This window comes from Dermacentor albipictus, chromosome 3 (assembly GCF_038994185.2).
Source record: "Dermacentor albipictus isolate Rhodes 1998 colony chromosome 3, USDA_Dalb.pri_finalv2, whole genome shotgun sequence".
Classification (NCBI taxonomy): domain Eukaryota; kingdom Metazoa; phylum Arthropoda; class Arachnida; order Ixodida; family Ixodidae; genus Dermacentor; species Dermacentor albipictus.
Window position 1 is genome coordinate 63,635,121 of NC_091823.1, and position 62,070 is coordinate 63,697,190.

A 62,070-nucleotide genomic window follows, 5' to 3' on the forward strand; every position below is an offset into this window, starting at 1 on the left:
ATAAACAACGTTGCAACGACTGCAATGAAACGCCTTTTCTAAACTTGGAAGACACCTACGACTGGCGCGACCCGATACAAAACTTGTGGCTTACAAAACTTTCGTCAGGTCAGTCCTTGAGCACGCAAATGTTATCTGGGCGTGCGCCATAATCAGAAAGTGGTTTTGGCACGTAAAACCACATAATTTCATTTTTTTAGAATGTTATCTGGTTCCCGCCCACTAAGCAACTAATAAAAAACTACAAGGTGTACGAAGGAAAGCTCTACGGTATATGTACACTAAACATAAGTTAACAAACTCGCCCACGGAACTACTTAACAAAGCCGGAATCCTAACAGTACAAAACCGAGCTGTACTAGCCCGTTCAAAACTTATGTACCAGCTCCTACACAACAATCTTAATATTGATACCGCTAGATACATTTCCAGAAATGAAACGGGGCCAACGCGATCTAAACACACAAAAAAACTCAATGAGTATTCTTTTCGTACAGATTGCTTTAAGAATTCATTTTTTCCTTTAGCAATAAGAGAGTTGAATAAACTGATTGAATCCATTAGTAACAGCTCCTCATTAGATACATTTGCTAATTCGGCGGAAAAACATCTCGCTTTACAGCTCTCATTTACATACTCCAGTTTGTTACCGATCTTCATAGCCTAACACTTTAATCTATGACTATTATTTTTGTAGAATGCATTATACGCATGACTGCATCCCGTTTGCCATGTCTACTAGGTGGATTATATCACATGTGCTTTCAGCTGTTTTTTTTTAACTGTTTGGATTCTTCTTTTCTCAGATTGTTCTTCGTTATAGTATATTGTACCCAAATATTGCATTTGGGATGAAGTACTTCATTCTTTTGTTTAGCGAAGACAAAACCTTTGCAATAACACACTCGTAATTATATAATATATTTATATTTGTTCGCAAATACTACCATATGTACTTGCCCTTCCTGTTATAATCCCATGAGGGATTGAGAGTATGTGAAATAAATAAGTATATATATAAATATATATATATATATATATATATATATATATATATATATATATATATATATTTATATATATATATATATATATATATATATATATATAATATATATATATATATATATATATATATATATATATATATATATATGAAGGTAAACAGGCACATCAACGAAAGACCGTCAGTGATCCGTCTATTTAAGTGCGTGGCCTCCGAGATAAAAACCTACAGTTGCGATAATGCGGTGAATGCGAGAGAAATTCGTTGTCAGCATTAAGTCGTACCTCTTTCAGGTACCGCATCTATGATTTAATCCGCGTTCACCACATTGCAAAGTGTTTCTTGTTCTATAGCTCACTCGTCACACGTCCTGCCTTTTCGATGAGCGAAGCGCTACTGACAGTATACGGACGAGACCACCGTCAATTGCACTATCTAGATACAGTCCCGTTTGAGACATGCAGCGGCGACAAACTGTCAAATAGCCAGCTTCATTTAATAAAGTTGTACATATATCACCGTCAAGGTTTTTGCCTATCGTATCTCGATTCTTACATTAGTCCTGAAAATTTCCTCTTGGTATTGCTACAATAAGGTGAAAGAGAGAACTACGACGTCGCACGACAAAAAGTCCTCATGGCCTTGCTGGCTTCACTCGCTTCCACCTCCGTGAATATTCTATATCTTTGTAAATACATCCTGTAAACATCTTTATAGCGTAACAATATTGTACCGTTACCTAAGCTTCCAATGACTGCGGTTATATCAATCTCTTCCCCGCTTTCTTTTTTAATACCCTAGAAGTATTTTACTTGTATCGACTGCTGACCAGTTATTCCTTCCATCGTCTTAGAATCCCAAGGCTTTCCAAAGGTGCACGCTCCCTACGGATCTCCCTGGTTGAATTCCTTGGCATTCCATTAGGATGCGCCGAGTCGTTTCTCGGCTTTTAGTGCAACACACACATGCTTTGTCCTGCGTTGCATATTTGCTCCAGTATGTTTTTTATCCTGAAGACACCAGCTCATGCATCAAGTAGCGAAGCACTGTCCTTTACGTAATCATACAGATTTTTCCTCCTGATTTCTTTATTGTCATTTTTGTAAATCCCCGTGGCCATTTATTGCTTAATACTGGAGCTTCCTAGCTGGAGATCTCTCTCTTGCGAAGAAGTGCAACAGAAACCATACTTGCACCATAATATTGTTCTTTAGAAGCTCAGAAGACTAAAATACGCTTTCGAAGAACATCGCAGCAGTCCACAACCCTGGCCCGGTACAGCAACGGTACACGTAGCACTCATACTAAGACACATGCACCCAGAATACAACAAAGAGAGAAGACAAGCGAGAGCCACCGCGCTACAAAAAAAAAAAGAATGCTAGATGAAGAATGTAACTGGCCTTTCTTCGTTGATTATATGGTACACGGACGCCAACTATATGGAATGAAAGTACATGGAAGTAAACTATATAAACGCAGTGTCCTGTGCCCCAACAGCTTCGCTCCTGCGCCTGCACACAAGCGGCACAGGAGTGTTGCTTCCGCTCATGAAAGACGGAGTTACAGACATGGGTCCAATCTGCACCGAGTCTCCTTAACTCGGCGTGGCGTTCGAGAAAGCTTATTCCTTCCGTATTGTATTGGCCGACAGCCCTGCTTGCGACACCTGCGGCTGCGAAGAGACGGTCAAGTACCTCCTCTTTGACTGTCCCCGTTGCAATGTGTCAAGAAAAGTGCCCGCGACCGCGCTCAAAATCTGGAAGGTCACCCCTTCACAGAGGAAAAAGTTCTAGGACACTGGTCCAGACCGGGTTCGGCACGCAAGGCCTTAAGGGCTCTGCTCAAGTTCTTAATTAAGGGCTTGTGAATTGTGCGACCGACTTTGAAAGTTGTAACGCGCAGCATCGCGTTATTGGGCAAATTTTTCTCACTTAGCTTTTTTTATTATTTGTTTCTTCTGTCACGTTTTATTCCCTTTGCCCCTTTCCTTAGCACAGGGTAGCCAGCCGGTACTTACACGGCCTAACCTCTCTCTCACCTGCATCTGCAGCGAACACCCGCGATCTCATTTGTTAAAATTGCTAGAGTTATTAAAACGTCATTTTGCCAATCGTCGCAAATTTCATTCATAGCGATCCAGCAGTTGTCTCATAAAAGCCTCTCTGCGTTTTCCTTTACTTCAAGAGAGTAATCGGAATTAACCGCGAGCTAGGGCTTTCCCTTAAACCTCCATAATCAATATCGAAGAAAAACTTATAATAAAGAGAGCGCGTTGTGTCTGTCTAGAAATTGGGCTGATGGCTCTCCGCAAAAACGAAGGAAAGGTTGCTTCATTTCCTAAATTGCACTCTCGTAGAGTTTAGGAGTAGACAGTAGGTCCAACGCGCTTACTTAAATCTAAGTTTAGCGAAGTGACACAGTGACGAGTGAACTTTATTTCATTTGCAACGGTACGCAGGGAAATCTTCACACTCATCCCCCACAAACCGCATTGGCTTTGTGGCTGTAACATTGCAGCTGCTGAGTCAGATGGCGGCTTCGATCCCGGCCAGGGCGGCCGCATTCCCTTGCGTACGGTATGCAAAAACACCCGCGTACCATGCATCTTGAGCTCGTTTATGTGTCCCTGGTTATCAAATTCATTCGGGACTCCCTACTACGCGTCCCTACTAATTAGATCGTGGGTTTCGGCATGCTTAATTGCGTATGGTAAACTTGTTTTTGTTTTTACATTCTCGTCTCATCGAAATAGTTTTGGGTCGTGCGGCTTCCCAGTGATGCACACGAAACTTTTCTTGTTCTGCGCCAAGTTTTTGAAGCGTAGCGAATACATGAGTCAGGCGAGGCACATCACCTTTGCTTTGAGAGTGCGCTTCTGTCACATTACACATGGTTGCTGATAAAAAGGCCAACGTACCGCGATTCGTCCTCGACTTCTCGGCTCCTCGCAAATCCGTCTATACAGTAGTGGAAGTGACTGACTCTCGCAGAAGAGGCACAATTCACGTTCGACGAGGCTAGACCGACGCGCGCTTCAGCGCTGAACTTGCGTTGCACGTTAAGTGTGCGGCTGCTAGACGGTCGAGCGACCAACTAAATAACCTCGTGGACAATAAAAGAATCCTACCCGCGTAAACAGGAAAGACATCACGCTTCTCCCCCCCCTGCCCCCCCCCCCCCCCGGCCGTCTCCTTGAAGCCAGTCGCGGTAACGCAGATTCTGGAAGCGCACGAGCAGTATGAGTGTTTGGCATTAGCCCGCCAGGCCCTTGTTTCCAGATCTGCGCAAATTAATGATAAAAAAAAATAGAACGGGGAAAAAAGCGGGCTGGAGAAATGGATTGCGTGTCGATAATACGACCGGCTGTATGTATACATGTTTAGATCCCTCGCGTTGGCGGCACCCCTCTCGTTTATTTCTGCTTTTCATTGTTTCTTGTTTTTCGCCTCCACCGCGGAAATCGGAGCCAGGCTCGATTCTGATCGTGACTTTCTGCGTCAGATAATGTTGTTTTGCTATACCTTCTTGAGCGGCTCATTTGTGTCATCTAGTCACACATTTGCTCTTCTCCTAACCTGTCCTTAGGTTATGGCGCCAGATATCTCGTACTGGCTCCTCGTCATTAAAAACGAAAGTTCACTCGGGCTGTCGGTCCATATATAGTATATGGCCGATGCGCACTTCTCGTAGTACACATTCAAATAAAAACGAAGCGAATGCAACTCCAAGCTTGAAGCAAACGTGACCGACCGTTTGCTGCCGCCGTCTGTCCACTCGAGACGTCCGTATATTTTACCGCATCGAAAAATTTATCGCAAAGAGAAAGTCTTTAACACACCTAAATATTTTCTAATGAGGTAAACAGAGAATATAATAGACAAATAAAGAAGTTAACTAGAAAAAAAAACGTTTATTTGGCTACCCTACTACGGCACAATGGAATGAAGAAGAGAAACAGTGAAAATACTTTCAAGAAGGTCAAATACTTTCACGTCCTTAAGAAGTACTAAAGAGAGAGAGAGAGAGAATGAAGAGGAAAGGCAGGGAGGTTAACCAGATATGAGTCTCCGGTTTGCTACCCTACACTGGGGATGGGGGATAGGGGTTAGAAAGATGACAGAGAGGAAAACGCTAAAAAAAAGGGAAAAAAACACGCACACATGGAGGCACACACACAAAAAGGCGTTCCAGTTAAAGTCGTTCACTCAGGCCGGTAGATCGCAAAAAGCGCAATAGCGCTTGCACGGCCTTCTTCTGTGACGGTAGGTCCTTTCGATGTTGTAGAATTCTGTTTTCGGATAGCGCTTGGTCGTCCAGTTTGTCAAGTTCGTGGCGAAGGCATGCCCTCTGTGTACTGTACTGCGGGCAGGCACACAGAATATGGCCAATTGATTCTTCATGGCCGCAGTGGTCACAGGTTGTGCTGTCGGTCATCCCTATGCGGAATGCATAGGCTTGAGTAAAGGCAACGCCCAACCAAAGTCGATATAAAAGCGTGGCGTCTCTACGGCGAAGCTGTGATGGCGCTCGAAGACTTAATGTTGGGTCAAGTGAGTACAGTCGCGTGTTTCTTAAATGTGGCTCATTCCATTGCGACGCGGTGCACTGCCGAGCAAGTAGGCGGAGCTTCCGTGCTGCGTCAGGTCTAGAATGAGGAATCGGGACGCAGCGCTCCTCAGTATGGGCTGAGCGGGCAGCGTGATCCGCCCGTTCATTGCCGATAATCCCGCAGTGACTTGGAAGCCACTGAAAGGTTATCTCATGGCCTGCTTCACTTATATGTTGCAAAGTCTCTGTAATATGGAATATTAGTTGCTCGTGTGGTCCACGTCGTAGAGGTGACAGTAGAGACTGCAGTGCCGCCTTCGAATCACAGAATATTGTCCATTTATGTGGTGGTTCATCACCAATGTGATGAAGGGCAGTAAAGAGCGCTGCGAGCTCTGCTGCCGTCGATGTTGTCGCGTGGGTCGTCTTAAACTTGATTGTTGTAGCTTTCGCCGGTATGACGATTGCCGCCGCGGTGCTACTTGGAAGGACAGATCCATCAGTGTAAATATGCGTAGAATCACGGTAGTTCTCGTACAAATGTAGTAGCGTGAGTTGTCTAAGGGCTGGCGATGATAGATCAGCTTTTTTCGAGATACCAGGTATTGTGAGGTTGATTTTTGGTTGAGCGAGGCACCATGGAGGAATCGAAGGTCTCGCAGCCGGGGTAAGACAAGCTGGCAATGATTCTTCATATGCGTTTATCGTCCGGCTGAAAGATGTGTGTGGTCTGTCCGCTGTTAGGGAGGCCAAGTGGTGACGAGGAGTCCTGGTCAGATGCCTTATATGGGTCCTGAGCACTTCAATTTCAATGTGGGTCTTGACAAGGTGATCTCCAGCGATTGCTATCGTAGCCACTGTTGAAGCACTCTGAGGCAGGCCTAGACAGATCCGGAGCACTTGACCCTGAAGACTTTGTATTGTGCGTAGATTTGTTTTACCAGTGTTGTTTATTGCTGGCAAGCTGTATCGCAGAAATCCTAGGAAAAGCACCCTGTACAGTTGCAACATCGCACTTGGCGACATTCCCCAGGTCTTGCCAGCGAAAAACTTGAACAGGTGGCAGATGCCTGTTAACCGTTTTTTCATGTATGATACGTGTGGGCTCCATGACAAGTCCCTGTCGATTATTACACCTAGGAACTTGTACGATCGGACCCGTCGTATTATTTGGCCATTTATCATTACACTGTAGTTGGCCATGGGTTTGCGCGTAAATGGCACTAGTGCGCATTTCTCTGAGGAAATTTCCAGGCCTCGATTACGAAGTTAGAGAACAGTTTGTGTGGCGGCTTTCTGGATTCTCGCTCGCAGCTGTAGGCGTGTTACTGCAGATGCCCATATGCAGATGTCATCCGCGTACATTGATACCCTGACTGTGGCTGGCACGTGCTCAAGGAGAGCAATTAGTGTTAGATTGAATAACACGGGGCTAAGTACACCGCCCTGGGGGACGCCGCGGTAGCTATAATGTAGAGAAGTATGACCTTCCTCCGTGCTTACAAAGAAGGATCGCATGGATAGATAGCTCCGTATCCATTGAAACATCCGCCCACCCGCTCCTACCTCTGCGAGAGCAGAGAGGATGGCTTCATGCGTAACGTTGTCATACGCCCCTTTAACGTCGAGGAATAAAGACGCGCAGAGACGCTTACGGCATTTCTCATGTTGAATGTAGGTGACCAGGTCGACGACGTTATCGATCGATGATCGACCGCGTCGGAAGCCCGCCATGGCATCTGGGTAGGTGTTGTGGTACTCCAAGTACCACTCCAGGCGTCCTAGGACCATCCTCTCCATTACCTTGCCCACACAGCTCGCCAACGCGATCGGGCGATATGATGAGAGCTCCAACGGCGACTTGCCAGGCTTCAGCAGTGGAACAAGGCGACTTGTCTTCCAGGTTGTTGGTAGCGTGCCATTTCTCCAAGATTCATTGTAAACCTCAAGAAGAACACCTCTCGCTCGCTCCCTCAGGTGACACAGAGCTCGGTAGGAAATTCCGTCAGGTCCTGGCGCTGATGTGCGGCTACACAAAGCTAATGCTGCCTTAAGTTCGTGGATCGAGAATGGTAGATCCAACCGGTGATCACGTGGTGGCGGACAGCTGATCGAAGGCGACGAAGTGTTGGTAGCTATGAGTTGGCCGGATAATCTGGCGCAGAAATCCTCTGCCACGTCAATCTCCGATCTCTTTTGAGAGAGGGCAAGTGCCTTGAATGGGAATCGCTGTACGGGAAGTGTCCGCAGTCCGCGCACCGTTCTCCATAGTTGCGATAAAGGCTTGCGTGGATCTAGCGACTCACAGAAGGCAGCCCAAGAAGTACTAAAACTTCCTTCACTGCCTTATCAGCCGACGATTGTTGAAGACGGTGCTCGACTGCAACGCCTGCACGGACAGCGCCCGGTGGACCAATCGTCGCAATGCGTTGGAGAGCGATTTTCTTCGTGATTATAAGTCGCTATAACAGTTCACATGTTCGATCTTCTCTTTTGAGCATCAGACATCGAACTCGCAGCGCTTGGTCATCGCAATTACTGTAGGGGGGACTGAGAAGTCAAATAAAACGCAATATATCGGAGAAATGTCACCAACTGTTTCTGAAAAATCTATATCTTCAATTTATTTAGACTAGGTAAGCATTTTTCTACGTTTGACCAGCTACTTAGTTTGACCAGCTGCTTAGTTTGACCGATCGACAGTCCCACCCACCGACGCTCATATACAGGGTTCGGCTACTTAAACATCATCTGGAATGCTCGAGAGGAGCACCTTGGGTGGGGCCGCCAACATTCTGCTGCTAGCATAGCTGCTAGTGATGAAATATGAAAACTGGTGAGGTTTTCATATTGTGAGGGAGGGATTCTGTCTGCTGCTTTTTTTTTTAAATAAACGTTTTGATATATTCTCGCCGAACTTTGTGTAACCAAATTGTTTGCGCGACGCTAATTCTGTACAACTTTCTTGAAGGCATGCGGGCAGCCGTGATTACGCTAGAACGTTCGACGAGTCACGTATAAGAGTTGACGCATTGTTCTGCAGATCTAATTTTCGGCGATCATCGACTGTTCTCGCCGCTATCATTGTGCTTTGAATATCACTGTCATTTAGGGGCGCAAGTTCACCCAATAAAAAGTTAGTTTCGTCATTCATAGTTCTGCTGCTGTGTTCTTGACCGTCACTACGACGCGACAATATGCACCCATTTCAACGAGCCGACTCTACTAGCGGCGATTGTGGTGGCGGGCCGGAAATAGTCTGCTCTTAGTACGTGCCTAAATGGAAGATGTTGGATGAATAACTAAAATAAATTATGGGGTGTTACGTGCCAGAAACACGATCCCATTATGAGGCATGTCGTAGTGGAGGACTCCGGAAATTTAGACCCCCTGGGTTTCTTTAACGTCCTCCCAAATCTGTAGGTACACGGGTGTTTTCGCATTTCGCCACCATCGAAATGCTGCCGCCGTGGCCGTCATTCAATTCCGCGATCTCCTGCTTATCAGCTCAACACCATAGCTACTAAGCACATACGGCATGTGAAATCGTGGAATATTCACTATCCAAAATAGATCGACAGCTTATACTTAAGCTTTTCTATACTGGGACTTCGGTCTGACCGCAAGTTCACTTGGCAGAGCAATTTCTGCATTCTTTGAATTCTGGCAGACCGCGAGGATTGATTCACGACTATAAAAGTCCTTGTGAAATATTTTTTTTACGATTTCCGACCACATCGTCTTCATTCATAACCCCTTTTCTCTGTACTTCATTTCGGCGCAGAGTAGCAAGCTTGAAGAGCCCACCTCTCTGAAATTCCATAAACTTGGCCACATCTTTCTTAACAGGATGCAAGGCCAATGGGCCGTTCTGTCTATTGAAGATTTTTTTACTCGCCGAGTTGCAGTGAAGATACAAATTGTGCCAGCAGTTGGCATGAAATCCTCGACATCTTCATTCTGTTTCCTAAGTGATGTAACTGGGCATCAGGTACATCATTACATCAACAGTTACATCATAATACAACACTAGCCAGGGCGACTAGACATCGCTTATGATCGAAGCAAATGTAGTTCAAGCAGGGTATCGGGACCTATAAGGCTTGATGGTCTCCTCGAACACTAGTTTGTGTTCCGCACGGTCTTTCTGCAGCACTGACCTTGCCTGTTTGCAAGAAGTGCGCACTCCAGCAGCAGCAAAATCATTAACAAAAAAGGAAAGAGGACATGCCATATTGTCCCTTTTCTGATGGATGCTGCTGTGATGACAACGGGTGAGTACCACACTTTGTCGCACTTCAACTTGGTCACCAGCGAGTGAAGTCTTGTCCCAAGTGAAATCTGGCTTCGTGGGAAAGAGCTACCGAAAATGGTGTCAACAACGCTGGCTAACGTAAAGTATACGTAAGAATAAATGTTAGCTTAATTTATGGGCCCCAACATAAGAAAATGGGAGAGGGAGAGAGCGTGAAAAATAACGTTAAGTATATTTAGGAATAAATGTTAGCTTGATTTCTGGGCCCCAACATAGGCAAATGGGAGGTGGAGAGAGCGAGAAGAAAAAAAAAAGAGAAGAGCCAGTGAGGCCTACAAGGAAAAAGGTCTGGTAACACGCTGCCATTATATGGTGGGGGAAGCTTAGTAAAGATAATCATATGAAAGCTGCGTTCGCGACAAGTGGGGAATGCAAAAAATGAACAAACACTTGCGCATGACTTTCAATTTTCGCAACCCAAAGGCCACATGAAGCTTCATTAGATCACAGAGTGGTTAAAGATGCACGTAATCTTCACTTAGTTCCTCGTCAGCGAGAGCGCCGTTTGGCTCAGGCGTCATTTTTGTCGACAACGTCTCGCGGTATCCGTAAGAACTCAGTGCCTGGAAGAAATTCTCCGCAGTCTTCAACTCCCTCTCCAATTGGTCGTAATTGAAGCTTTCGTTCGTCCCTTCGTGTTCCTTCGAAATGACGTCATCTGGCACAAGTTGGTGCAATTCTGTCAAATTGTAGCCAAAAAGGCGAATCTGCAAAAAAAAAAAGAAAGGAAGAACATTGTGGCTCTCCTCTAATCGAGAGTAGATGTAAGCATGAAATGGCTACCGGCAAAGCAGATTGGTTGGAGACGATACTAGCCGCAATCTTAAAATGGGTATAGTGCATGTTCGCACGCCAACACCACACCACACCACTTGAACCTGTTTTGAACTGAACCTCACTGCAAGAATTGACTCGGCCAAACAGTTTTCCGCAGCGCGCCGGACGCTGCAGGCCTGATGACGCAGCGTGGTGCCATATCTCTAGCCGCGGAACTCACGGACCGTTGGTGTTGAACAGGTGACCCTGTCTAAGCGTCAAAATATGACAATGACGTGTATTGTTGAGCTGTATCTGCTTTCTGAAAGGCGCTATTAGAAATGGCAAATAAACCTTCAGCGTACTAGAAGTTAAAGGTTGAGTGATATTGTGCAAAAACATTAGGAAGCACTCAGAAGCAGTATGTTTTGTAACTTGTTTGACCAGTAACTAGCGCTAACGTATGTAATGAGGTCCTGCACCAAGGGTTGGGGACCAGAGACTGCATCTTCTTAAATGGACACTAAAGCGAAACAATAAATCAGTTTCGACTAATGAAGCATTGCTTGAGAACCCCGCAGGCAGTCATTTCAAAAAACAGTTTGATTATAAGATGAGAAAATGAAGGTGCAAGTATCAGTATTCTAATTTCGCGCCGATACCCCAGCGCCGGTACGTCAGCGTGACGTCAGGGATTCCAAAGTATGTTTTCGCATTTGGGCCACGTTGGCTGAATAAAGGCTCCCGAAACTTGCCATGTTTAATATTTGGTTCCTTTAGAACCCATGGTAGTCAATCTGTACCGCTGTATATAATTAGTAGGCCCTAGAAGATGCCATCAAAATCCAGGACGTCACAGCCCCCAGGTGCGGGAACTTGAGTAGGCGTCGCCACCCGTCTTTCGTTCTTGCGCTTTTTCTGGCTTAGCAAACGCCTTATCGTTGTAAGAGTGGTGTTTTTCGTGTTGTAGAACGGTACTTTACTGATGCAGAAGAAATCATTTTTCACTTTGGTGTCCCTTTAGGTTTTAACTGGTTGCCCGGATAATCTCGTTTTGCTCTCGCTACTTGCCGGAATGTTCTGATTTGAGTGCCCGAAAAACGGCTCTGGCTTTTGACTCAAGGTCACTTGAAGGTCGCCAAAAACGGGGGCTTAAAGTATTTCATGCTTAAAACGTAAGTCAAATGGTTTCTGTTTATTGCATTAAAGTGCTGGTGGGACCGACAGAGGAGGAAACCGGGACCAATTATTGGCATGTGACAATTTTACGCTTAGAAGATATCCTATCTCTTCACGTATAAAAATATGTGTGGTAACAGAATGTGACTTAAGGTACATCACACATAATGAGGGTCATTATTTTTGGAGCACGTGTAAACAGATAACTTCGAGATAAACATTTGGTTGTTTGTCGGTGCTTGCGTTATGTCCTCAACCTTACATCTTTGTTTGCACATTGCATTTTCAACGTGCGAATTTACCGTATCAATTGGCTAACGCTTCGTCATTTTATATCTGTTACTTGAGTGAAATGTACCCGATAATTAATTTACGCATCTGTGAAAGTTTCTTTCGTAGACGAACGGCACTTCATCATGGCTCATGCGTCGCCACGGGTTATTCTTTGTAACACTCAGTTCCTTTCAGTTGGCACGAATTCTTCTTCATAATAATAATAATAATAATAATAATAATAATAATAATAATAATAATAATAATAATAATAATAATAATAATAATAATAATATAATAATGATCTTATTTTATGTCCACTGCAGGACGAAGGCCTATCCCTGCGATCCCCTGTCCTGCGCCAACCAATTCCAACTAGCACCCGCAAATTTTCTAATCTCCCATTCCCAGTGTAGGGTAGCAAACCGGAGACCGATATCTGGTTGACCTCCCTGCCCTTTCTCTTTATCTCTCTCTCTAATTTCGTCGCACCACCTCGTCTTCTGCCGTCCTCTACGGCGCTCCCTTATCTTGGTCTCCATTCTGTCACCTTAATTGCCCAATGGTTATCTAACCTGCGTATTACATGACCTTCCCAGCACCATTTGTTTCTCTTAATGTTTATTAGAATATGGTCTATACCCGTTTGCTCTCTGATCCAAATCGCTGTCTTTCTTTCTTCTAAAGTTATGCCTAGCATTCTTCGTTCGATCGCTCTTTGCACGGTCCTTAACTTGTTCTCAAGCTTCTTTGTCAGTCTCCAAGTCTCTGCCCCATTTGTCAGCACCTGTAAATGCACTGATTGTACACCATCCTTTACAATGATGACGGTAAGCTCCCAGTCAGGAGCTCACAATGTCTGCCGTATGCGATCCAACCCATTTTTATTCTTCTCTGTATTTTCTCCTCATGGTCAGGGTTCCCTGGGCTTAGTTGACCAAGGTAAATATATTCCTTCACAGGCTCTAGAGGCTGACTTGCGATCTTGAACGAATTCTTCGTACGACTCTTATTCTCAACACTAGATTCGCGTTGAGCTGTCAACAAATAATATGTCGAGAAAAGTGCACGTTCTGTGGCATTCTTTTAGGTTGGGTTATGTCCGTTAATTTCTATGTTCATGCCATGTTCTTTGATGCAGATATTCGTATTTTTTACTTCATTCCAAATCATCGGTGACGAAACGATGAAAAATTGATAGAAAGAACATGCAGACGAAGCTTACCCGTTTCGCAAGTTTTGCTTTAAGGAAGGTCTTGGCAATTGCAAATAAAAAGTCAAAGATTGGAGGATTGTTGATAATGTAGACTTTCTTCAGGCGCAAGGGAAAACAGTCCTGGAACATGTTTAAGCACGTTTCTGGTTATCTGCTTCACGCATGCACAAACCAAAGCAATATTAATAAGAGTACCGCGTTCTAACCACCTTAATGCACCGCCTCAGGGCTATAGTTTCCATGGATGGTGGTTAGCATCAGCACCCCATCCGGCCGGCAAAATAATACTCATAGCAAGAATTTAAATCTACAAGCGCAAGGAAATTCTGTACTACTGCCAATGCAATTTTACACTTTGGTGCACTAAAAAAGAAGCGGAAGTGTTTTTGTAAATTTAGCTGACTGCACGTTTATAGAACTTTTCGGTATACCTTAATGGTCCACATCGCACGGAATAAAGAATTGTGAACAGTATTCTGAGACCCTGAAAAGTTCAAAAATGTACCGCGTTACAATCTGGCATTTTTTTTTCTTGACTCTCGGCAGCAGTAGCACTGGGGCTTCGTTGACCGCCACAGATTACACTGAAATAAATTTAAAAAGCTAGGATGAGACGGTACCACATTTCTCTAAGCAGCAATACGCTTGCATGGACAGAGCCATAGCCTAGTACACCCAGTTGTTATTTAAGGGTGCTCGAGCACTGAAATTTCCCAACCAAATTAAAGAGAAATATTCCAGAAAGACCACATCCGAATTTCAGATTAGATAGCTTTCACATTTCTTAAAGAAAAAAATTCGCAGTTTCGCTCGAAAGGCACAGCACCAATTGCGATAGCAAATTAGTGGACAGCTGCACTAACTAAGGATAACAGTTTTGGCGGCCGTATAAACTTGTAGACATTCACTTCTTAATTAAAATAACAATGATACAATGCGTAAGCGTGACTGAACGAGGACGTAGGAAGAAACAGACGCACAGAGACAGCCCTGTCTTTGTTTGTCTGCTTCTGTCTACGTCCTTGTTGAGTAGCGCTTACACATTTTTTGTTGTCTCGGCGGGTTTGACGCTGGAAGTTTCCGAGCCGGCTGAGATCGCTTTCTCGGTGACGTCGAGCGTTCAGGCACCGACTCTCTGGACTGAAACTCGGTATCCTCGACTCGGCGTTGCCTCTCCTCAGCCGCAGCTTCGGCGCGGTATTTCGTATCAGCTCGGCGGCGACGAATCGCTTCTTGTTTGGCAGTACGGCGTTCTTCCTGGTAAGCCGCTTCTTCGGGCGTCCGGACTTTCTTCGGTCTTCACATGGCAGCAGCACTTACGCACTGTTACGGTTGGCGTGTAACACCCCAGGCAAAAAGGATGCTCAACCACCATGCCTCATCAAAACTGCGGGTGGATTCCTAATTTGCTGTGGTTGTTTCGAGTGGTTACTGGACTGGCAGGTGCACCGCAGTATTTATACGCCCATTCGCATGTGTGCATGCCTAAGCGAAATGAAGAATGGATTCCTAATTTGCTATGGTTGTCTCGAGTGGATGCCGGTCCGGCGGACGCCCCGCAGTGTTCACAGGTCCCTTTGTGTGTGTGCGTGAAAACCCTTTCCGCGAACTGTTAAACTCTAGGAGAGAACGCTTTCCGCGAAAGAGGCAGGCCTGGGATCAGCCGCCCATCCACAGCCAGACGCCTTTTCCGCGAACCAACGACGTGCGAAAGAGAAGGGATCAGCTACCTACGATCCCCAGGACCCGCAGGTTGCCACCAGTGGAGGCAAGCTCGGCAAAACATCGTCATGGGGAAGTGGGTGCCGCCGCCAAGCACAGTGGGACTCAATGCATGTCACGTGACGTTGACGTGAGCAAGATCCCGCCTACGATTTTAGTGGGCCTATTTAAAGGGCGACGCAATGTACTTTATCACTTCAGTCTTTTCTTCTTTTCTTTCACCAACCATTGAATAAACCGTACAAGTTTCGCACTAGAAATCACCTCGTCCCTGCCTGATCGCCATGGTTTATACCGGACGCCTGCAGCCCGCCGACATCGCCACGCTAACCAATAGTAGCGCCGGTCGAGCTGCGATAAACAGGCATCGCAACAATTGTCGGCAACGGTGGTGTACGCTACGCTGAGAACGCAACAGCACGAAGTAGAGGAGGTGAGAGATGTGTCGTCGCGCCGGCTTTCCCAAGTTTTTTCACGACTCCGCCCTACGCACGTGGGGTGCGTGAGGTGCGAGGAGGCTCGGTGCTTTCGCAGGTGGCTGCTAGGCGACGCGAGGCGGCGCACAGCTGGGCTGAGTTTTCTGGTAACGCTTTAGGGCGGAACTAAACGCTTAAACACCGCCGCTGTTAAAAACTGCACCTAAATTTTCAATGGCTGCGATGCCACTTCATGAGCGCGCCTCGACGGAGCACAGTGGGCGAAAGGGGACACCTGCTGTAGGAATAGCGCGCCAGGTGTTGCCTGAGGGGAGAAGGCATCGCGGCGACGCCACATCACGTCTCGTCCGCGAGACGTGGTCACATTATCACATCACATCTCGTCCGCGCAAGCTCTCGCCTGCGTTCTAACTGCGCATCGGTAAGGCCAAATTTAAAATATTGGCAGTGGCATAGCTCCGCTACGCCAAGATATATGCAGCGAAAGCTAAGGCATAGCATGGTTAGCCCTGGTTAATCTTGATTGCAAGTCCAGGTTAGTCTGATTGTCTAGCTATGTTGCGGCGTTTAGCAAGTCGTTCGGCGCGATGTTCGTTTGTTTCCTGGGCGATCCGTTTCTTCTTCATCTCGTTCCGATCTCGATTACAGGCCTCCTCCTGCTTATCAGAATTGTCGCCGTCCATACTGCCGCCTCAACTGTGGTTGCGGCGCACGCGGGCTCTCCTTTTCAAACCTCCGACATGTTATCAGGCATGCGATGCAGCTGGCGAAGCGAGCGGAGGCGAGCGCAACGACGAGGGACGTGGTATGAGGTCATACCAAACGGCAGTGGCGGAAAGGCGCAGCGCTGCGCAGCGGGGGAACACCTGTGGCTCGGTGCTACTAGTGGCGCATGCGCAGTAGTGACTAGGGAGTGAGAGAGAGAGAAAAAAAATATACGCGGCGAGGCGCTCGTTGTGATGTCATGTGCCTCCTCGGAGCACCGCCACGGCGAAATCGCAAGTTCGCGGCCAGTAAAGCTTTCCCTTGCAAAGGCTCCAAACCAGCCAAGCGTCTCAACTCGCTCGCTTGCCCGCTAGGAGTTCATAACTGGAATGTTCGCTCAGGGGCGATCAATTGGAGTTTAATGCTTTCGCATTTAGAACTCGTAAGTGCATAGGTTACCTCGCATTTTACAGCCTAAGCATTCTTTGGCGAGTACTCCAGCTTCGTCATGCGAGAAGTGTAATGCCTTGTATCTGCAGAAAGATGCATAATTCGCGAAGTTAAGACATTTAATTGTTATGATGGTATAAATATAGAAGATAGGTAGCTTTATAAGCAGTAAGGAACAACATTAGCAAAAAGAATTTCGGTCAGAGGGAATACCCAGTGATCATAGAGCTCCACAGAAAATACATGGGGAAGCTCATAATAGGGGTGGGGCAACCTTAAATTTGGAGGTGGGTCAATTGAAATTTGGGGTTGAGCCAACTTGAATCTTGGGGGTACGCGTAAGCATACTTATACAACGCTAGTGAAGTTTCTGCATCCTTCTTATAGCGTTTAGCATTCTTTCGGAATTAACCATGATTTCGTGTGACTGTCTAGCAGTTTTTGTATGCGGCTGACGCAGCAACTAGAACCGCCCGGTGGTACCGGTAGTAAGGGTGAGTGTTCACCGCATTTTCCCCTCGCGACAGCTAGCATTCTGAAACGCTGTCGTTCAGATGCTGCTCCTCCCGTTGAAGATGCAGACGATGTCATTTGACACAGCTGCGTCTGCGTGTCTGCAACCAGAGGCGGTCGTAACGGATGCGCGGCGTGGCGAAGTGCTCCTTAAGGTAGTGGCACTCGAAGTGCCGGTTGGGTCCCGTGTGCGAATAAGAACCGGTGGTGAGAGGAGCGCCACCCAACACAAGGCAACACTGTGCCACAAATAACCACATGCGTTCAGTTTTTTTGTTTTTTTTTGTGAGAAAGACTTGCCCTTAAGGCATAATTCTTGGAGCGTATATGTGTATTATATGTGTGCTGTGAGGCCTGTGTTGTGTATGAATTGAAGAAGTGTTTTGTGGAATCTGTTGTCATGTATCCAGCGGCCATAGCTGGTTGTCACATTGTAGCGGTGGCCGGCTTGCAGAAGGAGACGCGAGCGTTCCAATTGTAAACCCGTACATGTCCATATTAGGTGGTATGCATCTGCTTCCACCACAGAAACGGAGTAGTATGGACACGTAGCACCCAGTGGTAAATGCGACCAGTTCCACCTTGTGACAACAGCCGGTGTAAGGTTAATACTGAATGCATTCCTGGATAGCAGTCCGGGCTAGTTCTTCCTTTTTTTTTTTGACGTCGCTGTTTTTAAGTTACTGCCTCCCTTCTGCCTCCCTTCTGCAATATTCAGCTGATTCAACGGTGTTATCATACTCGTTGTTATGCCTGCCTAGCACTATGCTCAGTAGCACAGTTTTGCACTGCGCGGAACAAAATGCTTTGCACTTACCTGTACAAGACTGACGAGCGTTCTTATAACAGAAGGTGTGTAGTAAGGCAGGTGGTAGACGTTGAGGCCCTTTAAATCTACAATGGCCACGATGCCTCTAACCTGAAAATCTTCCCGAAGGAGGAAGTACTCGCAGAGGGCTAAGCCCACTCTGAAGTAGTCGTTCAGTGAGCAGATCTCGCTGTTCCAGGAACCTGGGGGCCGCGAGAGAAATCGAGAGAAAGAATTGTCTATAAGGGACCAGTTTCGTCATCCTACTTCTTTTCGACAGAGCAAGCCCTCAGGAAACTTGTAAAACGTAATGTACCAGCACATAGGGATCGGTTGTTTGTTCTAAGTATATTCTGAACTGGTCAATAATGAGAAGCGCCAAATCAGCGCATACTGACTTTTAGAACGAAGCGCCAAGAGGCAAATGAAGTATAAAATACCCTTCTATCTTCTTTCCTGTTTACGCTTTCGTTCTGATGAAGGGAGAATGTATACCAAGCTGTCCAGACTTTTGTTCTTGTGCAGCTCATACTAGCTGAGTAATCTTTGAAAACCGGTATTCAGGAAAATAAATACTCAGTGCCCTTCCACTCTGTGAAGAAGGACGACCAGCGCAGCTGCGTATGTGGGCCCCTTGAGGACGAACGGCACCTCCGCCACGGGTCTGCCCGGTATTGCAGTGTCTTCGGAATTTTGTGTCTACAAACGGACACGATCCTAAGAGAACTAGCCCTTAACGGCTTCGCTCTAAAATAATCTTATAATTAGGTCAGAGATTAGCGCTAATCTTTCCATATTAAATTTGCATTATGGGTGCCGGCGGCGGCCCCGATGATGTGACAGAGACATGGCGGACGACCGAGCTGACCGAGCGAGTGCCACAACGTCACTGGGGCTGTTTGATTTATCGTCCCGGAGTGTCCAGTACTGCCCGTGATGCCTAATCACGAAAACAGGGGAGAAAATAAATAAGAGGAATAAGAATAATCAATAAAAACAAAATAAATATATTTTTTTATTAAGAAAAGCCAAAGAATGGCATACGCTATAAAAATCTCCATAGGAGTCCCAGATATCACGGTGTTTCCGCGTATTCGGATCATTTCCTCACAAAAATATTGTTACGGAGCGATTGATACAGGGATGAATGCGAGGTTTGGCAGAGCGATGAAGACGAAGATGGGGTCGCTTACACGTGGGTCGGACCAGACATCTTTTCTTGCCTTAGCTTTCTCTCTGTAAATATTTTGTAAATATATCCTTCGACTACACTTCGCTTCCGTCACAATATATTCAGTAGAAACTATAGAAGATGATTGTCAAAGTAAGTGAAAAGCTTCCTGAATCGAAGCCCGTATCCATAAAAACCTCTAGCCCTAAAATTTTATGTAAGCAAGAATTTCAGCCAATCCTAATGCTGCTAGCGAAAACACCTGGCCAATGGTAAAGAGCACTTGCAAATCAAAACCTCTGTTAAGTCGGACTCCGAGGAATTACCTGTGAATGTTGTTAACGTTACGTTCCTTCGCTTTTCTCGGTTCTCATGGCGTCTGCACATCTTTGCCGAGCCTCGCGTCATTGACGAAACGTTTGTTTTCGTTCCTCAACGCTCATGGCGCCTGCGGTTGACGTTGAACATCACGTCGCTTTTTCAACTTCTGTTTCTTTTCTGCCGCAGAAATAGCAGCAGCATGCTGCACCACCGCTTCGTCTGCCCACAAAATTTACCACGCTCTGGCGTGACGTCAGTGTCACAAATATTTGTCACATATATTAACGTGCAACATAGCAGCCACTGGACACCGTACCTCAAATTACCGTGAATTCACTTACGTGTCGGCGCAGCGACTTGGCGAGGAAAAAAAAGGGGTGGGGGAGGGGGAAGTGCCAATGAGGCATCTGTAGGTACGCCGAAATGACATCTAACTGCGGTGTTTTCAGCAATATAGTAATTGCTTACAATTTCTTCCGACTGGCAAAGAAACCTTACGAAGTGTGAAAAATACCACGTGAGTGCGCTCCCACCCGCATCATAAAGCAGCGCCCTCAAATAAGCTGATTTAAAGCAACTGTATTGCCTATCGCAAACCCGAAGAGAGAGCGCATCGCCTTCATAATGGCACAGAAGGAGCACCAACAGCAGGTTTCGCGGCTTCGCAGCTATTCTTTACTCTCATTTCTACGTCACCATTATTATCCGTGGGCGCTATTCTGGACATTCCGCCATTTTCTTCGGAGCGTGACGTAGGCGCGACGCAAACAAAATGGCGCTGGTGGCCCGGTTTTGCTTACGTAACGTGACGCCAACTTGACGTTTCGCCTAAGAAACTGAAATGAAGGCACTGAATGTAGCGTTATCGGTAAAGCAAAACAGTTTTCCTCCGCAGTAAAAATAAAGCAGCTATCTCAAAGCGTATGATTATTCTGTCGAAAACGCTTCTCGCTTCCGTCGTCTGCTGCGTACAAGCCGTCGTCTGCTTCAGTAGCTCGGATGCGTGTCCCTGGAAAATGGAATGAGTCATCGCATGTTCGTGCCAACGCGCTTGTTTTCTTTCTTGAGACAACATACGCGAACTACCAGTGGTGATGCGCGCACGTTCTAGGCCACGTTATCGCTATTTCGTGAAACGCAAGTGACTCAGCCCGACTCGGCTGGCTTAGAAACGGCCGAATATCACCGATAGCGTTGCGCGCGCCAGAGATATCCACTAGAGCGACGCAAGCGCCGGCGCTGCCATCTCTTGTTCATTTCGCTGGTTACTCGCACCGCGGGAGGAAACTTCAAGGCGCCGCCTTGCGTACATTTCTTTTTGTAAGTTAGAAAAAGGCCGTTGTCATAACTTTTGATTGTGCGAAAAGGCATTAATCTCGATTACAATACAAATGCAGCAGTGAAAAGTGGACAACATTGCTGAAAGTTTGCTACATTTAACCAATATTATTTCGTATTTACGCGTTCTTTTAAACAACGATGGCTCAAAACACAAATGCCAACACCACCCGAGAGCGATGCAAATACTATGAGCACGCGTTATGAACAAAAGATTTTCGTGGCGCCAAACGACGGGGAAAATGTGGCGATACGCATTCCTCTCGGCTGCCATTGCATATGGCTGCTCATTAGCATAATTCGCGCGGCTCGTCGCAGCAAAAATTATGGCGGAAAATCTCAGCAATGGCGGCCCAGCGCAACGTCACGCATCGTCAAAATGACGTTTACGAAACAGCCCTTCCTGTGACGCTCCTCATGAGATATTCCTTCAGCCAATCAGCAAGCTGGCATGGCGCATATCTTGAATCGCCACCACATATTCGCGCAATTGCAGATGCATTGCACTGGCTTCTGCACGCTACCGCTCACATTCTTTTTGAAGCGCTAACATCACAATATATCTGCCAAGGACCAAAAAAATGTATTAGTCCATAACATTTGCAGCTCCACGTCACGTTTCGTCATCTTGATGAAAACGCAAAATTGCATTTTGCAATACTTCCGCTTCCCGGCACAAATTTCAAAACACGTGACCTTTCGACAGCCAATCAGAGAGTAAACATGACGGCTAATGGCGGCCGTGCAGCCGCCATGCGTGTCCAGAATAGAACCCCGTATCTCAAAGCCGACTTATCACGTTGATAACAAAATCCCCTTCATAACGCGGCCCAAGCGTCGCTCTGACCCCGAACGAAATGCGGAAAGCAATGGAACAAGCATAGAATGTTTCAAAATGCCGGCTTTACTCGCACTGCATCGAAAGAGGGCGCGCGAAGCTATATTTCTCGCCAGAAACTTGCTTCGGACCAAAGCCAAATTAAAGTGACCACTTTATTTTTGATGAAAGTGTATACGTGCTGCAAGAACACGTTCGTATTAAAGAATAAAAGCGAAATAAACAGACCGGGAAGCGACAAACGTGTAGAGAAGCCCAAACGGATGTGTTCAAGAAAGAAAATATGCCACTTCTAAATAAGCCGAATTGGATATCAGGATGTCTGCTAAAAAAAAAATGAAAAGCCCCGAGATTTTCAGTGTGCCCGTACTATCAATGAATTCCTAAGCTGCGTTGAATACCAGCCTAAAACCCGCCGTGGTTGCTCAGTGGCTATGGTGTTGGGCTGCTGAGCACGAGGTCGCGGGATCGAATCCCGGCCACGGCGGCCGCATTTCGATGGGGGCGAAATGCGAAAACACCCGTGTGCTTAGATTTAGGTGCACGTTAAAGAACCCCAGGTGGTCAAAATTTCCGGTGTCCTCCACTACGGCGTGCCTCATAATCAGAAAGTGGTTTTGGCACGTAAAACCCCAAATATTATTATTACCAGCCTAAAGGACGTGTTCGAATAAGTCATTTTGCAGCTATGCAGTACTGTGTCCGCTTTATCACATCTTCAGTGGCTTTCTTGATGACCGCTACCGGCATTCCACGGCAGACATCCGTTGTCCTTGTCTTGAACAAATCTGACGCCCGTCTCGATCATGTAGGCACCGATCTTTGACATTGCCCCAAAGAAAGAAATAGGGATGAGAAGTCAGGTAAACTAACCGGCCAATAACCACGGCCGTGCTTTCCAATCTATTGCGCATGAAAAGTCTCATCCAGCCAGTTTCGTACTCGGCTGCTGGTGTGTGCGGTGCCGCATCTTGCTGATACCACAGAAGTGGAAGACGTGATAGCGGGACTTCACTGAGAAATTCATTCACCACTCCTATATAGTAGAGCAATGAAGGGGGCTAGTTGGTGAACGTTCATGGTTATATGGCGCTCAGCTTTACAAACACGATATTAAGGAAGGACAGGACGCGGACGGACGTAGCGCAAATTACCAACTGTTTAATACTGTTAAAGAACGCGCTTATATACAAGGAGATATGGTGCGGGGGGGGGGGGGGGGGTACATATAAATAAAAGAACAAGATATGACAAGGTGACAACATGTGATCATAGTTTGGTTCAGGCATACATCGTTCACATGCACCCGTTCGCCCTGGCAAACTCGACCTCAGCTTTTATAAGCGCGATGGACGGTGTGCTTACGCACATATCTTTTTCTTTAGCTATCGCAAGCGCCTCCCATATTTCTCGCTCCGTTTTTGTTTTTGATGTTCCAATCACTGTGGTGCTTTCTAGTAGCGGGGAGCATTTCCATTGTTTGCAATGTGCGGCCAAAACGGAGCGAGAAATATGGGAGGCGCTTGCGATAGCTAAAGAAAAAGAGATGTGCGTAAGCACACCGTCCATCGCGCTTATAAAAGCTGAGGTCGAGTTTGCCAGGGCGAACGGGTGCATGTGAACGATGTATGTCTTACCCAAACTATCATCACATGTTGTCACCTTGTCATAGCTTTGTTTATATGTACACCCCCCCCCCCCCCGCACCATATCTCCTTGTATATAAGCGCGTTCTTTAACAGTATTAAACAGTCGGTAGTTTGCGCTACGTCCGTCCACGTCCTGTCCTTCCTTAATATCGTGTTTGTAAAACTGAGCGCAATATAACCATGGACCACTCATTTAAAAATTTAGTTCACGTAACGCTGTCCAGTCACTGTGTGATCGAAGAAGGTGGGACCTATTATAGCACCGGCGTAAATTCCCAGCCACACATTGAACGACCCCTGGTACTGGTGCCCATTGCGTTTTACCCAGTGGGGATTGGAGTCCCTCCAATAGTGTGCATTATGCAAATTTACCTAGGCGTTTCTGCGAAAATTGGCTCCACCTGTGCACCTGATGTTGCTCAAAAAGTCCGGTGACTCACCGGCTTTTGTGAGGACACCATCGAGAAATCTAGACGATTCTACAGGTCCCTATCTTCTAGCATTAGTGCATGTTAAGGTAGTGCGGGTGAAAGGCCGTCACTTACTCCAAACTGATGACTTGGAAATTGGTATCTGGGCGGCCACGTCCCACCCGCTAGCATGGGGGTTTGAGGCCATAATGCTAGAACATCATTGCGTAGGCTAAGACTCAAAGATAGAGTCAACCGCCATTGTTTCTTGAAGCTGCCGGTTTCTCTCAGGCTTTTATCATTTCTGATGATAGTCGATGAATTTGGCCTACCGCCACACTTCCATGACGGATAAATATATTTGCGGTTTGCCTCTTTGTGCTACCTGCAGGTCCCAAGGCAAGGATCATGTTTAGCTTCTGCTCATTAGAGAAAGACTTGGCGACTGGGACGAAACAAAAGGCACATTTAAACCTTTGCACAGACGTTGTCAATTCGCTTTTGTGGTGATAAGCTTTGTGGCAAAAAAAACACATCGTGCACTTTATCTGCGCTAAGACATCAAACAGCTATCACAGCTTGTCTCCAACTAACATCAAAAGCGACGAGTTACTTCGGCCGGGGCACGGCAGCTAAGGCTCAATCACGATATTTTTCTTTATTTCCTTTATTTCGTTCTGGATAACTCAGAGGGAGCTTATTCGAGGGCGCTGCTTTATGATCCGGGTGGGAGCGCAGTCACGTCGTATTCTACGTATTTCGCGGGGTTTATCATACAAGGCGGAAAAAAATTACTACTCAATTGCACGCCGCTGAAAATACCGCAGTTAGATGTCCCTTGGCTGTGCCTTCAAATGCCTCATTGGCACTTTGATAATTATGACAGTACGTCTCGAGCTAAGTAATTGCCTACTGTTACCTAATTAAATCTCAGTAAAGAGGAAAATTACTGGCAGCTACTCCACTGTACTGTAAGGAATATGCACTAGGTTTTCCTCGAGTAGCGGATTGCTGTTTTTTTTATAATTTTGTTTTATCACAGTTAATTGAGACACCCTGTATATATTTATGACCTTTGCACGCAAGTGACGATGTCCCCATCTTTAATAAATGGGGTAAATTATTAGAATTTTTTTTTTCATGAGTCGTTAACATTGCTTAGTGGAAAGAAAAGCAAATACTGAGAGACAACATTCTCGCGCATTTCGCATGCTATTGATAAATGACTCTCCTGAAGGGATCACTTAAGTCTATAGGTTTTTAATTCTAAAAGAAAACACACACACACACACACAAAGCCACATGAAGCGTAGAATACATGCATATTCATCATCTACGCATAGGCTATCCATACCTTTAGAAATAATCTTTAATTGGCTATCTCCATCTCTTTCAAAAATGCACTACACTTTGACCTTTGTGTATAACATACACATATGGTGTTTACAGTGGAAACTTAAAACTAAAAGCCGTGCACTGCCGCGCCAACAATGATGCAGTAAGCTATTAGCACCAGTAAAATTTCACGTGAATAGGTCGAGGAAAGTCAGAAGAAACCGCAAATGATCTGGGTGACAAAGCTCTGGTAATGGCAATTTAGGTGTGTGTGGGGCGGGTGGCACCTGGGAAACTCCGGAGGGGGCTCGGGCCGCGGAGCCCTCCCCTCCCCTCTCCGTATTCGGCGCTTATGCACCCATCACCACTCATACGACAAATTACCCCTCTGACCCTTGTTTTCCATGAAACTACGCTTCCTAGGTCAGGGAACAGCCTACTACGTTTAGTGGACTGTTCCATCGCCATATTCATTCATGCTAATAGTGAGTTATTACATTCTTACCTCAAGGCTGAGATTTATTAGCAATGCACAGCTTTCAGCGTTACTTGCGCGGATAATGTGTTGCACATTGTCTTGCTCTGCAACATCAAAATGTATCGTAATAAACGAATCCCAAACATTTGGTTTGACGTCGCCGACTGCCGGCGGCGGCACGCAGTGCTGCGCTCCGTTGCACATTTCGCTCTTCATCGACAGATGGCGAAACCAGTCCAGTTATCAGGAACTCGTTTCTCTTACTCCTTCGCTGAAAATACGACGACGGTTTCTCGCTTTCTCCTCGTCAGGCGTGCTTTATTTCGCGATTCATAAACAATAGTATACGGGAGCTTTGCGTGAAATTTCTCCGCTAGCAAAGCGTCGTTAAGCACAATTATATTTTTGATGTTGCTAAGATGGTTGCGCGAGTGATTGCATACAAGAGGACTACTGGTAAATTCGGGTGGTCTATGCGGTTCTCCGAGACGGATTGCTAGATACTCAATATATCTGAATCAGGGAAAGCACGCGTCATCTGAATGGCAGGGCACTTTTCGGATCTTTGAGAAGGACGGAAGTGAGGGCAACTTGCGGTGATGGCCGACTGAACGTCCCGCATCATGCAACATTAAAGCATCACGGCGAGAGAGAAAAAGAAAAATAGTAGCTGTTCGACCACTGCAGTAGCCGTCGCTTGCAAGGCAGTCAACACAACTTTGCATCACTATATGATAGGATGCTGTCACTGCTTGCCTCTCGACTCAAAAGTAGGACTGAAGGTGCCGCTAACAATCGAGAACGTTGCCGCGTTGCCAACATCGAGGTGAAGCCTTAAGTTGCAGCGGAAAAAGTGTGCTGACGGAAGCTACCTAGGGCTAGCGCCACCGGAAACCAGCCGGACCTAGCGGTTTCTCCGACCTTGTCGGTGGGAGCATTTCTGGGCCTTTCAAGTCGGGGTCTAGCGATCGGAAATAACCAACCGAATGTAGTCGGAGCGCCCTGTTTACTACCTTGTGGCACTACCTTTGTGGCATTACTAACTTTGTGGCACTCCAAGACAACCAACCGAAGTGGCCATATATGTCTGCGCAACTTCTCGTACCCTATATGGCGGAGCACAGATAAGTTTGAACGCATGAATTACTCGATAAATAACTTTGTTTATCACAGCATTTTAGAAATAATTGAGCGAACGACCACTGGTGTGATTATTATCTCGATAGTCAGACTCAACCATGAACACATATGTCGTTTGTCCTATTCTTTACGTTTATATTTATTTTAATTAATTACCTTGAGCACATACCGTGATTCGGGCTGTTCAGCTTGATTGCCTTAAGAAGCGGATGCTATTGGAGCGACAAATCGCAATGTTTAGGCAGCTAAATGAAAAGGTTAACAGGTTACCTTATTTCTAAATATTTACTCTGACGCACATGTTGGAGCCAAGCAACAGCTAAACCATGTTAACAAATATTCTAACACTAGCGCTATTTCCGAAATATCGACCCCCAAGATCTGGTGAAATATATATTTCCGTTACAGTCTGTCCCGAATACCTTGACGCACGCTTTTGGGCTACTGGTGGCTGAAACGACCGTGTATTTAGTAGCACACTTGAAGGCCGGATAACTCGAAAGTGGTGCTGTAGTATACGATTTTTTACAAGCAAACTCGGTTACAACAATACTCGTGGAAATATCCTATGACAATGGTGGTGTGTGTTCGCGATGTGCTGTGACACGCAAGAGAGTTGCTTCTTTTGTCTAGACGCACCAGCCGATATGACCATTTGTGACAAACTGAACGATGAACGCGTCAGCTTGATTTTGCGTGCGTGCTGCCGTTCTTTTTTCTACCGTTCTTCTCGTCTTTTAGGCCCCTTTCATCTTTCTCTGTAGAGGGTAGCCAACCGGGCTCAGCCTGGTTCGTGCCTTTCGTGCCTTTCCAAATTATCACTATCCTCTCTTTCTTGCGGACAGGCGCCGCATGCCGGAAAAACCACTGCTTTTTAAAGAGCGCATCTGTTCCAACACTAACAGAGCTGCAGTTTCGCCACAAGGCTGCCAGCAGTGCAAAGTTGCTGTCATCCGTGCACGATATGTCTTTTCTGAAAGCTTGATTGACACTTTGTTTCTGAGACTTATTTTATGTTGTACTCTTCTGGGGGGGGGGGGGGGGTTCTTTCAGACGCGAGAGAGACAGGGAGCACAGAAACCGATGACAGCCGCAGTCACTCAGGCTATCACAGCGCAGCACCAGTTGTAGCACAACGAACAGCAATTCAGGCTGCAGTCGCCTGTGCAGGTAGGTTGTCCTGAAAAATCTTAGCAGTGCCTTCGTCACCCTCGGCGGCAATTTCTTATGAGGTCGTCACTGCTGTCACAACGTTCTTTGGTCAAAGCATGCTAGCGTGACTGCGACCTATCGTCTCTTCACAGTGTAACGAGGTCCGTCACACAAAATGTTGTTGAAGAGTCTTCTCGCGACCACAGTCACCGCACGAGGCGTTGTCGGATCACCTGATGCGAAAAGCTAATTTATTGTTTTTTTACCTCTTCCTCCCCTGTTGCCCAGTGTAGGGTGGCAAACCAAATTTTCCCTACTGGTTAAGCTCCCACTATTTCCCCTTTCTTCTGCATCTCTATCTCTCAGACGCAGTGTAACAGATAAACTAATTCGTCGAAAGGCAGCGCATAGTGAATTCACCGGGCTTACCGATCTTCGTCAGAAAAACCATTCTTCCCAGTGGATCCGTGTGGCGCGACACCGTCAGCAGCTGATGCTTGCGGCAGACGACGTCGAAAGGGATGCTGCTCGGAGTTAGGTCTTCAAACAGTTCCGGTCTGTCCCTTCGAACCTTGAAGTATTTCTTGATGTTCTCGAAAGCGAACTGCGTGTCGTACTTGCGGGCTCGCAGAAACTTGACCAGAAAGTCGTCATCCGTCGGGCAGTTCAGCGATGGGTCACCTTATTGGAATTGAGATACGGGGTAAACAATATAAGAGGTTAGAAAATACACACCGCTAGAGAGCTTGCAGCGCTGCGACTGCGGCTAGTTGGTTGACCACCGAATGAGATATTTCACCGCGCTATTTTAGAACGTTTGAATTAAATGCTATAGTCCACAGTGCCATTGTGACGACGCTGAGGAAGATGCATACAACACCTTGTCCTTGTGTGACTGCGATACAGTACTGCGCGTCGAAGACGAAAAGCTGGTTTAATGTTACCAGACCCTCGACCAATCACTTCGAGAACAAAAATACTTGGTCGATGGCCAACAATGAAATTACAGAAAATAGCGCTTGTCGCTTTTAAAATCTGCGTGTATTAGAACGATACTCGTGAATGGCGTCACTATTCTTCTTTTTATTCAGTCAATTGTTTACGGGTAGCTCACTTCTGTATATTTGTAACACGCGTTTATTTTGTTATGTGTTTAGCGTGGCTGTCACTTGGGCGTGTTGGTAAAGCGGGGACATAGCAAGAACACATGACTTGTTATGTGTTCTTTGTGTCCTTTTATGTAGATAGGTGTAGGTTTATTGGCCTGCTCATCTACTAATTCAACTGATGTGCGTGTCTTCGAACTATGTTGTATATACGGAACTGTGCGTGTGTCTTAGTGTCATTTTATCTTTTACTGTGACTTACTTTACTCTTGCGCGGGAATTCGCATGATTGTGATACTTGACTGCCTCATTGTTCTCAAGCTTTCAGTTTTGCTTGCCTTGCAGAGGGGTAACCGGCGACATTAAAGGAGCCAGCCTCTTCGTAAGTTCACATCAGAAAGAAAGCGGGGGGGGGGGGAGGGGGGAGTGAGCGGTCACTACAGAGAAACACTAAATCGTTCTAGAATCATGAAGTACTCTTTCAGAGCTGTAAGTTTTTGTGAACTTCGCAGTCATAGGTTGATTATTATAACATGAAATGAAAGCAAATGTGTATTTTTCTTTAATTCTGCGCGGGAGCCAGAGATAGCGCACGTCAGTGCGACGTCACTTTATTTCAATATATACGTTTTCGTACTGTGCCTTTATGGTGCAGTAAAGATCATTTGCTAAGTTCAGTCTTCGATTGTTTAAGCACACAATGTGGCCCCCCTCTATCTGTACACTCTTAATCAAAATTACACCCTTTGGGTCGTATCTTGCCACAAAACAATTTTCTTTCTTTAACGCTGCGGGCACGGTACTTCCAAGTCACGAACGGCATGCGCGTTATCCGCATGACAAAGCATTCTCGACAGGAAAGTAGCTAGCGCAGTATTTCCAAGAAAGGAAACGCAAGCATGTCAGATGAAGAGTATTGTTGTGAGGCAAATATACAACCCAAAGGGTGTACATTTGTTTAGGAGTGTAAAAGAACAAAACTACACTCTTAATCAATATTACACCCTTTTGCCACACGACAATAATCGTCATCTGTCTTGTCCGCATTTCCTTTTCTTTAACGTGGCAAGCCCGGTACTTCCCAGCAACGAACGGCATGCGCGTTATCAGCATGACATAGCATTCCCGACGGGAAAGTAGCGGGCGTGGCATTGTCAAGAAAGGAAACGGAAGCAAGGCGGACGATTATTGTTGTGTGGCAGAGATACACCCCAAAGGGTGTAAGTTTGCCTAAGAGTAGACCCTAGTAGGTGCTTTCGAAATCTGATGCCATGCCAAGCTACACTCTTAAAACAGTTTTACCCTTTGCGGTGTATATTTGTCCCACAACGATAATCAACATTTGCCTTGCTTGCGTTTCCTTTCTTCAAAACGCTGCGCTCGCTACTGTCCTGTCGAGAATGCTCAGCCATGCTCAGCCATGAACACGCGAGCCGCTCGGGCTCGCGTGTTCCCAGCATTAAAGAAAGAAAATATGGGCAATACAGATGGCGAGATTGTTGCGGGACAAGATACGACCCAAATGGTGTAAACCTTTTTAAGAGGGTAGCACAAGAATTTCTAGGTAGCGTCGCGACTGTTCTTTCCTTTTTGCGGTTCTTCTAACTTAGTAAGCCGCCTTCCTCCCGCTTCTCACGGTAAGAGTGGCTTTTTTTAGTATTTTAGAAGCATGAACTAGTAATAATGCAGTGTATATTGTTTTTCTCTAGTGTTCCTTTAAAACACGATGCTGACAAGACAACCGCGACATTGTTTATGTTTATTTCGTATAGAACTGCTGCATTGTTCGGGCAATTCCTCTGCTAGCAATTTTCACGAGGCCGTCGGATATTGCACCCTAGAAAATCTAGCAACACATGTCAATGTAAGCATTCGTATACGTGCCACAGTATGAAAATACGTGTTTATTGCATGTATAAAAGAAAGGCACAACGGAGATAGTTACCACCAAAGGATTTTTTGAATGCGAATGCGCAAGCGAACAGTCTATCTCAGAAATCCAGAAGGAAGCAGCGACCGTAGAACTAATGCAGAGGAATTTAAAAAAAAAAGAAAAAAGAAGGAAAGCCGCGGGATTCACTGGCAAGGCCACTGCGCCGCTGAGAACAAGGTCCCCGGCTGAATGCCAATACTTGGGCGAAATGCAAATGTGCTCACGTACCACGTGTTTTGCTGCCACGGCCAGGGCGGCCGCATTTCGATGGGGACGAAATGCGAAAACACTTGTGTACTAGCTTTAGGTACACGTTAATGAACCTCAGTTGGTAGAAATTTCCGGAGCCCTCCACTACGGCTTGCCTGATAAACAGAAAGTGATTTTGGCACGTAAAACCCCATATTTAATTTTAATAAATCGCTGCGCTGTTTCGTGATGTTAAACACGCCAATTGATCAAAAACTAATAAAAGAACAATAACGAAAGTGTTGGATACTGACCTTTTCCGCGGAGCAATTTGTTCTAGACAAACGAGATGGCGCTTTCGTCTGCGCGCCGCATGTAGCCTCAGCGACAGACCGCGAATACACAACCATTACCGCTTCCACCTTGTGTCTGTGCGATCAGCTGTCGCAAATGCAACTGCGTTTTCGCTGACGCACTGTGCTCTAATCATGCTGGATTGAATTAATGTGCAGTAGTTGACTGCAAAAATAGTGACTGGCATGTTAACGAATGGAATGAATCTGTGTGGCCGAGTTCGCGGACCACAGCTGCAACTGTCCGTACGTGTTACCGGCACTTTGAGGCGTACGGCTTTCCTCCAGGATAGAGAAATTTGCTCATCCGCCAGCGTGGCATCGCTAACCTTCAACAAAAGTGTTTGAGTCTCGGAACGTCGGCAAGAGTCAGTACCTCTCGTTAAACATTGACAAAAGGAGCAGCGCCGCTTCCTAAGTACGTTTCGCGCACAGTATATACACACACCTACCCCAAGTGGCACGGAATTTTGCGCCTATTCTATTGCCAACGTGTCAATGAGTGAATGGGCGCACACTTGAATATACGCGCACCATATACGCACAATAAATGACGGGCTACATCGACAGCGCACGAATGGTCGAAGCTGAATGTCTCGTGATGGTCCTCAAGAGTAAGCGAGTTACTAGCGATAATACATCTTTACTGTAAGGTATTACAAGATACAAAACAGCTACATTTCAAGATTTCCGCGCAGCAATAACAAATTTGTCCGAAGTGCGCACACCCGCGAGCGATTAGGCAGAAAATAATCAGATAGTGACCGCACCGAGGAAGACAGAAACGGGACAAGCCGCTGCTTCAAAATATTTATCCAATAAAGAACGAAGTGCAAAACACACTAGTCCTGATTGAATTCATGAGCGAAAGTTTGGCAAGCTTGTAATAGATATTTGGCCCCGCTTTTAAAACAAGCACCGCATACGCTGCTCGCGCCGTTTGGACATAGCTTAATGAGCTCTGAAAGCGATTTTGCATGTTCTTAGAAGCTGAGGCCAATGCTCCGTCTCGTTCATCCAGTCACCATCTTCGATATCTCCCGACACAGAGGTTTGCTAAGCCGCACGGGAGTCATACAAACCCATTGTGAACACGGAGGCAGTTGAGGGAAGCCATGGACGCGTCCCCATGTGATCAAACATGACAGCAAGCCCACGGAATCGCCGCGAAAAGGGTCAATATGCGTCATATCGGGGGAAAGTGCTCGATCGCTTTGTGCGGCATGAACATGAGTTTATAAATTCGAGACCGACTTTTTCCGAAGTATAGACAGTCGCTACTTAGTACTCCTGCCTATCACTCAGTCTCCCACAAAAATCACCGCAGGGAAATCTGGTGCTCCGGTCGCTCAACTATACTAGGCGACCGATGTCTACTCGTCAAGCTTGTGATTGAAGACCTTCTTCTGGCTTTACTCTTTACGGTATGCTGAGTTCCCAACAGACCACAGTTTATTTTTTTCAAACGCACGGATGCAACAGGTTTCTGCAGTCGTGCATAACTATGGAGAACTGTGGTATTTATAAGAAAACGCACTGCTTAGATAAATAGATATGCAATGTTCTCAAAGCCATTTGAAGTCAGAAAAACCGAGATTAGGCAAGTCCATTTACTAGCCATCATTCCCATGCAGGCTGAACCGCCATAATTGAAGTTCCCGTAGACGCTATAGCGCCGGAGTTCCTTCTAGTACTTACTGTAGAAAATGCTACGCTGCTGGTGCGTTGCTTTAGGTTTGGTCTTTCTAAACAACGCCGTTATACGTTTGCGATGCCAACAAGTTATGTGCGGTGAGAACGACCGTTACGGCCAACACATGACAGTGCAGCATATTCTCAGTTACCTGCTGACACTTTCTCCTTACCTGAAATAAGCTGGCGCAACTCTTCCAGAGCCGTCTGTTTTACCGCAGGTGTTTCTCCTAATTCTCTGCGTGCAACATCATCCAGGGGCTCTAGCGAGGCAATACTTTCTGATGTCATCGCACTCATGTCTCTGGCCACTGCTGAAACAAACATACGTTGGAGATGCACTGGATGACGTCGGTGAAGAAGGAACGCGTACTCAAAGAGGCCACATGAAGCGACGAAGCTAGCGATACAATTCCTGCGGCGTGGCAGAAACAGCGCGCGAACACAAAGAAAGAAATTCAAAAAGATGGAACGCTCGGCAAAAACTTGCAACACGAAATACGTCACGCTATTATTAACGTCGACCATTTTCTGCCGCGAGCATCAGAAAAATAAGAACGTGAAATGAAGTTGACAGACATCTTTAATTTGTTTTGTTCTTTCCATCTAAAACTAACAAGCTTCATCATATAAATGAACTCTGCGACTTATTTGCGTCACGTAGCAACAAGCTAACCACACGTCAGACTAGCCAGATGCGTGCGTCATGCGCCAGACCAGGCAAGCCACCGAATCGAGCAAGGCCGGCTGTGCTTGCGAAGTTCGCCTTTTCGGCAACCCGTCTCACTTTTTCTTTTTGATTAAGTTTGGTTTGTCTGACTCCCAGCGTATTCTTGCGTTCCTTCTGCACTTCGACAAGGCACCATTGCACTACTGGACTACGGCAAGGTGAGAAATATTGTTTGACAGTCTGCGACGCATTTCAAGCAATTAGGGTTACGGCACGGAACCTAGACGTGTGACACAGTTAGCTAAAAACTGCTCATCCGTTCTAGCGCAGTTAATTTGAGTTAATCACTCGTGCTGGGAGATGCTTGCCAAGCTTTCTGTGAGTACTACATTATTTTAAGTAATTTAGTTAGCTCTTGGTCGCGCTCGCCGCGCCTGGTGTTGTGACGCAGTTAGCAAAAAGCAGTACGGCCGTGTAATGCAGTTAGTTTCGCGTGTACGAAATCTTACCGGGTCAAGTTCGTGCCGCTTTCCCTGACCCCCAATGTGATTGTTATTATTTTCGCTACATTTTGGGATAACTTTGAGGCACAGTCGCCTCTCCTGTCGTGACGCAGCGAAGAGCAGCTCGGCCAGTGACAATAGTTTGGCGTGTACTGAATATTGGTGGCAGCAGTCTGTCTCGCTTTTTATGGCCCCGCAACAACATATAGCTTCTTTAGGTACCCGCGCTCGTCGAAAACGCGACGAACGATTGCTGAGAGTGATAACACGCGTGTTGCTTGCGCCGGCAGAACGCGCAAAAGATAACGCCATGGACCTCAAACACCAGGAACTTTCGGCTCGATAAATCTCCCTTCTGAATGACCGAAAACAGGCTTTGCACCCACAGATTTGTCCTGAGTGCGAGTAGAAGGAATTCTGCGAGTGACTAGCATGGTCTGGTTGAGAGACTGTGTTGTGGCTATCTCTGTGTATACGTGGCGTACTATGCCGTCGGTTGAAGCCAAGTTATTTTAGAAACGCGCAGTCGCCCGTGTATTTCTGCTCTTTAAGGGTAGGAAATAAGGCCTGCGATTGGGGGATTGCTTGAATATTGTTTTCGTGATACGTATGCTATTGTTTGGGAGGAGTCGTGTATTTTCTTCGCCATGTATGTAAAAGCAAATTGCATTTGTTCGTGATGCCGCCCATTCATTACTTTCGCAAGTTTCGCCTGTATACGCATTATTCCTATAAGGTGCTAAAACCGGAATGACACACGCTTCTAATTTACTTTTCTTCCCCTGACGTCGTGCAGCGGAGCTTCGTACGCGAACTCCTGCTGCTTACGTGGTGCCACACCGTTGGATTAATGCACAAAAAGCCCGGAACGAGTATTATTATGGAGGAAAATAAACGTTTCCTTATTTCACAAGGCGTTTTGCGTCTTCTTCATGAAATCACATGTGGCACATATTTGATAGAGGCTTGTAAAGATCATTCGCAATCATTTTTACTTAACAATAAAACAATTCCGAGCGAAGACCGCGCGCGCAGTTGAGCAGTAGATGCAAAAAAAAATAATAAGTAAACAAATGCCGCGCCGATCAGCGCAACCGGCGTAACGCGTTCCAGGTAGTACTCTAAACGTGCGCCCGAAACCGGAAGTGTGGATCAGGTGTTAATGCCTGTGGCTTGGAGCATCACAGTCAATTCCGCAGCTGGGCTTTATGGGAGCGTCCGCTCCTGTTGAATGTATTTCTCTATCAACCGCCATTTATAAGGGGCAGTACAATAGAGCAACAAGTAAACGCTAATAGTGGACACTCGAGCCATTTCGCGGTCGAGCTCAATATTCGCCGATTGCGGCAGGTGGCCCTAATAATTTGTACCGCAACGATAATCGTTTTCTGCCTCGCTTGAGTTTTCTTTCTTGAAAACTCTGCGCTCGCTGCTTTCATGTCCAGAATTCAATGTCACGTTGATATTGCGAGCGCTGTTCGTGACGTGGAAGTACTGGACGCGCAGCGTTAAAGAAACGATATGCGGCGGAAAGAGAGGCGCGTAGCATCGGAAGTAACTTTTATTTTTTTTGTTAAACCTATTCATGCATCCACAGGTAACGCCGGGAGAAGTAAAGAAAGCCTTGGGAGATATGCAAAGGGGGAAGGCTGCTGGGGAGGATCAGGTCACCGCAGATTTTTTGAAGGATGGTGGGCAGATTGTTCTAGAGAAACTGGCCACCCTGTATACGCAATGCCTCATGACCTCGAGCGTACCGGAATCTTGGAAGAACGCTATCATAATCGTAATCCATAAGAAAGGGGACGCCAAAGACTTGAAAAATTATAGACCGATCAGCTTACTGTCCGTTGCCTACAAAGTATTTACTAAGGTAATTGCAAATAGAATCAGGAACACCTTAAGCCTGGGATACATGGAGCGAAAAACCGGCGTCCAGGCGGCGAAAAACGCCCGGCGTCGAACGCTCGCCCCTCGGCGTCCAAAAATTTGACGCACGCCGGCTATCCGGACCGATCGGAAAAACCGACGCCCGGCGATCGACGCCGGCGGAAGTGGCGGGGGTGCCTCTCGTGTTCACCAGGCGTCGCGACGATCGATCTCCCACCGACTTCCGGTAGCCGCCGAGCGTTTTTGCATGGTTTTTGTCTGTTTTTTCCTTTTTAGCTGGTGCCTCCGTGGGACCGTCCGTCGCGCGGCCGCGCTGGAGCGACGGAATGTGGGCGTTTGCGCTTGTTTGGACGCGCACTTTTGGTCTCTCTGCGCGTGAGAAGGACACCATCGATCGTTACAGCCGAATATTGAATGTTTCAGAGCATTAAGTGAAGAGTACAAATTTGTGTATACATATTTTTCTTCTAGAAACTTAAGTGACGTGCTCACGAAAGAGATAATTATATATGCGGTACAGTTTTCTTCCCAACCCTTTCAAAAATTGCAATTACTGTGAAATATCCTGCTTAAAACCTTTATTCTGCGTAAGTGTTGATTATTACTCGAAATGCAGGAAAATAAGTGACAGCAAAGGTAAACCTTGCCCATATTTACAACGTCAAATTGCAATAAACTCGGCGGACTCCAATAAGTACACCATGGAAGTCTAAAAAAAAAGAATTGGTGCCGATGTGCTCAATAACATTTCCTCGTTTTAAGAAGTTAACTTTCGTCGGGGGTGATGGGGTATTAAACTCTTTGAATTTACTGGTGACGCCAGCGTCACTATAACCGCCGCGTGGGTGCTATGAGCTAGCACTGGCTAATCTGAACAATATTTCGTCTTTTCGCAACTCTTGGTGGTGCTTGATCACACAGATTGCGCTCTTTTCTTTTCCAAGTAGTAGGCTTCCACTCATACTCTGGAACATCGGGGAAGATTGTTGATGGCACCGCATCGTTTTTCGACTGAGGCACATCGCCAGAAATGGCCGGTAGCAAGAACGAGAAAAGAAATTAAACGTACGAAAGCAATTTTTTTTAAAAATGCGTACACTAAATAAAGTAACGTTTATAAATTGCTGACTTCCGTGTCACAGCTTGCACATGCTGTTGTCGGCGTACGAAAAGGCGACGCTAGCAAAGATAGCATACAAAGGGACAACTGAAACTGCTACGCTAAAAGCCTAATGAAATCCAGAAGGGTACATCCCAAGTAACCACGGATATCCGTGGGACGTCCACCATAAGTCCCAACGTCCATCCATCCGGATATCCAACACGGACGTCCGTGGGACGTACAGGAGAAGTCCATATCCTGTTTGGATGTCCGAAGGACATCCCACCGGGATGTCCATGGGACATCCCATTTTGAACGTCCGCTGGCTGTCCATAAATAGGCATGCCCAGGATATACACTAGTGAGTTATATATAAACTAGCATAAATATATTGCCGGAAATTTTAGTTTGTTCATATTATACTTGTTTATTTTTGTTCTGTTTCGGACACAGTTCATTCTTTTTTCAAAGCAAAATAAATATATTTCCAACTTGATATCAATTCTGCCCACTTTAACATCGCAGTATTAAAATACGATTTTTTTTTCTATCGGTGGGTCATACAAACAATTTGTAGTTTGCTTTAAAAAAAATGCTTGTGGATGACTAGCAGAATATATAAGCGCCCATTTGAAGCCACTTATTCGACCTAGAGCCAAGCACTCAAGTTATCCCTCATTATGAAAAGTTCCTGATCATAGAGTTTTGGTCCTGACCTCCGAACATGTAGGTTCAGGTTTATCATTGAAACAGGAAGTAAAACACGTTGTTGGGCTAGTTGGTGCATTGTATTAAGAAAAAAAAACAGCAAAAAAAAAAGACGGACACAGGAAACATACACAAGACAGGCCTCTTCCAGCCTCTTTCCTGTCTTCTCGTATGTTTCCTGTGTGCGCCTGTTTTTGGCTGGTTTCTTAAAACAGGAAGTTGTCTGCAGTGTTCAATTGTGCATACAATAATATCATTATAGGTAACAAAAACAAATCTCAAAGGCTACGCTTTTGGTGGCTGCGTGCGTTGAAAGCGATTACGAATGCTATAATGCGTCAGAGCCGCCATGCATTGACAGTAATCTCAAAGGCTATGTTTTTCTGGCGCCGACAGCTTTAGCAGAAACTAAAAACTCGAAAATCAGATACCGAATATTCCCAGAATAAGTAAATATTTCACTGTGTAATAATAAAATATTTTAAAAACCTATTTATGTTTGCGTAGATGCACGTGGAAGTGTTACAACCTTGGCAAAGCAGAACGCTGCAGTCATCCAATCCAATCCAAGCTCTAGCCATCGTCGCCACGCCATTTTTCATTTTGCGATCGTTGTAAGGGCAGCGGAGCAGCGTTTGTCACCTTCCGTGCCTGCCGAAGTCTCCTACTCAACTACCAAGGTATGACAGCTACATCGATTTCTTTTTTAATTCGTTTAGGTATTGAAATGTGTTTTCTTCACAGGTGCCAGGATGCCTAGACTGCGGGAGAAGCCGCACGCGCGAAAAAGAGCGTCGCTGGAAACAAAGACGATATTCGAGGACTTCGGATCTCGCACCGGCAGCCAGCAGTCAACAGCTCGAGAATTCGCAAGCCTAGAACTGTGCAGTGGCGCGCATACCCCGCACACATGCATTAACATGTGCGTTCGGGCTGTCCCTGCAAACATTTGTACGCCTTGTGATGCTGGTCGCTGCACCGAGGCGACATCGGAAGTTCAGGACGGTGGTTGTGACACTACGCGCACTAAGGACAATGTGCCTTGCTTCCCTGATGGATATACTCTACGTGACGCTTCGGATGGTTCACTTCGCTGTGAGAACGGAACAGGATCCCTTAGGAGAGGTGTACGCACAAGTCAATGCGGGTTTTCTGGTAAGCAGGACCCCGGTCTACATTTGCTTTAGCTACCGCGGACTCTTCATCGGCGCCCTTTGATTCTCCTGGCAAACAGCTTCTCCTGGCTAATGCGCTCATGATCAGAGCTGTAGCCGTCAGTAGCGGCAAGATCGCCTGCTGATCTCTACGAAAATAAAAAGCTCCTTTTAAAAAAAGTGAAGAATATATTAGTTGTTTTTAACTACAAGTTTGTTTAATATCGTGAGAATATGGTCACTACGGCCACGGCGGGGACATTGTAAACGAGAGTATGCATTCGATGGCCAAGTGAGTTTTAATAATTGTAAGAACGCACTACGCCACGAGAAAGAGCTATTGTTTAAAGAAAGTGAAGAATATATTGATTGTTCTTCACGAATAGTTCGTTTAGCCACGTCAGAATGTGGAGACATTGGGAACGAGAGTACGCATTTGACGGCAAGTTGACTTACGAGAACGCACTACGTCGCGAATAACATTTAAGCTGCAATACCATTAAGCATGTCCGTGTGGCACACCGCGAATGACATTAAAGTTTAAGGCATTAGCCAGTTAATGTCATTTTTTGTGCTCGTGTCGCAGAGTGCTAGTGAAGTGATGTAGTCAAGATTAATTCCTTCATGTCATTTCTGTTGCTTTCGCTGCTTAATAATGCTAATTGATGTGTTTTTGCTCATTCTTTTTATTCCATGCTGCAAACTCAAATGTCAAAGCAGGGTGGGCAATAAGTATTTTTGTTCTGCTGTTCTCTACCTTGTTGTTGTGCTATTGAAATTGCAAGTTTTCTTCTTTATCCGTGTATTTATTTGTTCTTTGAACAGTACGCATATATCTGCTTATTGGTCTTTTTATGTATATGTATAAGGTCACAATAAACGTTTAATTGTATTTGGAAGTTGGTGTAAGTTCATTTCTCGTTTATTTAGAACAAGAATGCATTCAAGCATTAGACCAATGTAATATATATAATGGTCCGGTGCTTGAATGTGTCCCGGCCACTATTGTCGCTTCAAGGCATGTGTATATCTGGAATATCCCCGGGAAGACACACACATACACACACACACACACACACACACACACATATATATATATATATATATATATATATATATATATATATATATATATATATATATATATATATATATATATATCCTGAACGTCCCCTGAATGTCCATGATGGATGTCCGCGTCGGACGTACTACGGACGCCAAAGCGATTACCTTTGGATTCCCCAGGGACGTCCCTCGGACGTACGTCGGATATTCATGGACGTCCCACGGACATCCCGAATATCCAGAAAGGACGTCCGTCGGACGTCGCCCGGATATCCGTGGTTACTTGGGATGGCAAGCTGTATGCCCTGAGGTGAGCGGCAGACGAAACTAATGAGAGACATATGGTGACGCACGGCACCGGGGAGCGTCCAAGGAGCGCACATGGGAAGATACCGAAGGATTCTGTTTCCACGTGAAATGCCGAAAGGCGTGAGAATAGTTTACAGAGAAAGTGGGTGTTCCAGACAAGCCAAGCGTTGGTACGGAGAGAAAGCGCCCACTCGGTATACGGTTGTCGCGGATACAAGAGGTGCGCGGAGGCTGCACAATATCCAAGTGCTCTAGGGACAGCACTGTAACCATGGCAAAGTCATCGAAAGCAGCGAGACTAGAATACAATGATAAGCTCATTACAGCAGTTCAAATGCGTGGCATAATTTGGGATTGTGGTCGCCAGGACTACAAGGATCAGCGAAAGAAAGCTGCGGCATGGGCAGAGATCATCGCCGATATCGGAACCGATCCGGGAGGTAAGTTCACAATGTTGGTACTGATGAAAACAAATTTATATGCGGAAGTGATCACCCGATGATACCACCCTTTGTGCTTTCGGTACACGACCGCGTTGATTTATATATTCGTCGCGCCAACTTATTGTCGTTCTAATTATAGGATAGTTATATAATTCTTGCGCCCTTGATGTCCCATCAAACTCATTCCTCCTGCTTTCCTGTTGTTGTTTTATTTCTTTTTCATTCCCCTTTATCTCAGTATATAGTTTTCAAAACCAGTGCGTGATCGATGTGTGCGTGCACACACGGAATGTTTTGGGCGCCAGGACGCGTGTTTGGGTGCAGTAGCTTCGGGCGCTGCTTACACCGCGCGTTTAGATTAGTAACTATTCTATTTTTTTTTTACCAAGTTACTTTAGGATCACGCTCGGATCACGCTCGGAACGAGAGCCGCCCATTTCACGCCAAATATAGCACAAAACGCTAGTTTTTGGAGGAGGCTTTAAAACAGGAACTGACACTGAAGTAAACACCAATAACCACAATTTATTTTTACGCAAAGTAAACGTCGCTGTTGGAGATCCACAAAAGCTTCCGCAACGCCTGCACTCCGCGGTGATCGCAGGTGCCCGCTCACTCAACGTAGCCAGACCCGCCAGACGGCGCAAAGCCAGCCCGCTAAAATGCTTGCAGCTAAATGAAATGTGTAGAAATCGTTCGTAAGCGCCTCTATGAAACTTTTTTTCGAAGTTTAGTCAGTAACAATAAATAATACAATAAAAATTCTGCTTATTCCTTTTTTGTTATCCAGAAACACATTCGTAAAGTCTGGCAACAATGCGGCGGGCGCGCGTTGGCGTCCGCGCGTTTGTCGCTGCATGTAAGCGAAGCCAGCGAACCACCGGCGTCGTCCCGCCGCGTCTATTTCCGCCGCGCGATGTTCGCCGTGAAAGAATGCTCCATGTATCCCGCGCTTTAGACTTCTGTCAAGCAAAGGACCATGCAGGATTCGGTGGTGGTGGTGGTGGTGGTGGTGGTGGTAACAACTTTATTAACAATCCGGCAAATTCGTGGCCTGGGCCTAGGCCGCCCCCGAGGAGGTCCGGAGATCCTGTCTCCTCGCCGCCTCACGGGCTTGCTGGATGGCCCATAGTTGATTTTCGAGGTTTGAGCTGCGCAACGCGGCCGTCCATCGCGCCGCAGCTTCATCTGGGGAAACTGCATTTTCTTCGCATATAACGTCACATTCCCAGAGAATGTGTCTAGGAGTTGCGTGAGCCCTGCTGCATAGCTTGCAGTTATCATCTGAATAGACGTCCGGATATATCCTCCTGAGATGGACGGGGTTGGGGAAGGTCTTTGTTTGTAGCTGCCGCCAGTCTACCGCTTGGGCCCTGTCGAGTTTGTGGTTAGGGGGCGGATAAACCCGCCTTGAGTTTTGATAAAATTTTGTAATGTCACAGTATCTGGTCATTCTTTCCCTCTCTGTCCATGCCTCCGTTGGATTTCCAACCCCAAGAGAGGATCCTTCTTCGCGGGCGCGGAACGTGAGACCTCGCGCTACGCGGTGGACCTCCTCGTTGAGGTTGGGTATGGGGGTGTCGGGGGACGTGTGAGCCGGGAACCATATAATGTGTCGTTCCTCCGTCTCCTCGGAGGTGACATAGTTCGCGTTAGCTTTGAGTATAGCCTCAGCCTTTGGCGAAATTCTGCCTTGTGCATAGTTTCTGACCGCCGTCTGCGAGTCACTGATTACGTATCTAGGATTTGGTAAAGGCAGTGGAATTTTGCTATTACCGGAATTACAAAGAAGGCCAGTCATCCATCGCCGGCTATGAAGCAACTGACGCTCCTATTACTGCACCAGACGCATCTGAACGCATACATACATATGTACCGATGGTTCGACCTGACCTACCAGCTCAACTGCCGCATTCGTCGTTCCAACTAAGCAGGTTACAGTTAGATTCGAATTGTCACACATGACAACATCTACGTCGGCAGAATTGCAGTTCTCCATGCCACTGACATACGTCACCGAAGAGCCGAAAGAGAAATGGACCGTATTTTGTGACTGTAGGGAAGCTCTTCAAAGCATCAAGTCTGCATTACATCACAGAACTTAAGAGCAGATGATATCTGACATCAGAGAAGTGCACCACCATGCTCTGGAAAGAGGGCACATTATTTTTCAATGGATTCCTGCTCACTGTGGCATCGTCGGCAACAATCTTGCTGACAAAGCTGACCGGTCTGCCCACATAGACACCCAGACGCGTTAAATACCTTTGGCGAGGTCGGACACTGTCAGGGAAATTCGCTTACTTAAATGCAAAAATAACTAGATTTCTGGAGTTGAAGTGCCTTCAATTGCCGATTGCATAAACTGGAGCCCACGCTACGGCTACAACTGCCATCTAGCCTTTCCTGCGGAGAAACAACCTTGCTGTGCCGCTTGTGGCTGGGAGTGCCGTTCACGAACGCCTACTCCTATCATATGGGAATGACCGAGAACCCAGTGTGTGACTCCTGCGGGTGCGAGGAAACTATCGAGCACCTATATGTACCTGCCCTCGCTACGAAGAACGCGGACAACCTTAAACCGACTGGACTCAAGACCGTTCTCCGAGTCAAAAATACTCGGACCGGGGCCGCACCCGTCACTGGCCAAGAAAACGATTCGTGCACTAGTACATTACTTGAAGTGCATCGGCTTAAGAGACCGTTTATAGTGTCCCTATGCATCCTCCCAAAGCACTCAGTGCTTACTCTTTCCCTTTCCCTCTTTCTATTCCCATTTCCCCCACCCCCAGTGAAGGGTAGCAAAGCGGGTGCTCGTCTGGTTGACCACCCCACCTTTCCTGCCCTAGCTCTCTTTTACTTGGTTGCATGAAAGGCGATGCAGGCATCGGTAACATATATAGGATGTTTCAGCTGACGTTAGCGAAGCTGTTCAACGAAAAAAAATATTTAAAGCACACGGTAAAAATATGATATCAAGACCTACGGTGTTCGCTCACCAGAGGTCGACCGAACACCGTAGGTCTTGAGATCGTATCTTGTCCCGTTTTTTTTTTACTTTTGTTTCACTGAACAGCGTGGCTAACGTCAGCTGGAACACATGGAAGCACCTATTACGCGTTTCTAAACGAGTCTGCGCCTGTGTGCTGTAATATGTTGGCGATTGTGACGAGCGAGACAAGCTACCCTGACTGTGTCTGCGAAATTATTGACTAGAACACATCAGACTAAAGTGCCTAGAAATACAACCATACTTTCTGATATCGCTACTATGACGATATCGAAACGATATTTTTTTTATAAATTCAATATTTTCCAAATTTTGTATGTTTGGGATAGTGCACTAACAAAAAGGCATTGCGTTGTTTCTGCTTAATATACTTGCTGATGAAACATTGAAGTGCGAGGAACATTGTTCATTTGCGATATTGGGTTGTAGTGCTTACTTCAGAAAGATGGCTATTTGCCTTTCGGGGCCTTCTGTGTTCCCAGAAGGTCACCAGATCGTTCGAACGGAAATAAGCCTTTGTCGAACATATCGCCTTTGTTTACGTATGTTGACAAACAACACCATGAAAGCGGTGTTACAGGCAAAGCAACTGCTCGACTCAAGTGCCAGGCTATAATCCCACCTGTTCCCAACATCACCACACCCACCACCACCACCTGATCACCACGGCTGAAGCAAAGTATTGCTATTATTACTGATCAAAAAGGGCAACGTACCGCAAATCGTCCTGATCTGGGCTCCCTGTATATCCACTTCTATAGGCAAGTAGCTAAGACTTTCCAAGATGAGCCTAGATTTCTATGAAGCCAAGTGCTCGCATTTCACCGCCGACCATTTTATATGGCTGCACTGTGACTGTTAGACATGCAGTCTAACCTACAACGAACTACGTCAAGGACAGAAGGAAATATCTTGCCTACGTATAAAGGAGAAGAGGAGCTTACTCTCTCGCAGCAGCCTTGAAATCTGGCTCTGTGCCACCGCCTCTGCCCAAGAGCAGCTTCAATGTCCAGCGTCGGGTCTTGTTTGCCGTTCTGCGCAGAATCGCTAAGGAGGGCAGCAGAGATTAGCCTAAATTAAGAGTATTGCGTGGTTAAATTTTGAATCTTTTTGTACTAAATATGGGCGTGAAAATTATTAATACAACTGTTCGAAAGAAACGACATCGTTGAAACGGGACTTTTGATTCTACAAGGTCACACGAGTATGCTGCGTATTCTTTTGTGCAATTGTTGGGCTTTGACGACATGATTAAATTTCTTTTGAAACTGCGTGAGGACAGACAAATCATGAAACGTAAGAAGCTTCACACCTAAAAAAAATTCAAGGAAGGAAGGAAAAAGTGGAGAAGGAAGGCAGGGAGGTTAACCAGTTTCACTTAACCGGTTTGCTACCCTACACATGGGAGCGGGATGGGGGAGATGAAAGATGGGGGGAGAGAGAGAGAGAGCACATAACGCAGCGAACACAGCGTCAGTTACAGTCCGTCACTCTTGCGCAGTACGCGATGTCACTCTCACAGCCGCTTGTCCAAGCCTGTATCCTTCATAAACCGAAGAAGTCCCTTCGTCGCCTTCAGCTGCGATGTCTTCTGTCGGCGATGTGTGAAAATGGTTGCAACTGACAATGGTCTATTGTCCAGGTGCGCTAGAACAGATGCCATGGACTGTCTCTGAACATTATATTCAGGACAGTCGCACAGAATGTGTTCCAGCGTCTCCTCGCAAAGACAGGCATTGCAGAGAGCGTTATCGGCCATTCCAATGCGAAACGAGTAGGATTTCGTGAAGGCCACCCCTAGCCATAAGCGATAAAGCAGGGTGGCCTCACTTCGGCGGAGTCCAGTGGGCACACAGAGACGCATCAATGAGGGCAGGTCGTGTTGATGATTGCTGCGGTTGGTCTGGCTGCTTGGTGTGCACCATAGAGAGAGCGTGATCTCCCGTGCAAGCACTTGAAGTCTGCTGGCTGCGTCGGACCGCGAATGTGGTATGGCCTCTTCCTGTGTGTCTTCAAGATCTGTCCGAGCGGCTTTATCAGCGTCTTCATTTCCTATGACGCCGCAGTGACTTGGCAGCCACTGAAACGTCACGTGATGTCCTTTCTCATGTGATGTATGAAGCAGGCATCTAATATCGAGCACGAGCTGTTCGAATGGCCCGCGACGCAGAGCTGATAGCACAGATTGGAGGGCTGCCTTTGAGTCACTGAAAATTGACCATTGTCGAGGTGGTTCCCGATTGACGAAACTAAGAGCAGCGCGAAGAGCAGCTAGTTCCGCAGATGTAGATGTCGTTGGGTGGTCAGTCCTAAAGCTGATGGTAATACCTCTTCCTGGGACGACCACAGCACCGGACGAACACTGGATGTTTGTGGAACCATCTGTATAAATATGTGCACTCTCCGCGTACCTCTCGTGCAGAAGAAGCAGAGACAGTTGTTTGAGCACAGGCGACGACAGCTCAGACTTTTTCCCGATTCCTGGTACGCTGAGATGGACTGTGGGGCTGACAAGGCACCAAGGGGGTATCGATGGCTTAGATGGAGCGGTGAAGCCCGAGGGAAGTTTGTCGTTGTACTTGACGATAGTTTTCGAGAATGATGCTTGGTGCCTGTCTGAAGGTAGTGTTGCAAGGTGGTGATAGGGGGCACGTGCAAAATGTCTGATATGCGTTCTCAGGGCTTCCACCGTGATGTGAGTTTGCATTGGATGGTCCCGAGCAATCGCAATAGTTGCCTCAGTTGACGTGCATCTGGGCAAACCAAGACAAACTCTGAGTGCTTGAGCTTGTGCTGCCTGCAGAACACGAATATTTGTCTTGCAGGTGTTGGTCAGTACAGGTAGACTGTATCTTAAGAAACCGAGAAAGAGAGCTCTGTAGAGTCTCAGCATTGCGTCTACTGACATCCCCCACGTCTTTCCTGTCAAGTATTTAAACAACTGGGAGGTTGCTGTCAGGCGCCGTTTCATGTAGGCCACGTGTGGGCTCCAACTGAGGTCTCGGTCGATAATTACGCCAAGAAATCTGTGGGTTCTGACATAGGAAATGGTCCGCCCATTGATTGAGATGGCATAAGGCGTCATTGGTTTGCGAGTAAATGCTACTAGGGCACATTTTTCTGGCGATATGCTCAGACCTTGTTCACACAAGTAGCTCGCTGTCAAAGTAGCCGCTCTTTGAAGCCGTGCACGTACCTGAGGACGTGTGACTGCCGAAGTCCAGACACAGATGTCATCTGCGTATATTGAAATTTTGGTGGTAGTTGGCAAGTGTTCAGCAAGCCCAATAAGAGCGAGGTTGAATAGCGTCGGGCTAAGAGCACCGCCTTGAGGAACGCCCCTGCTGGTATAGCGTCGCGTAGTTGGGCCATCGTCGGTTAACACATAGAATGATCTTGCAGAAAGGTAACTTGCGATCCACAAAAATACTCGACCACCTAGGCCAACTGTCACAAGAGCGTCGAGAATTGCCTCATGTAATACGTTATCGTATGCCCCTTTCACATCTAAGAATAAAGCTGCAGATAAACGTTTACGGGACCTTTCGTGCTGGACATATGAAACGAGATCAACTACATTGTCGATGGAAGAGCGGTCACGTCGGAAACCAGCCATGGAATTCGGATAAATCTTGTAGTATTCAAGGTACCATTCCAGGCGGCCAAGGATCATCCGTTCCATTATCTTTCCTACACAGCTGGCCAACGCTATTGGGCGGTAAGAGGCGAGCTCTAGCGGGGATTTGCCCTGCTTCAAGATTGGCACCAGGCGGCTCACTTTCCATTCGTCAGGAACATTTCCCTCCTGCCATGAGGTGTTGTAGAGACTCAATAGTGCTATCCGTGCGGATTCTCCGAGATAGCACAAGGCTCGGTATGATATACCATCTGGGCCCGGAGATGATGAGCGCCTGCAGAGAGCTAGTGCTGCCTCGAGCTCCTCCATTGAGAAAGGGAGGTCCATGCGGCAATCACGGGAACGGGGGACGTCATCTCGGGCTGGTGGGTCTGGACGTGCCGCTTGGTCTGCCATCCGCGCACAAAAGTCTTCTGCGACCTCGACGTCTTGCCGCCCTTGGAAAAGCGCGAGCGCCTTGAAGGGAAAACGCTGTTCCGGAAGGCAACGCAGACCTTGCACCGTTTTCCAAATATGAGATAGCGGCTTGCGGGGGTCGAGTGTTTTGCAAAACGTTGCCCAACGTTCAGACGCTAATCTATCCATTCGACGCTGAATCTTCTTTTGTATCCTCCTGGCTGCCCTAAGGTCATGGATTGATTTTGTACGCCGATATCGACGTTCCGCCCGGCGACGAAGTGCGCGAAGTCGCTCTAATTCTATGTCGGAGTCGTTCCGCATGTAAGAGATCGTCAGCATGCGAGTGGCGTTTCGCATCGTATTTTTAATTGCTTGTTCTAACCCAGAGGGTAGGCCCTCGCTGCAGGCATCTTCCATATCAGATTTGAACTTGGCCCATTGAATCGTCCGAATGGTATTCCGTGGGCCAGATCTAGACGACAAGCCTTTGATGTTCAGATAGGTGGGAATGTGATCACTCCCATGTGTCTCAATATCTGAAAACCACTTCACACATCTGGCGAGAGAGTCGGAGACGAAAGCAAGGTCGAGGCAGCTGCCGTATGACACGCCTCGAAGAAAGGTGGGGCTACCATCGTTCAAGAGAGTAAGGCCATAGTTGTATGCGATGTTTGATAATCTTCGTCCTTTTGCATTTGTCTTTGTACTTCCCCATGCTGGATGGTGTGCATTGAAATCTCCAATGATGATCCATGGGGTGGGCCAAACACTCAAGATATCCGCTAATCTTCTAGTGTCGAAATTGCTGGAAGGCGATATATACACGCCTATGAGAGTAAACAAGAGTTTGTTCTTTTTAACTGTGATGCAAATGTACTGATTGTCGTCGTGGGGCGCAATTGGTTGCAAAACATAGGTGAGTTCATGACGAACAAAAACGATGATTTTGCTGCATGCACTATTTGTTGAGGACACGAAACATTCGTACCCTGACAGTCGGATTGGTTTCGACAAGTTGGGCTCACAAATGACAATGAGTGGAAACACATTGGTGTACACATACTGACGGAAATCTGAAATTCGTGATTTTAGCCCTCTGGCGTTCCACTGCATGACGGACGCTGCCTTGACTTCTTTTCGGAAGGATGGGGTATGGGTGGCCATCTTTCTAGTTGAGGGATTCAAGCACTGGGCTTAAGGCGTCCAGCACTTTAAGTGCGCTTCGAGCAGACGGTGTCCCCATCTCAACTAAAATCGTTCGAATAGCCTCCATGAGGGAACGTAGCACCGAGATGACTTGACCATCTGGTTTAGGCGAATCATCAATGGCCGGAGAAGGCTCCGGTGGGGCCGTGACCTTCTGAGGTTCCCTAGCAAGGGAGCGGCTCGGTAGCGCAGGCCATTCCTCTAAAGAAAGAGTCTTATCTGATTCCCTCGTGGAAGTGGTAGGCCCTTTCGCGGCGCGAGTAAGTGGTACCGTAGTGGAGTGGGTACTATCGATTCGCACATGCGCCTTCTTTGAAGACGTACGACGGTGTCGACGTCGACGCCGACGCCGAACTACTTCGGCTGCCTCCCTGTGGGCCGAATTGTCTCTGGCCATTTGCTTAAGAACCGCGCGCTCCCTCTTGATGCGGGGACAGTCCTTCGACGAGGCTACGTGAGGGCCGCCACAGTTGGCGCACTTCAGAACTGTGGCACCACAGTTCTCTTCTGCATGAGGTTCAGCGCAACGGGGACACAGTAGCGAGTTGGGACACACGCCCTTGACGTGTCCCAGCCTGAAGCATTGATGGCATTGAAGCGGCTTCTGGATGAATGGTCGAACCGGATGTCGAAAATGTCCGACTTTAACGTGGGATGGTATGCAATCCCCCTTGAAAATTACTTTTACGCAGCGCGTATTCCCAAGACGGCGCACTTGCGTAATGATCGTGCCCTCGTTTGCCGGCTTGATGAGGCTAGGTAAATCATCATTGGGAATGGCAGTGTCAATGTCGTAAATTACACCAGCTATCGATGTGTCGTCGATCGGGATGAAGGGGCGCATTTTGATTCCGCCTAGCTCCGTGATTTCTTGAAGTGTTCCAAGCGCACTCGCGTTGTACACGTCTATGGCGAGTATATTCTTGCGTGGGTTTATTCTGATGTCTTTAATTTGATTCGGCACCGCACGTTCCAGAAAAATGGATAGGGCTTGCCTGTTCAGCAACCGTAGGTTGCTTGACGGTTCTTCCGGCATAAAGATGATGACGTGTGGCCAGCGCGCAGGCCTTGACTTCATAGTCGTAGTGCTCGCAGGAGTTGACGGCGCTGTGTTGGCGGTCTTTCTCTTCGCCCTCTTACTCCGGACGGGTATGAAGCCGTCGTCGGATGAGTCGTCTTCCGACATAGAGTACAGCTCGGTGTCCTCGGTGTCGCTGGTGGAGCCAACTCGCTTCCTTGCGGTTGACAGCCGTGATGACTTCTGGCCAGGTGGGCCTCTGGTATGCTCCGCGTCCATGGCCGCAAGACGGGGAGGGGAGGCACCTCGAGAGGCGAAGATTTCACCAAAAAATCAGAGAGCACAGAAACAAGCGTTCTGACAAGAAGACCAAAAAAAAAATTCAAAAAGGTTATAACGCTTATGAGGAGTGACAATACGCATGAACACGTGCACTCGGTTATATTCCTGCATATTTATCCTAAGTGCTCCGTGCAAATACCTGAATGGCATCCGCCTGCCGTCAGCAGCGACGTTAAATTAACTTGGATATTCACGCAAGGAACAGGATAAATGGGTTTCACATCGATGTGCTTAGACCTTGGGGCCCACTTTGAAACCGGTTAATCGTCAGCGCCAGCGTTAATCGATGCGAGATGAAAAGCAGTAGTTGTGCAACAACGTTGCAAGTGCGCTTTCACTGAAAGCATTTGCTTTCGACATGTTGTTATGCCGGCGGTTTTGCCGCAAGCGACGGCGGCTTTCCGACTGGTCGTGGTGGTGGTGGTAAAGATTACTGAAAGGGGGAAGGGTAAAGGGGGACGTGACTGAGGGATTGGGCTCAAGTAAGGCCCTGGGCCTGCTTGCCCTTCTCCGCCCAGTCTACCAGTTCAAGCTGTCGGTCGACGTCCCCGGAACTGAGCCAGGCTGTCCAGTCAGTCTCGCTGCTAACGGGGGGATGAGAGAACGGCAGCGAGGTGCATTCCCACGTTACGTGTGTGAGGGTTTTGCAAAGCGCTTTATGGCTTCCACAACTTATCTCTCGGGTCAACGAGCAAAAGTGACGCGAACTGAGTGAAGTGAGAGCCTAACGATAGGCTGCGGCAGAAACAAGGTGGCATTCAGGAGAGTGGTGCTGAGGGTCTCATGGAGACAGCAAACAAATTGATGGTACGCGTTTAGGGTTAGATGCGCTTGGCGTTTTAAATGAATGCACAGATACAAGCAACGGCCGAGTGGAGCGAGCGCGCGCACAAACAACCACTATGTTTTTCGTCTGCTGCTGGCGCCCGTATTTGTCACTACAAAACAAAGAAACAAATACGTAAACAAAGTCGTATTAAGCTGAGTTCATTTGGGTCAGTGCGTTCTCCGATTCATGTATATGCTTCAATGCACAAGTGACCGAAAGCAAGCACAGAAAATGCAAGGAGGTCAACAAGATGTAGCTAGTTTGTTAGCTACATTGCGGTAAGGGAAAGGGGTAATTAAAGAGAATGTTCTGAAACTGCTGATAGTCTCAAGATTCCTGGACATCAACATTACTTCATTATCTCCTGGGTTCAATACCGCCTATGGTCCCCGGACTTTCAGGTGATTAATTCAAGGCAGTAATAGGAAGGCAGCTAGCAAAGGCTTTCCTAATTCATAAATTGAACACAACAATTTTGTGCAAGTAACGCATAAATTCACTTCAAGTAGTCCGCTTAAAGAGACGGCATTGCACTTTCTCCAGCATGTAAAGCACACGAAGTATGCTTTACATGCTGGTCATGTAAAGCGTACGAAGTATTCAACCTAAAACACACTCTCTTTCTGCCTAGATAGTAAAGCATTCCCGTACTCGATAGACTTTCAAGCTCTAATATCAGGAACACACGCAATTTCCTCCCGCTCACATAAACCCGTAGCGCGCAGCCGCCGTCTGCAAACCAGTCTTCCGAGAGCACATCCTGCGGTGTACTACACGTGCTCCAACGCCCGCCGCAGGCAGTCGCCACTTTGAAGAGCAGTTCGCCCGAGGAATACATCTACGCGCTCCGCCTACTAACTCACCAGGCCGCCGCTGCTTATCAGGGCTCGCGGAAGCTGACGTTGCGCTTAGTTGCTCAATGCAAGAAGTACGTCGAGTCCTTCACTCTAAGAACAGTTTACACCCTTTGGCTTGCCCCTTCTGCCGCACAAAAATAATCGTCATCTGCCTTGATGCGTTTCCTTTCTTTATCGCTGCAAGCCCGGAACTTTCCAGTGACGAACGGCACGAGCGTTATCAGAAGGGGCACTCCAAAGGGTGTAAACTGTTCTATGCTGATAACGCGCATGCCGTTCGTTACTGGAAAGTTCCGGGCTCGCAGCGATAAAGAAAGGAAACGCATCAAGGCAGATGACGATTATTTTTGTGTGGCAGAAGGGGCAAGCCAAAGGGTGTAAACTGTTCTTAGAGTGTTGGCTTCGGTATTGGGTACTTGCTCCTTCAGCTCTTCTATCAGCACACTCACCGTGTTGTCGCCACTCTCGCTGCTAATAGTTTGAGTTCATTATGCACGGCGTTTCCTGTGTTCTCACATCGCGACAGCAACACAATGTGCCGTGTGACAGTCGCATTTGTCTAGATCCATTCGTATACACTATTACGGGCAAGTTGTATGTGGCCACAATCCCGGAATTTCTTCATGGCATAACATCAACAGAACACTAACATCTATGGCTCATACCCCCAAATCAGGGGCGTAGCCAGGGGGGGGGGGCTTATGGGGCTTCAGCCCCCCCCCCCCCCGAAATTTTTTCGTGCTGTCCATGCACCGCCGACCAAAGCGACCCCCGGCGCCAGAAATCACTCTGGATTTTGTCTAGAATGTCTTTTTGACGCTCGAAAAGACATTTAACCGCGAAGATTGCAAACTCGGGCTGGATTTCGTGGTAACGCTCATACACCGGGAGTCACATAACGCCAAGCAGTCCCATCCGAGCACGAAGTTTCAAGGGCGCTTTGATGGTGAGCGGGCTCGCCGCGGCATCTCACTGAGGCCAAGGAATCTATGGAGCGCATGGATATCAATTGCGAAACTTTATGGGTATAAATCTCAAAAGCTCTTGATGTGAAAGGTGCATTGACATTTCCAAAGTTGTGCTTTAGATTTTCAATTGCGGAACTTTGTGGGTTTAATGTGTTTAATGGGTTTAATGGTTTAATGTGTTATAAACATTTGACGCCAAAGGTCTATTGATTTTTCTAAAGTCTTACATCGGAACATACAACGAGACAAGGCAAATCAACACACTAGCAGACGAGTTGACAAAGCAGGCAGCGAGGTCCAATGAGACGAAGCGTTGGGGTGGTTCATTTGTGCCGTCATGTCACGTATAAAAATATCAACATTTCTTTTTTAACCTACGCCAGAACATGAGACTAAAGCCAGCCAAAGTAACTACGTTCTTATTTATTTTTTCTACTTTGACTTTTATTCGCGAGGACACATTGAGCCTCTTCAATTTTTTTTTTTGTTCTCGCTACCCTTCCCGCGGGCTGCCAGAGCCAGCCAGAGCGCATACGTTTTTCTCGTATGGTCCCGACCACCGTGCGGTGCACTTCGGTGCGCGTTCGGTTTGCTCTGGCCGAGTGGATTTTCACCGGACAGGGTTTTGGACGCTTTCTGGCTAGCAAACGAGAAAAAAAAACCAATGGTCACTCGCCGCGATCACTGTGGGGACTCGAAGGATTGCACCGCATTCCTTGAGCGGAACCTTTCCGGAAAGTCCTGTTTCGCCGCTGTAGGATACTGAGCAGTATGCGTATGGTTCTCAGTGGACCAAGCGTCTCATGTTTTCTTCAGTATTCCTTCCATAGCCCCATTAGGTGCCCGAAGTAGGCATTAAGTTCTGGCCAACATACTTTCCTATGCGTTTCGTATGTTTCGTATGTTTCGTATAAAGTCCAAGGGTGATAACATCGTGACCACGCGCTGCATGCTGTATGTGCGAGTGAAAGCGTAGGAGCTGAGGTGGAATGGGTGAGCCGACAATGGTGGCTCAGTCTTGTGTGCGCAAAGGAGAAAAGCGGGGAGCAAGCGCGCCGCCTTCCGTCGCGCGCAATACATCGGGGGGAGTGGATGGAATGGGGGCGGATTCTAGGATTCTGTGAATCTAAGATTGTGCAACATGTTTATTTGCCTTGTTTGACGCATTATATACAGTTACTTCTTCTTACATACATAGACTCATTGGATACTTATACGTATACTTAAATATCTTGTTGCGAGGTTTTGTGTATACATGCAGTGAACTTTGTTTCCAGTGACACTTTTTTGTCCTTTACCAAGCCGTATTTTCGCATCTGCATATCCCATTGTATCTTTGCATTTCTAATGTACGAGGGCGAGTCAAATGGAAGTGAGCCTACCCTAACCGCGCAATAATGGTTCGGTTCATTATCTGCGAGGCATGCGCGTAGGAGAACGACATGTCTCATTTACAAAAGTGACACGCAGGTGTGAAGATAAATGTTCTTTAATGCTCTCATACACTGGGTTGAATATGGTTGCGTCACATAATGGACACTTCAAAAGTTGAACAGCTCGGTGTCGCGAAGTTTTTGACAGCTGAAGGTGTTTCCAAAACAGAAACTTAATCACCATATGACTGCCGCGTACGTTGAACACTGCATTTCATTGACCACTGTGAAGCGTTGGAGCAAGCGGTTCAAAGGACGTTGCAAAGACATTCCAAGACCGGGCCAAAACCATCGTGCAATCACCCCCCACACAATTTCAAAGGTTCATGAGCTGCTGAAACAAGAACGGAGGATAAGCATCGATGAACTGGCAGACCGTCTGAACATCAGTCACGGTTCGGTTCACGCCATAATTCATGAGCTTCTCGGTTATCGGCTCTTTGGTGCGCAATGGATCCCCAAGATTTTTATCCATCGCGAGAAGACGAAGTTTCGCGCTGCCTTGACTCATCTGATCGGGTATCACAATGAGCATGACGACTTCTTGTTTGCAACTGTGATCGGGGACGAACCTTGGTGCCACTACTACGAGCCTGAAACACGACGGCAAAGCTTACAGTGGAAACATTCGAATATACCACGCCCAAAGAACGTAAAGGCCATCATTTCCGCTGGAAAGGTGTTGTTGACTTTTTTTTTTCGATCGACAGGGTCCATTACTGATAGAATTTGCTATATCTTGAGAGGCTATCAATTGTTTCCGATATTGTGAAACGCCAGAACGGCAGCGTGTCGCTATCAAGAACGAAAAACGTGGAAAATTGACGAATGGGGTCATCTTGTTCCACGACAATGCCTGTCCCCACGTCGCTTATGTGGTTAATACAAAACTGGCAAAGTTCAAGTGGGAAACGCTGCAACATCCGCCATAGAGCTCAGACCTGTCACCTTGCGACATCTACATTTTGGGGAAACCGAAAAAACAGCTCAAGGGAACCAGATACAGACTTTTTGAAGCAGCAACCCAAGGAGTTTTATAAGACGGGAATCACGCAACTCGTTCGTCAATAGGACAAATGTCTAAATTCTCATGAAGACTACTTTTAAATAAAGTACCCCGTTGTTGGCTCATTCATTTGGCTTGCCCTCATATATCTTGCAGAACTCCTGCTTTTTATACGTGCTCTCTGTCGCGACTATAACTTCGGTGCAATTACTCACGATACACGACAAGGGACAGCTACTCCTGCGTAATACATTGGAACAAACGACAGCGTCATTGAGATTTTTCACTGGCCATTGCATATATACAAGAATGTGAGCACGGTTCTTGAATGACAAAGTTTCATTAACATATTTGTCCTCAACTTGTTCAGTTCATTGCCTTTTAATTTTTCATATCAGCGGCATGCACTGCTTTCCTGGTTTCGAACTGATATAGTTCTAAAGTTCGTGTGATATTTTCTTTACTTAATAAATAGACAAAAAACATGGAAGCATTGACGTCAGTTATGTTGGGCACAATTTTTGGCACATACGAGTATAATATTTTATGAAAAAATACATATTTTACTTGTATTTACAGTGCGTAGCTTTCAAAATTCATTTGCAGCATCTTTGGCAAGGACAATGTAGTCATTATTCATGTATTTGATCCCTCGATAAATTGTTTAAGAGGAAGCTTTAGCTCGGGCCATATCCGACGCGGCCTATTTAAATACTTGTAAAACGTAGAAACGCTTTTCTGAGATAATCCTGCTAATAGCTTTTATTGAAATTGGTTGCATTTGAGAGAGAAAGTTAAATCCTAGTGTCTGTTGGAAACAGAACTTCGATTTAGGGCCTGAATTTTTTAAAAAATATTTTGGAAAATTCAAAAGTTTGAAAAAATAGAAGCACGACGTTTACAAACTAATAGCTATGCATGAAGAACAGATATTGTGGTTCTGTAGACGGCATTTATTATAACAGCCAAAGCGGACAAGTTTGCTGTGTCAATTTGTATCTTACGTGAATTGGTTACGTTGTGTACAAGGGTTCTGCAAAAGCCGTATTTCCACAATACTAGATTTTTTTGAGATTCACGTGTAACATATCTATTTTGTCCGCTGTAGATGTACTATTAGATGCAATTCACAGAATTGTGATATCATTTTTCATTGTTGAGTCACGGAGTATTAAACTTGATAGTTTCGTTTTCTGAAAATTTTCAATTTTGGCCAATTTTTAATAAATAATTGACCTCCTAAATGAAAAATTCGACTTCAATAGTCACTACAATTAAACTTTTTCTTTTAAATGCAACAAACCTCCTCAAATTTGGTTAAGTGATTGCAGGGAATTGCATATATATATATATATATATATATATATATATATATATATATATATATATATATATCTTGGGCCAGTGGCGTAGCCCCCCCCGAACAAAATTTCTGGCTACGCCACTGCCCCAAATGCAATACCTGCAAGTACTCAGCAGCATGAAGCGAACGGTGCACACTTTCTTTGGAATGACGCGTACAACACACATAACTGCATAATTTTCAAAAAAGAACAAGCTTAAAACAATCATCCAAACCATATATTTCATAAAGCGCTCCTTGCGCCTACATACAAGGCGAAGCACGTCGCCCTCCGCGCATACGTTTCTTGGTAACGATTACTGTTGCTCATGGTTCCCCGGTGACGGCAGCTTGACTAGCATACGAAGCATGCTTTCGTAAGTAACGTAACTACGCTTTCGTGCGTAAAAGAACCCGCCAAGGAAATGATTAGTGTTGTGAGAGTGCTATTGGAAGGCCACGTTATAGTGAGGACTGCTGAAGAGCAGCGCGCATTTCTCTTTCTCTTCTCTTTGGTCCGATCTTTGCAGGTTTACGAAGTCGCGGCGCAAGTCAAGTCGCAGACTTATGAAATGTCTCAGGCTTATGATTAGGTAAAGTGCATGTGAATGTCGCCATGCCAGTAGTTTCAGCCCATGTTGCAATGGGTAGTCGTTCTAGTTGTGGTTGTTTACAGCTTCATACAACCACCTTCACAGCGTGGATTGGAGACCTTTTTTACTTAACTACTTCGACTGAAAGTGCTAGAACGTATAATCTGAGCTATTGTATCTGCCTATTGTCTGCATCACTACTATGAAATGTGGGTACCCTACCGGAGGTATCCCATTGTTAATCTTTCTGTCTTTCCTTTCCTTCTATAGATGTCCCTTGCTTCATCTCGCGCAGATTGTAACTGATCGCAATAAAAACTTCATGTTTTCAAAAATTTCCCAGAGCTCTGTTGCCTAAGTTGACGCTCGGAACTACCTGCTCACTATGCTTAATGCAGTTGAAGCGCTAAGGGCACAATTATTACGTATTGCCCGGACGCTTTCTTAACATTTTGTTTCTGCTACTACTCTTCCTGCTACTACTAGCCTGCTACTCTGTGCAGGAGTTAAGAAGGGGAGAAGGCGAAGAAAAGACAGAATAATTGATGACAACAGATTAGAGGAACGTAGATGTACGATCTTGCAGCACTGCTAATGGTGCGGACTCGCATCGATGATGTAGGAGCATTTCAAAACGTCCCTCAATGATGACTGACTGTATTTCTTGTCAAGCAACAGTTGACGCAAGGGAGGGATCTTAAACATCCCCCGGACATCGATAAGCACCTATAGAATAAGCTGGTGGCCGGTACTAATTCCAGAGCGTCTGAAGGCACATTAAGTTCAAGTTAATCGTAAGTGTTACAGCAGAGTTCGAATGAGCGACTCCACTACTGCAAAAACCCGCAGAGAGGACTTAAATGCTGGGTTTTGGAAATCGTAAAGAACCACGCGCATAGAGTTGAGTAGGCTTTTGAGCCTGCTCTGAATCACCTTTGTTTTTCGTTTCAATTCGCATTTTTTCTGAGAGCATCCCTAGGTTCGTGAAGTTAATGAGAGCTGCATTCCGGGCAAGTTGGTAATCCATTGCTTAAATGATCTTGCGCGACAAGAAAACGACACAGACGTGAGAGAAGACGACACACCAAGCGCTATATTCATGAAGTTGTTTGTTCTCTTCCTTGTGCAAAGGTTCAGTGCAGTGTGGCGTGGGGTGCGCAGGTATGAACGACAGCAAAGGCCCTTCCACGTCCTAAGTGGCCGGTAGCGAAGATTGGCAGACTTGCGCTGTCGTATGTGGTTGAATTGAATTAGGTATATCATTTTGCCTTATGGAAAACAGCGCACGTGGTAGGAGAGAAGGTTGGTCTGGAAGGGACAGTTCGTCTCTGTGGGAGTTCTACGAGCCCTTTGATGTATCTGTCTTGAACGGCGCCTATGGCAGCGTAGAGCCGTTGCGGCTTCTCTGTGCGCAGACTCGTCCTCAGTCATGCCCCGGAGAACGCTCACTTTATTTTTTATTTTCGGGCATAGTTTTAATGTTGCCTCGAGGTTTGCGGAGAAGTTTGAGCACTTCACGGCGGCCTGGCAGTTTTCGTCTTGATTTGGCTCACCGCTTCATTTGAAGATTACATTGCTCGTGTACACTCTGCTGACATGCATGGCACAGTCTCATACATCCGTGGCGCTATACCGTTTTGGCACGTAAGGGCGTACTGAATGCCTCACGTAGCCGATTTTCGCATACAAAGGCAGGGTTTCCGACTGAAATATTGGTGTGATGCAACGATATTGTCCAAATGGATGTACTTTAATAATTGGTACTGACAACGACAAAAGTTTGGAGAAATCGTCGTCCGTAATTGCCGGGTCCACATATGAAATAGCACATGTTGTTTCCCTGTAAACCAAGGAATTGTTTCCCGGTTGTTAGATCGACTTAAGATTACTCATTATAGTGAGTGTGTTGACGTCGACATAAAGAATGTTCCTTGAGACGTATATTCAATTTTCTTTGACTTCGCCTGGGGCCACGTGCTGAAAATACTCCGACAAGCTATGTGACTGATTATAAGACGCCTATAGCTGAACAGGGTACAAGAGCGATCGTATAGTACTGTTTGCTCCTCCTTTTTTTTTTTACTACGTCCCTACCTGGTGAAACCATGAGTAGCTTTTTCTTCAAACGGGTGCTTGACATCAGTGCAAAGTCATTGTCCAAGGCCATTTCTTCTGTTGGTGAATCTTCGGAAGGTAAAGGTGAGGCTGTGCCGCGGTCGAATTATTTAACCAGGCATGAAAAACGATTATGTGGTCGTCCAAGGTCCATTCGCTGGGTTGTCTATCGATCAGCTCCCCATCCTGGCAGAGACTATCTTTCATTGCGCAGACCACCAACGTGAAGTGAACACAACCACCAAAAAGAGGGACCAAGTCATACGCTCTGTAGCGAAGGGCCTTCTTTCTCGTTTCTCACTTTATCTACCTGCAAGCTACAATTGGACGTCGTTGTGAGAAGCGGTATCAGCTGAACCTGAGTTACCATCTGGCCCCACCCCTGCGGTGAGCCCTTCGACGGCTTCCTTGAAGACGCAGTCAAAGCCATGTCCATATCACTATATCATGGTGTCCACAAAAAAGCAGACTTATCATCGCCGACTCTCAAGAAGCTTACCCTAATCAATTTTCAACAGCCGTATAGCGAGTACGCTCACATATATCACTGCAGGTTCGATCCTGCCCAACAGCCCTACCGCAACTTGTTATGTCTCAACACTACAAAGGCGTTAATTAGACGTTTGCCATGAGGCAAACACCCACATCGATCAGCGCCTATCCAGACGTCAATGTAGCGTGGACACCGCCTGTTGACGGGTCCACTAAAGGCCACAACCCCGATCGCTACATGACAGCCTAAACTAAGTATGAAGGGGGGGGGGAGGCAATCAATGCTACTGAACAACGAAGGTGACTTGGGATCCGCGGTTAATTATACGTTTGTCCTGAGGTAAACTCCCACCCATCCATCAGTGCCTATCCGGAGGTCAACGCAGCGTGGAGAGACTCTTGACGGGTCCATTACCTGACAGCCTGAACTAAAGATGAAGTGGGGGGGGGGGGCATCCTATGCTACCGAACAACGGCGACGATCTTGGATTCACAGGTTGCTATCCTGGCAGACATTCCATACCGTAGGGCTTCGGAGGCGGGGTTACTGTGGAGCGTTGCGAGCGTGGGCGTGGTATCGGAACGGATTCGACGATTGTGATTGGCTGCTGAACTGTCTTCAGATTGTCTAGTCGGTTCGCCTAGGGAAGACAATGGTATCAAATGCAGATGCTTTTCCTGCAGAAAGACAGAGGGTCGTGATGTGAACTCGGACGTTTAACTTGATCCTGCATGGGGTTGGCTTCCGTGACTGGAGCCACGTAACTAAGCTAATAAGCCCTTTTTCCTTCATTCCTACAACCTGACGTAGACGTCGATGGGCTTGGTGGATTCCTTGCCCTAACGGCACCCTAAGCCGCAATAAGCTGTTGTCATTCACTCCAAATTCGTCCCGATACAACTTCCAAATCTCTCACTTGTCAACGTCGACGGTTGCGCAACTTGTAGCCCTTCGTGTCGCGCGGTCATTCATAGCAAAAAAGCGCACAAATGATCGATTTTATGTGACTCGTAGACCCACTGCAGTGTTCGCTTATGCGCGCTGCACGAACCGTTGGTATTTTACATTGTATAAACGATACGCCACCTGATCGAGAAGAAACACCAAGCCGTTACTCAGTCCCTATCAAGTCACCTTTGGTTAACGTCAATGAAGCTGCAGGGGCAAATGCGCGATTAGCCCATGGAGAGGTCTAGTATTTATCCATTCCACTTTCAAGTACGGACGCTGCATGAAACCGTTTATGTGCATGCGACTGCACAGTACCTGCTTGGAGTATAGCCCCACTCCTCACATCTCCAATTGCATGCCCTGGACAGTACCGTAGCCCTTCGGTTACCATCAAGACTGCCCGGAAGACACGCCGACACTCTTGTGATACACTATGTGTGTTTATGCGTATTGTTCACCAATACTACACCATGCTCAGAAGAATGGCCGACACCGCAGCGTGCGACCACTCCCGTGAAAAGGAAACTACGACTTGCATTCTGTGCCTGCGCTTGCAGTATTCTGAGCAGAGGCGCTCATTAACCACTGTGCTGAACAAGTTTGACGACCGGCCACCGTCGGAAGAGATCATTCTACGGCACTGACGTGGCTCATGATCCCGTCAGAAGACCGTGGAAGTATTATAAGTACTGCTCCTCAAGCCCTCGTTTGGCTTGGGCAGTCCCGGTTTTGTGCAGTGCTATTGAATTCTAAAAAAAAAACTATTGTTATTGTGATTGCAGCAACGACCTAATGTATAACACCGATTAATGTTTCGTTTTGTTTTTAGTTTTCTTTCCCTATTCTTTTACGCTCTTTTTCTCTAGCCTCTTTTTCCGCTCTCAAGGTGTAGCAAGCCGGAAACTTGCTCTTTACATGCCACCTCCCCCCCCACCCCCTGCCTTTCTTCTTTCTCTGTCCGCCGTTGCGCCCAAATAAGGGCACAAGCTGC

General features: G+C 46.5%; 1 protein-coding gene and 1 long non-coding RNA gene across 7 annotated transcripts; one reads left to right on the forward strand and one right to left on the reverse strand.

Annotated features, from left to right (window-relative positions):
- Nucleotides 1–9,426: 9,426 nt before the first annotated feature.
- LOC135905253 (alpha-tocopherol transfer protein-like) lies at nt 9,427–44,937 on the reverse strand. 6 transcript variants are annotated; one of them, XM_065436268.2, is made up of 6 exons: nt 44,835–44,937; nt 33,210–33,347; nt 28,193–28,444; nt 17,941–18,134; nt 13,306–13,416; nt 9,427–10,579 (listed from the first exon to the last, which is right to left on the reverse strand). In XM_065436268.2, coding segments are annotated over exons 1-6 (948 nt in total). In that variant the 5' UTR covers nt 44,836–44,937; the 3' UTR covers nt 9,427–10,327. The 6 variants fall into 6 exon arrangements, with proteins under 6 accessions (XP_065292340.2, XP_065292343.2, XP_065292341.2 ...); XM_065436271.2 differs by having other exon boundaries at nt 33,210–33,350; XM_065436269.2 differs by lacking the exon at nt 44,835–44,937 and adding an exon at nt 44,607–44,748.
- Nucleotides 38,505–39,962, forward strand: LOC135905272 (uncharacterized). Its single transcript, XR_010565364.1, has 2 exons — nt 38,505–38,589; nt 38,654–39,962. It is a non-coding gene; the product is annotated as an uncharacterized lncRNA (long non-coding RNA).
- Nucleotides 44,938–62,070: the final 17,133 nt, after the last annotated feature.

What these genes read in the sequence shown, in the direction of transcription:
- LOC135905253 (XM_065436267.2), bottom strand. Translation starts at nt 33,363, where the DNA reads ATGTTTGTTTCAGCAGTGGCCAGAGACATGAGTGCGATGACATCAGAA. An exon ending in CGCTCGTCAGTCTTGTACAG is followed by an intron (nt 13,417 to 17,940) that starts GTAAGTGCAAAG and finishes AACATGTTCCAG; the next exon opens with GACTGTTTTCCCTTGCGCCT. An exon ending in AAGCAAAACTTGCGAAACGG is followed by an intron (nt 10,580 to 13,305) that starts GTAAGCTTCGTC and finishes TTTTTTTTGCAG; the next exon opens with ATTCGCCTTTTTGGCTACAA.